A 72,089-nucleotide genomic window follows, 5' to 3' on the forward strand; every position below is an offset into this window, starting at 1 on the left:
ATTTCCATGATAATTTACTAACCATTTATTTATTTAATTATAATTGGACAACTAATTTATTAATTTTCTTATTTTTTGAATACAAACTTTATTTTTATTCAAATGTGGGTAATAAATATAACAATAATTTTGGTAATAATCCTAACATTAATAATAGTAAGAGGAAGGATGGCTTACTGAGAATCAGCTCAAGTCGAATGAATTGTTAGGGGAATAGAAAAAAAATGCTGACAATTTGGATCAAGTTCAGTTCGAGGAAATACTCTGAAAATGGTCGTTGTTTAAAAGTTGTCAATAAAAGAGAATACGCAGTGAAAGGGAGAGAGGAGATGCTTCGAAAGATTTGTAAAGGCTGAGAAGTGAAATGTATACGAGGTGGCGGGGGACCGTTAAATTTGAACAGTTACCCACAAATTGTGAATTTAATGTTGAACAGTTATGTTTGTTGGGAGACCATTTAAGTGGATAAGGGCTAAGTGACGTGGCGGGAGGTGAGTGAGAGAAATGTCGTGGTGGGGACACAGTAAAGAGGGCGAGGGGAAGGCGGTTTCGGAGGGGGTATAAAGTGGTAAGAAGTATCGGCCCGGGGGGTGCGAAATGCGGAGAGGGTGCCACGTAGGGATGGGGCCGAGTGGGAGAAACAACTTTTTCGAACCCCCCCAGGCGGTAAAGGCAAGATGGAGAGAGGGGACCGAAGAACGATATGGACCGTGGATCATGAGGGGGAGAGAATCTCGACGCTCGGAAAGCGTTGTCCTTTTAAAAATACGACAAAGAAGGCTTTGTTGACATGCGACTTTGATTTTATATTTTGGACTTAGGATAAACATTAGGAATAAAGACATGTAAAAAACACTTTATTCCATCCTACTCCTTTGCCTTTTTTCATTATCATTAAAACTTAGGATATAAATGGCATAGACATATATTTATAAAAACAACTATTTTACCTCCCCTTAACTAAACTAACATTTTATTCTTCTAAGGGGTGCACTTGGACTAGCAAACCCACATTATTTTCTTTTATAGACAAAGAAAAACTATCTAGATCCTATCACTTATTTCTCCTATTGATTCATATTAAACAATTGAATCAATTGCATTTTATACCTAACTATTGACTTACCAAGATTATACTGTTTGGAAAATCTTTATTCTCTAACCTAATTTATAGAAATTTAAACAAGTCTAACCATGATTACACTGTATGATTAAAAAAATAGCTAGTCATTGTGGCATTTTGAACAAGCTACACACAACCTTTATTTAGTAATGATGAAGAAAACTAACTATCAGTAGTGGCATTTAGACTTGCAACACTTTCAATATATTTCTTTTTGTTATTGTTTTAATGGGGTTCAATTTTTCATTCTTTTTCAATATTTTTGTTTTTCCTCTTTTTACTTATACCCTCTTTTCATTTTTTATTCTATTTTTCTTTTATTTGGAAATCATTGGAGGATTGACAATTATTTATAGTATAAGACTCAGATAAAATACTCAAATACCTTGAGATCCTTTAAATTATAGAACCCTAAGGGATGCTCTCAACAAATTGACAAATATGCTAGAATAAACTAAATCCTAAAACAATTAATTTAGACTTCTAGAACATTAGGATTAGGAGATTAATAGACTGACCCTTCCCTTAGTACTCCCTTGATGAGAATACAATGCTTGAGGATGGTTCAAATGTCTATTCTCAATACTTCCCCATAGGGGAAAAGCTATGCTTGTGGAAGGATTGATCAAACCTTCAACATAGTCCCCTTCAACAATGAATACTATTCCTCAAAAGAAGTTGGCTAATAGTTACATTGGGATCCTTTATGACATGATACCATGCACAAGGTTGGGTTGGTCATCCCCTCCTTACAATCTCCCCCAATGAAATGACTAAGGCTTTAAAAAGGGCCAATTGACCCTTTCTCTCGTGCTCCCTCGTGATGTAAATACTATGATCAAGGAAAATTTGGCTGATCCTTCCTTGAGTTCCCCTTTAGTGTATATTATGCATCATAAAAGGTTTGATGACCATTCCTTCAAATTTTCTATGACATTAGTATTATGCTTAAAGGTCAATGCAATCTTCCCTTGGGTCTCCCTCAATGACAATACTGAATTTGAGGAAGAGTTAGTTGAACACCCTTAGTACCCCCACATAGTGAAAATATTATGGTCAAGGACCTAGGATATTGGTTAAAAAGAGGATCATACTCTAAACAACCCTTCCCTATGAGCCCTTAGATTACAATATTATTCCTAAAAAAGGGTTATTAGCTAACATATCCCCATTCATTGTCTTGATGGAAATATTATGCGTGAGGAAGGCTCAATCAACCCATCTAGTGGATATCCTATGACATGAATACCATCCTTGAGAAAAGTTTAGTCAACCCTTCTTTATGTTTCCCCTTCATCAAAATAATATGATGAATCTTTCTGATAAGTATATAAACTCTAGAAGAAGAGAAGAGATGCCTATAATGGCTATGGAGGCTTGGAAAAGCATTAGGAGAATTTTGAGGTCAAAATGGTGTGTGAAAACACATTTTTTACATGCATTTTAAAAAAACGTGGGTCTACTACAAAAATATGCAAAGTGGGTACTCAAGGATGCACTTGAAATTTGAGTAAACTTATAAAGGGATATGTTGAAAATATGATTTTAAAAAAAATCTCTTTTTCTTTAAAATTTCATCTCTTATTTTATTATTTAAATTGTTATTTTATTATTTTTAATGGGAGACCCATTTTAGACCTCAAAATTCCCTTAATTGAAGACAATAGTTCCCATGTGATAGAAGTATAAATTTGAAGAAAAAAAAAGAGAACATATCCATATAATAGATTTGGAAACCTAAAAAATAGAGAACATATCCCTTATGACAGCTAAGGAAGCTAGCTTTGATATCAACTAATACAAAAATCATTAGTTTAAACGGTTAAAAAACAAAGAAATTATTAAATTTTTTAATAATTCATCAATTTACATATGAAATCACAATCTTTATGTCTCCTCTATTATTATTAGTCTCTATCAATGGCCAAGGCTATACCAATCAATTTGATCATTATTTTGAGTTAGTTATATAAATATTTACCTATTTGTTAATTAATAATATCAAATAAATATATTTTTATTTTTATTTTTGTAATATATTCAAAGTTTATGTTTATATCAAATTTTTATTGGATAAAAGTCAAAAAATAAAAAACAATAAAATTCAAAGAGGAAAAACAATGCCCATAGAACTTTGAATTAAGAGCGAATGAGTGTATTGTTAGGGCACTCCATGTTCAAATCTCCGTCGGTGTCTACTCCTTTTTTAATTGTTTTTTTTCTTTAAAGCTAATTATTAAAAAAAAAATTAACAACACTATCTATTCACATGAACTTGATTTTGAGTGGATTTAAATCTCTTTTTATTTTAAAAATACACAATTTAATCCCTCTTTTTAATAATTATAATTGAATAATTACCTTTAAACAAAATGTAATTAATCATATTGAATATTCATCGTGTTTTTTCTAACTTAACTAAGAACAATACTAACATGCACCACCCCCCATATATATAAATTAATATTCCATCTTAACAATAATTTTACTTCTTTACTTCATCTGCTCTTTATTTCTACACCAATATATTACATTTGCCAATTTAGCTTAACATTTATACCTAAAATAACATAAACATGTTATAAGGCTCAATTCCATATTAGAATATTAATATGAAAAACTTGTTTATTCAATGCATAATATGATCATTACTTTTTACAAACAAAGATTATTTCAAGTGCTTTCATTTCCAAAAGGCATCCTATTTGTGTTTCTAGCCATGAAATTGTATGGAAATAGAACTCATATTTTTTATTTTTATTTTTTTTATTTATTTTTATATATTGTAAATAAAATTATGGAAATATAACTCATTTATTTATTTTTAATTAAATTTTATATATTGTAAATTAAATTATGTTTAATATAATTTTTTTAATGTTAAAAAAAGAGTAAAAAAGATATTAAAATTTAATAAAAGAATTATTTTTAAATATTTTGAATTGATTTGAAAATAAATGAAATATTATTGGAGAAAAAAAGTCATAGATGTAGTCCTGCCAAATTACAAAAAAATTAACTTATTTCATTTGATAACATTAAATTGAAAAATACTATTTTTATGAGTTTTATAGCTTATTTCTTAAAAAGTGAGTTTTATAGCTTACTTATGTCTTAAAAAATGGCTCCACATTAATAATAAAATTAGTTACAAACCAACTTAAATGATTAACTAATAATATTAATAAAACCTTTGTCTAAAACTAATCAACTTATTAATGAGAAAATAATTATCAATTAAAAAATAAACTAGTTTCTTATGCTTAAACTAATGCTCATTTACATTATCATTAATAAATAAATAGTTTTGAATTAAAAAACAAACCATTTTCATTTTTTAAATTTAACATGATCACCGGCTTACTTATATAATGTTTTTTCAAGAAAGAAAATAAAATTTTAAAATAAAAATAATTTTATGTAAAGATTTGGTTATTAAAATATGTTTCTCTTTTAAAATAACACCTCTCACCAAAACAGAATTTGACAACCACGAAGTGTTCGAATGGTTGGAGTTTTGAAGTTTTGCCATCTATCTATCTAATATCAACAATGTGTCTTCCACCGCATCTAACAACTAAATTAAATGAACCCAATACTAACCCACTTACTACCAACCAAGACCAACAAGGTCACCAAAACAAAGAGACAAATGCAATAAGCCTTAACATAAAAATATTAAAATATACATACTTTCCCATGCTCTTAATTTCACATGCTCTTATTCTTTTTCCTGTTTTTCTATCCCCCTCACACTCTATCGCTCCACAAATAGCGGACCACAGCCTCTTCATTTTGCTTTCTTTTACATTTATGAAATCTTTTTCCTTCAATCGTTGGCGCAACTGCTCCAGTACTCTCCCGCGCCACTGCAGTTTGGGACAGTACCTTATTCTAATTCTTCGCAAGGACATTAAATGTTCCACACCTCGCAGCTCTTCTATCTCAGCGCATTCTTCAACATATAGATATTCAAGCTTTCTGAAGTGCTCCAACCCTTGCATGCACTTGAACTTGGGGCATCGTGTAACCCACAACTTTACTAAATTTTCCAAAGCTGGCAACTCTTCTATCTCGGCAAAATCACCAACATTTAGCCATTTAAGCTTTGTGAGGTGTTCCAACCCTTGTATGGTCTTTAGTTTACTACATCCAGAGACCTCCAACACCCACAAAAATGTCAGATGTTCCAGAGATGGCAACACTTCTATATCATCACAATCACTAACAGATAGTGCTTCAAGGTTTGGGAGGTGTTCCAACGCTTGTATGCTCTTGAGTTTGCTACATCCTCTCACTTGCAAGCTCATCAAAGATGATGTCCACGTTTCAAGACTGGTGAGCTCCTTTACATTTTCACAATCATAGAAACCACAAAGCCTTTCTATTTTCCTCAATTCCTTACAGTCAAACAAGTAAAGTCCTCGAAGGTTTCGGCAAACTCCTTCAGGAAAGGTTACCTCCCTTATCTGTACTCTAACCAGTTGAAATTCCCCGAGCCTCTCCAAACCAAAGATACATTTGCCATTGGAGTCGTCCAATTCATTCAACGCTGCTACTGTTTCTCTTTCTCGTTCTGCTGTTTTAAATGGAAGTTCGCCCAATGGACAATCTTCTATGAGAAAGTATTCGAGATTGTTTAGCAGGAGAACATCCTGTGGTAACTTTTGTATCCCACAAGAAACCAAACTCAACCGTGTCAGTTGAGTCAACCGTCCAAAAGTATCCGGCAACCATTTAAATCGCGGGCAATTCCTCACCCGCAAATCCTTCAAGCTATTGAGGGAACCGAGGGAAGATGGCAGCACTTCCAACAAACGGTCCCCTAAATGGAGTACCTCCAAGTTGCATAGGTCACCGATACCGCTTGGCAATTCTTTTAACTCGGCATCCAACAAATATAATTTTTCCAGGAATCGTTGATGTGCGACCTGGGGAGGCAATTCTTTCACCTCGGAACAACATGAAAGATCCAAGAATTCCAGCGTGGTAATATTTCCAAGTGTCTCTTTGGAAATGGTCACATTCCTACATTCCTTCAAAGAGAGACGTTTGAGTCGAGTCAAATTCCCAAAAGAATGTGGCAGCGTCGCCAGGCGGGAACAATAAGACAAATCAATGGACTGGAGGTTTGGTAGCTTTCCGATGGAATCAGGCAGCATCTCCAAACTGGTAGCATAAGACAAATCGATGTGCTGAAGATTTGTCAGCTTTCCCAGCGAATCAGGCAACGATCTCATTCTTGTGAATTGTCTTAAGACCAGGCATGTCAAAGAGTGCATATAACAAAATTCCTCTCGCAAAGTTTTGATTTGGACAGTCCCATCATAATCCACAACAATCTTTTCAAGGTACTTCAGTTGTCCAATCGACTTTGGAAAATCTGAAAAGGGAGCGTAGATGTTTAACTCTCGCAACTCGAGAGGCGGCTGCAATGTCCACATTTCCACTGTTAGAAAGATTTCGAGATGATTCTCATCTACAAACTGAGATTGAAATCGAAATAAAAGAATAAGTATAAACACGCAAAATTGCGTACCTGAGATTCCTGTTTCCACAAGGTCTTCAATCTGCTTCCTCTCACTTCTAAAACTCTTAAATGTTCCAGGGGAACCCAAGAAGGCAGGGAAGAATAGGGGCATTTATACCAGCGGAGCCATATGAGATGTGGTGACCGCACCCTCCTCAATATAGCTTCTACATAATAATCTTCACTTGCAAGAATTCGCAAACCATGATAACGGTCTGTATTGAACAGTGCCCGCTTACAGTTTTCCAACAGCTCCTGACTACGCCTTCTGTACCATGACATTTCTGAACGGACACCGGATCGATAATCGAAACCGTCTAGACGATGAACCGTCGAAATCCCGCGAACTTCGGTTGCGACCTATTCAATCATAAAAATAAATGATAGATAGTATCCAGGGCACAGATCTTGCGTCGAACAAAACAACTTTAAAAATTTTGAACCAAAGAGGAATGTTTGAATCACTTACAGACCACGACGATTCTTCAAATAACTTATCAACATTGTTATTGTTGGTGGCGTGACACCAAAGACGATGGGGCATTGATCTTTCCGCAGCAGTGTATCTTCCCATATCTCTAACCTGATCATGCATTGTTATCTGCTTTCCGCTGTCCAGTTCCAGAAGACAGTTGCTCTCTAAATTTGAAATCCCCACCGCTCCCCATATTCTTTTTGCTGTATCCATATCTTCTCCTATAGAAAAGCAGGCCATATCTAAGAATATTTGCTGGTACTCTTGGTCGAGTGAATTATAAGTAATTTGGAGCGTTTCCCGTATGTCCGCGGGTGGTATCTTGTGAAAATCATTCAATAGCTCTTTCCAATATGTGTCATCTCTTCCACAAAGAAGAGCCCCAGTAACTTTCAATGACAACGGCAATCCATCACAGGCCCTTACAAACCGTTCCACCAGATGTATAAATCCTGGTGGTGGATGTGGCTGATTGAAGGCATATGAGCAGAACAACTCTTGGGAGTGTGCTCTATTCATCCCGGTGAGTTTATAAATTGATGAATCTGCTATTTCTGAACATAGGAGAGCATGCTTGTCCCGAGAGGTAACTATTATCAAGCTATTGGAACTAAGAACATCCCTAATTGGTAAGAATGCATCCAATTGATCGGCCTTCTCTGCATTATCTAAAACTATCATTGCATTACAACAAGCTAGGTAACGTTTAAGGATTATCACACCTTGGTCCACAATCTCAATTTTAATATCCCTGTGTGTCAAGTCCTTAATGAGCTTCATTTGCAAATCAACAAGAGATTTTCTAGCTGCAGTTTCACTAACATCAGATAAAAAAGAGGATCCATCATACTCAGAGCACCTACGGTTGAAGATCTGTTTCGCTAAAGTGGTTTTCCCAATACCACCAACACCTATAATTCCGACAACCCTGGCCTGGACGTCACGCTCCTGCCCCTGCTGCATTAGCACTGTACTTTCAAAGTGCTGTAGCTTATCATCCAATCCAGTTGGATATTTAGCCACAAAAAGCGGTGTTTTTGGAAGTTTTTTCAATAGGCTTTGAACAACTTTCTCCAGAAGCTCCGCCTCCTTCCTGGATGAATAATCAATGAGAAATGCCTAGCTAAGTGTCAAGTATCAAGCAGCACTTCTAAATTTCTGTATCCATATGGGATAATTCCTATTTTCTGCTTGTGAGTGGCGAGTAATAAAATCATGAACGTTACAAATCATTCCAGAGGTCCTTTTGAAGTTTTATTCTTTATATCTACCAAACAGGTACATCGATCGTGCAGGAGTAAGTAGAGAGATTCCATACAGTTCAGAAAGCTACAAAATTTGACAAAGCTATGGGCATCTGATAATCTATTCACATGAGGAATACCAGATTTCATTCAAAACTGGAAGGACCACATTGAACTTTGGGTTTCATTCAACTTAGTTCACAATGCTAACAACATGCAAAATGTCTCTGCCTACCCTTGTAACCATTGCTGAAACATAAGAGGCAACACACAATCCCCCTGATTCAAATGGATTGAATTCAAACTACATCAGGAGGAAACACACAATTCCCCTGATTCAAATGGATTGAATTCAAACTACAGCAAGAGAATGGAAAGGAGATTGCGTAGGGAAAAAGTAAACAAGAACATACATCAAGAGACACCATATTTACCCGGGAGAAACCCAATTTAAGAAAATCCCTGCAGGGAGGACTCGCTTTCCAATCAGCTTGTCCAATTCAGATTATTGAGATGGACTTTTCTTTGGAGCCAATGGATCACTTTAAAAAAATCTCTTACAGCAATCCCCAACATTCATTTGCTCGGCAAGATTTCTCAGACCACCTTCAAGTTGCTGATTTCCTCAACTGACCGAGAGAACTGGAAGGTTCGTAGTTAAATGCTTTTATTCTCACGTATAGCACGTCGCAGGGCGTCAATCACAGGATCAACATTACACTATACTTTTGGAGATGAACGAGCAGGATAATACGAAAGGATCCCAGCCTTTCTGAAGTGCACAAAAAGACAGATGGGATTATTTTGTTATTAGCTTGGTCTAGGGCGATCAGCTCATTGAATTAAGGGGATCGACGGAGGGGATGATTTCAATTACTAGTTTTTCTGGTGTTGTGTGGTCATAGTGGAGTTAAGTTTCATCATGTGGTAAGACTTCTCCTGGATCCTTTGTGAGAAGCCGATTTTGTCATGATATCTGTTTTTCCTCCTCCGTTTCGGCTGGCCTTCCCTTCATTTGCAGAGATCTTCAGTAGCCGTTGGGGTTTGGCTGAATGGACAGGGGATTTTCTTCGGTAATCTGTGTTTTTGCGCGTAGTCTTAAAATCCCATAAAATAACCTAGAAATCCCATAAAATAATTTAGGAATTTGTAATAATTGTCCAATTTTGAATGTGCAGAGAAGATTGAGTTTTGCTTTTGATTTTTGATGATGCTGAATTTATTTCCACCATAAAATAAACTGAGGATCCGAACACTCCAACAAATTAACTAACTAATTTTTTGAAATTTTAATACGAGATTCCGACAAAAGCGGTAGTCTGTAGACAATTACGTGTCGCGTAGTCCAACGAGGCGGAGGAGTTGGCCGGAAAATTATGGAAATTCTGGTTATATTAGGAGTTGGTCGGGAATTATGGAAATTCTGGTTATATTAGGAGTTGGTCGGGAATTATGGAACGAGGCGGAGGAGTTGGCCGGAAAATTATGGAAATTCTGGTTATATTAGGAGTTGGTCGGAGAATTATGGAAATTCTGGTTATATTTGGGAAAATCCAGCAAGGATTTTTGTAAATCCAAGTTATAGTTGTTAAACTTCAAAATTTTAGGTGTCTTAAGCGTTTTTTGATGGTGCTGAATCTATTTCCACCATCAAAAACACGATTCAAACACTGCCTCTACAAGATTTTTTAAAATCTTTTTACCCGAATTCCGACCACTTTTGGCCGCCCGGGCAATTCCTCCTCCGCCTCGTTACACGGAGTGATCGCTCTTTGGGTGGTGCGTTGAAGGTCTTTGACCGGGGTTCTGACTTATTTCTTGGTCAAAAGTAGTTGGTGGGGGCTAAGGGCTGGCTCTTTCAATTGGGCAGAAAATATATTTCGATATTTGTACCCATCGCGTGGCTAGCAGTAGGTTGGCGTATCCACTAGGAGATTTCTGGGCGACCTTTTTAGGCTTGGGATCTGCTCCTTTTCGTTATGTGGGGTTTTTGATCCCATGTCAGTTCATAGGTTCTGTACTGGGTTTGTGGCGACGTATCTGGCGTAGACGTATGCTGCCCACTCTTCTCTTCATTAGGTGGTCCGTTTTTCTCGAATGGAGTTGAAGCTTGCGTGGCTAAAGGCCTTCCATTTATTTTTTGACACCTCCGTTACACTCGGTACTTTCCTTCGGAGGTGGGTTGGTGCCGGGGTCTCGCCTCTCGGTTATGGATTGTGATGGGGTACAGTTGGCTGGCATGCATGATGGGATGTCACCAACTGCCGAAGCCTTGATCGAAATCACTATTTGGGCGGAGCGGGCAGCATCGGCAGTATTCTGTCTGGAGTAGAAATATTGCAATTTACTGAGAGTTCTGTTGCGGGTGATATCCCTGCCTCTCACGAGAACTAGAGAAACAAAAACTAAACATAAACCTTTGGAGGCGATTCCAGCACAACCACCTCTGGTTTTGGGTGAAAATGATTGATGGGAGAGTACAGAAAGGCTCACGAATAAGGCGCTGGTAGGGCAGTGGCACCCTCTGAAAATGTCGGGTGAAAAACCTAAGAAATGGGTGGAAGATAGATGGTTCCCGATACAGACCGAAGGTAAGCGAACTTGACCGGAGGTAAGCCAACTTTTGAACGGGTGTTTATGCTTTCACTCCCTGAGTTTGGAGAATGCTGACAGGATTTTAAGGGATCCTTGGGTCAAAGGTAGAGGGTTTCTCCAATGCAGTGGTGGAAGGCCAGTTTCGACCCTCTAGCTGGGATCCCTAGACGTAATCTGATTTGGGCAAAACTGTCGGGTTTACCGCTGGAGTTATCATTGGAATAGGATTAGGAAATTTTATTTCTGGGATGACAATTGTGTTGGTCAGTTGGATAAGCGCTTGGCTTGGGTGTTGGTCGAAGTCGACCTGGGGCGAGGTTAGTTAGGAGAAATTGATGTGTAGTGGAGCAGTTATACGATTCGGCTGAAAATTGATTATTGGGCTTTGCCATATCGGTGTCTCCTATACCAGACGGGTCACTTGATGGCTACATGTGCGGTGCATGGGGTCTCGTCTTCAAGGCGCAGACATAATGGACTTCGGGAATCTTCATATTCCGGTCCATCGGCATGTGCAGTTCAAGGAATTGAGGTCCTCTCTAGGGCTTCTCCAGCTATTTCGGCTTATTTCTCTGAACTTGTTAGCGAGCCACCTTTAGACAATCTTGTATCAAATATTTCGCATACAAATATTTGGGGAAATTCTCAGTCTAATGGGCTCGGTCCCGCTTCATCTGTTGATGTCGTAGTCTCTACCTCTTCCCTTGGGGTTGACAGGGGTATGATCACCCCAGCCTCGGGTGCTAGATCTTTAGATTCCTCCCTATTGCTAGATCACTGTTTCCATACTCCCCATCCTGGCGAGAGTGGGTTAGCCCCGACCTTGAAGGTGGGTTCTGAACTTTCTGGAGAATTATTAAACCCTGCTTCGACTGTCCTTGAAAAGGAGGTGGAGAAAGTTGCGTCCCTATCTCCAGACCGGGAACTAATCGGTGTTCTGGACTCTGCCGAGGAAAACGAACCACTTGTCATCAAACGGTCTTTCTTTGTGCCCTCGGAGGTTTCTGGACATAAGCCAAATTTCCAGAACGTGACCCATTAGAAGAAACGTCAACCTCGATACAAGAAAGTCAGAGACTGTAGATTGACAGCTTCGAGTTCTCATTTGGCTCTCATCCCTGGTGATTCGTGTTTTTCCATCGATTCATCTTACACTGCTGGTTCGGTCTCTATCTCGGATTTTGATGGTACTCGGGTACTTAGAGGGGATATAGTAATATACTCGTCTTTGGGTTGTCCCCATGACCATTATTTCTCTGAACATCCTGGGGCTGGGAGCTTACCCCAAAATCATCTCGATTAGGGGTATTATTAGATTATACCAGCCGTCTATGATACTACTGCAGGAAACGATGGTGAGGGTTGACAGAGGTTGGGAGGTCATGTTAAAGATTTGTTCTGACTGGGTTGTTTGCACAACAAATGCGATAGGTATCTCAGGTGGGTTGGGTGTGATGTGGAATCCACGTCATTTTGATCTGAACGCATTCTATACTTGTGCAGGTATTCTGTTAACAGGTTACATGAAGGGTTCGAACAATAGGATCAAAATATTAAACACATATGCACTGTATCATGGGCGGAAAAGCTTTTGGAATAGAGTGGCTAATTCTGGGATTTTAAGTCTCACCGCATTAATACTGGCGGGGGATTTAAATTTCACATTGGACCCATCAGAAATCTGGGGTACGAAGGCCACGGAAGATCCACTTTCTGCTTTCTTTAAAGGAATGATGGACGCCAATGCTTTGATTGATGCAATCCCAGATATAATGGCTCCAACTTGGAAGAACGGGAGAATTGGAGGGGAGGGCATCTCCAAGCGGATTGATCATTTTCTGGTAAGTCAGACCCTGTTTAATAACATGTGGAAGTCGAGTCTTATATCATACCAATGGATATATCGCACCATATTCCGATAGCGCTGACGTGGAAAGGGATGGAGGGGTGGTGGGCATATCCATTCGAATTTAATCCTCGGTTGCTAAAATTTGAATCTCAGAGATGGATCAAAGCGAAAAGGAGGAAAGAACAGATTCTATTAGTGGAGTTAGAAAGAGCTGATATACCTTAATCTGGTCCCATTATATTTCTCGGCTTTATATCGTGATAAGATCGCAGTTTTGGAGGGTCATAGGAACATCATTCTTCAGGCCCAGGAAGAGGACATAAGGCACAAAAGTCAGGGCCATTTGGATCCAAGCTGGGAATAAAAATTCTAAATATTTCCATAAGCAACTTAACCTGAGGAAGCAACATAATTCTATCAGAAGGATTTGGGATTCTGATGGGAATATCATGAATTCTCAATCCTCTTTGGAACAAGCAGCCATTTCACATTTCAGAGATCACTTTATGGCAAAAAATCAGGAAAATGGGGATCAAGCAGAATTTATCGAGTTGGTTTCCGCATTGATTTCTTAGGAGGACAATGAAATTTTGGGACAAGTCTTCACTTGCGAAGAACTATTAGCGACCTTAAAGGACTGTGCGAAGGAAAAAAGCCCGGCCCGGACAGCCGAGGGGTTGAACTTTTTATCTACTTACAAGGACCTATTCCTTTGGGATTTGCTGGCGGTGGCAGAAGAAGTTAGTCTGAGGGGATTCGGACAGCCGAGGGGTTGAGCTTTTTATCTACTTCAAGGACCTGATCCTTCCGGATTTGTTGGCGGTGGCAGAAGAAGTTAGTTTGAGGGGATTCATCTCGGGGGCAATAAATGCCACTTTTCTTTCTCTGATTCCGAAAAAAAGAATCCATCTACTTTTGGGGACTATAGGCATATCTCCCTTCGTAACTCGATTTACAAAATGATATCGGAGTTTACAAAATGATATCTAACCTGATCGCCCGTAGAATTATACCCTTTCTGTCGAGATTTATTTCACATGAACAATTAGGGTTTAGGGAGGGTAGACATATTCATGATGCAATAGGCATTGTCCAGGAGATGCTACATTCCGTCAACTCCAGGATTATTATCTCCTCAAGGTAGATCTGATAAAGGCCTACGATTGCATTGATTGAGAATTTTTAGAGGTAGATCTGATAAAGGCCTACAATTGCATTGATGGGGCACTTTTCCATTTTGATAAGATCAAAATGGGGATGAATTGGATGAATGTTCACTAGATCATGGGGTGTATCAAATCCACTAGTTTCATTTTGATTATAAATGGTTTTCCCTTCCAGTTTTTCTAGGCGTACAGGGGTTTGAGGCAGGGATGTGCCATGTCCCCATTGCTCTTCCTGTTGGTGATTGATAGTCTGAGTAGGAAAATTGGTGATTCTCTAGGCAAAGGTATTATTACAGGGGTTAAAGTTGTCAGGCACTTGCATGTAACTCATTTAATGTTCGTGGATGATTTATTATTGGGAGGGCAGAAAAACACGAGTGTTTGGTCGGAATATTAGAGAATCATCAAGACTTTTGGGGATGCTTCGTGTCTTTATATGAACGAGTCCAAGTCTAAATTAGTACATAATGGTCGTGAGGATACAATGGTGAAAGAGATCTGTGGACTTCCCGGGGTGACTTCTAACCATGTAACAGAGGGAATCACTTACTTGAGTTTCAGATTAAAACCGATGGGATATAGAGATAAGAATTGGGAATGGTTGGTGGTAAAAAATTTTGGAATCATCAAGACTTTTGGGGATGCTTCGGGGGGATGCTTCGGGTTTTTATATGAACGAGTCTAAGTCTAAATTAATACATAATGGTTGTGAGGATACAATGGTGAAGGAGATCTGTGGACTTTCCGGGGTGACTTCTAACTCTGTAGCAGAGGGAATGACTTACTTGAGTTTCAGATTAAAACCGATGGGATATAGAAATAAGGATTGGGAATGGTTGGTAGTAAAAATTGACCAAAAATTGGATTGCTGGAAACACAAATATATGTTTATGGGCGGAAATTTGATTATGCTTAAATCAGTTATGCATAACCTCTCAATTTATTGGATGCCTCTTTTTCTGTTGCCTTGTAAAATTATTAAAAGGATCCACTCTATTATGGGGTGCTTCATTTGGACAGGGGCCCATAATGGGGAGATGAAAGGTAAAATTCACCTGACGCGATGGTCGCTTATTGCTAGACCCGTTCAAGATGGATTTCCTCACGTGCCACGTGCTGTGGACTGTGGGAGATGGCTCCATGATTAAGTTCGGCCTTGATGCTATCAGCGGTATAAAAGGTAACCACTGTATCCAAATTCTAAATCATATTCATTTCAAGGGGTCTTTTATCTTGATCAGATTTTAATCCATAGGCCTCATCATATGGACCTTCAGGCATGGTATAAGGCAGAAGAATTGGAATTACCGGAGGAACTTTCTAAGGAATGGGGAGAATGTATTACAGTTCTCCGGAACGCAGGGATCTCAATAAATGATGAAGAGGACGAGATGGCTTGGGGAGGCACACTCAGAAAAGGACCACAGGTTATCTAGAATGGATCCTTTCAAATAAAATCAAAGTTTTTAGTTGGTTGGCTATACATAATCGAATCTCGACTTGGCATAATCTATAGAAGCGAGGATTTCAAGGTGCAGGTATCTGTGTTATGTGTATGAAGGGAGATGAAGACAATCTCCATCTTTTCTTTCATTGCCCTTATAGTCTCTTTCATTGCCCTTATAGTCTCCCTCTATGGGAAGGGGTGTTGGACCATTACAAACTAGTATCTAGGATACAATTCCAGACAATGTACAGATGTAAGTTTGCTTGGAGCAAAGTGCAAGATTATCGTGCGCTTCCATTATACGTCTTTTGGACTATATGGCAGAGAAGAAATGCAATCTTATTTGATCAGAAAAGCCTGGAGCTCCATGAGGACGACCTACTACAAGGAGATTATAGCTTCCATTATACGTCTTTTGGACTATATGGCAGAGGAGAAATGCAATCTTATTTGATCAGAAAAGCCTGGAGCTCCATGAGGACATTAACAAGATGGTGACCTACTACAATGAGATAGGGCCGACGAAGGGAAGTAAAATGTACATGATTCCAAAAGTGAGGGATCTATGGCAAACATATCTGCCTGGAGCTCCATGAGGACATTAACAAGATGGTGACCTACTACAATGAGATAGGGCCGACGAAGGGAAGTAAAATGTACATGATTCCAAAAGTGAGGGATCTATGGCAAACATGTTGGTTTTTTTGATGGAGCAAGTGGCACTAGAAAATGTCTTTGTGGAATGGTTATATATAGCCCTGTGGGGAGTGTTGATTGCTGCCAAATGACTTGGAATTGAAGAGATTCAGATCTTTGGGGATGTGAAAGGCATTATTGAGTGGTTTAAGGGGCGCCACGAGTTTAGATTGCCTATTCTTATTAACTCGATTGAGTTGAGTGGTTTAAGGGGCGCAACGAGTTCAGACTGCCTATTCTTTTTAAGGGGATGAAGCGCATCAAAATCGTAATAAGAACTTTCCAGCAGGTAAACTTTGACCACATATACAGAGAGCAAAACTGGTCAGCTAATTTACTTTCAAAAAGAGGCAATCATCGAGAAACAGGTAAGTTTTACTTTTCAGTTTTTTGAACAGGTTGTCACACTGTCAGCATCAACTACTCATAAGGAGAGACATGCCAAGGTCTCATTTTGATTACTGGATGCACTCATGTAATCGAATTTCTCTTCCACTAGATAGGCAGCAATAAACTTTTGAATTTTGTCCAACAAAGAAATACAATCTCATAAGATATAGTTTTTTTGAAAGTATGTTGATTAGTTTTTAGTCTCCTGTATGCGATTTTGCAAAGAGGAAAGACAGAAAAATGTTCCAATCTATATATATATATGTTACTTTTTTCTTTTAATAAAAAGTTTTCCTCCTAAAAAAATGTGTACGGACGCGAGATAGTAGAACGTTACCCATTAAAGGTCTTCAGCTCGAGACCACTTATGTCGGCGACATGAGAAAGAGCATCTCTCCAGCCTTGAATGGTAGCGGAGTCGTGGCGTGGCTCCTCTCTATTAGTTTGAGGGTCGATTATTGTCTTCTGTTCGAGTTTCTTCAGGGCTTCAGCGTATACTCCTTTTTTGTCGCTCCACCTGACCTCGAAAGGCTCTACATTATAAAATATCGGAACAATAGGTGCCCGGGATTTGACCATGAGAACTAGTTCATCGAGGCACCATTTCGATTCCGCATAAGCAGGGGAGAAAATGGCTATTTGCACAGAAGCCACTCGAATAGCCGCTTCGATTTGAGACTGGAATTCGTGTCCTGGCTCAAGTTCAGGCTTGTCAAGAAACACCCACAATCCATGGTCACGAAGGCGCTGGTAGAGATGGGACGCGAAGGTGTTTTTAACATCCGATCCCCGATGATTGATGAAAACATCATATCGGGGATAAGAGGTGGACGCAGAAGACGATGAAGCATCGTGCTTCTGTTGCGGTGCGGTGGGTAGGTTTGCCATTGCAGAAAGCAGATTGGGATGAATGGATGGACTGATAGGCCGAGTCAATGAAAATAAGATGAACAGCCGAGACAATGAATAAGACGAATAGCTGAAAACTGCAAGAAGCTGCAGCAAAACGCGTATCGCACTATGGGTGGAAAGGATGTGCTGAAAACTGCAAGAAGCTGCAGCCAAACGCGTAGCGCACTATGGGTGGAAAGGATGTGCTGTATCTCAACCAGTATTGTAATGTGGGGAGAAGGATGTGCTGTATCTCAACCAGTATTATAACGTTATTTTATAACCCCCAAAAAAACTAGTAGGGTGGATATTAGCACTCGTAATCAAAACATGTAACAAGAAGTTTCGTGTTTCGTAGCTGGAACATCCCTGGAGGTTTCTTGTTTGAAATATTCCAAATAATTAAAAGTTCCATCATGACAACTCTTTTTCGAAACCTACCTTTCACTTTTGTCAGGGAAACGACGAAATGTGGATACATGTTAGAGGTATTATTATAAACAAATTTATTGTTAGATTTTTCTTTGGGTCATAATGGAACGGGAAACGACGGAATGTGGATACGTGTTAGAGGTATTATTATAAACAAAATTATTGTTGACTTCTCTTGGTTCATAATGGAAGGGGAAACGACAGAATGTGGATACGTGTTAAAGGTTTTATTATAAACAAAATGTGGATACGTGTTAGAGGTTTTATTATAAACAAATTTATTGTTGATTTTTCTTGGTTCATAATGGAACATTGTTACTACGGTCATTGTTACTACGGTTTGTGGTTGATTTTATATTTTGGTTTCTCTGTACATCTTTTATTATTATTTTTTATTAGTTTATTTACTTACCCTCATTATCTTAAAAATCAATAATAAATCCAAATATTAAATTAAATAAATAAAATCGTGAATATTAAATTAAATAAATAAAATAGTGAGAATTCTTAAAACCAAGTGTGCGAATCCAAATATTAAATTAAATAAATAAAATCATGAGAATTTTTTACACCAAGGGATCTTGTTTCTCTCCAAGTAATTCTCTTAAATTAGTGTGTAAATTGAGAAATTGTCTCAACCAAGTGAGTCTAACCTAAAAGATGTATTATTAAATTATTTGAATAAGAAAGAATTCCACATGATGGCTCTCTGCTTTTTCCCCGCCCGTTAATGTTCTGTGTGTTAGTTTGCTGTGCATATAGTGATTTTCCTTCATGTGGTATCTGCGCCACTTCTCTGTGAAAGAGCATCTGTCGTGATATACATTTGCATTGATTGTTGACCAACCCGAGTAATGGTGCCAGGAGAATGTTGCATGTGATTCTGGGCACCACAGATTTGGGACGAGCCATAATGAGATTTCATATTAAAAGATCACGTGTAGAGCGATTGAAAGAGTCCACGAGTAGTCTAGGTGCGCACAGTGAGATCGGGTTCGTTCACATGGAGACCAACCGTAGAAGCCAAGTTGTTGTGGTCGTTACAAGGATTTGATCAAAGAAATCAACCAAGATACCATATGCATTCACCAGTTCAATTGTTGTTCTGCGCTGAAGTGCAGTACGATGAATTTGATTGGTGTGTTGTAGATGGCCGAGTCAAATTGTTGGTCTACTTCTAACTAGCTCGGGCCATTTGGAGTGATAGCAGCAACATTCGGCTGATTGTATTATTCGCGCTGGCAGTTCCTGTGGATTGAGTGCCTGAGCAGAATTCATTGTTGGAAGGGACCGTATTTTCCTTTTTGCATGGATTGATTTGCTGGTTGATATAATCCACGCGGGGAACACGTTAAATGCACCCTGCGTTAGATAGGACGGGGTTGCACCAAGACACATCCGATTGTAAGGTTGTGCGTTCATATATACCTGTGGGTGTCAGAGATTTTGAATGAATATGATGCATATATGATCGCTAGATCGTTGGCAGAGTTGAGGAATGCGATCCGGCGGATTTTCAGAATATATATGTAGCAGAGATCTGACTGAGTATTTGTGTGTTGCAAGGACACAACCTTGATTATTTAATTATTGTTTGTAGATGAATTACTGTCATGAGTCAAACACCTATGCACTAAATCTTCTTGAATTTCTGTCAGTCAGACTAGGAAGCGATCTTTACAGCATCTGGCCAGCACATTCGCCTGCATAACCTCCGGTGTTGGCTGGACAAGAATATAAACGCACTGGTAGAAGTGGGTGCCGCGGGCCACTTGATTAAGGCGGCAAGTGTGAGGTGCCACGGCCCTGCATGCGACTTCCAGATTTGCACAGGCCTGGGATTTTGTCAGCCTCTGGACGCCTACTACGGTCACATGGGGTTCAAATGAAGGCCCTCCGAATTCGCTCTTGAGCTCATTCATCAGTTTAACAAATTCCTCTCTGCGCTCAGGCGACGGCGTTGCCCACCCAGAGTACATCCCCACCTCTTCCGTCATGTCTGTAAAACCTCACTCGCTACCTCAATCCAGATGCCACGCCATTATCACAAATTGATGGTAATATCTGTAATGTTGAATATTCATTCTGGTGCTAATATTCCTAGCCTGAGATTTCAGCTCCAAAATACACTCTACGTGGCGGAAATTCCTTCAACACAGCAATGTGAATATCAATGTGAATATCAAGAAGAAATTTGAGATGTGAAGACAAAGGAGAGCTAGCGTGGAAGAGAGCCAACTTTTCTCAAAAACAAATGGGTTGAAAATTCAATTTCAGCCATAGGCAACTTTTTCTCCAACGAAAATGTATACTTTATGAAAAATTTAAAGTCTCTTCTGACTTTTTAAAGCGTTTTGACTTTTAAAGAGATTCATTCACTTGAAAAAGTTACTTTATAAAAGTTAATTCTCCTTTTAAAAGGAACATCACTAAAAGTTTTAATGGGAGTCTAAAAGGCATTGAACACCAAAATATTTTTTTTTGGAGACATAAGGTGTATAAATTTTATGTTTGGAGTGATGGAAGATTTAATGAAATTTTTTAAGATATATGGTGAAAAGTGATAAATGTTATTTTTACGTCGTAAGGCGTTTTCTCTTGAAATCAACTTTCCTACGGGGTTACGTGTACAATTCTGAGTCTTTGATTTAATTGTTAGACGATTAAAATAATTCTAGCCATCCAATTCCGAGTGGAAGCTCATGAAATTGTTTGGCTGTCTGATGCGTGCGCCTGTTCATTGTAATTCCGAGTGGAAGCTCATGAAATTGTTTGGCTGTCTGATGCGTGCGCCTGTTCATTGTAATTCCGAGTGGAAGCTCATGAAATTGTTTGGCTGTCTGATGCGTGCGCCTGTTCATTGTAATTCCGAGTGGAAGCTCATGAAATTGTTTGGCTGTCTGATGCGTGTGCCTGTTCATTGTTTGGCTGCCTGATTTGATTTTTGTTGCAGAACACATTTCTGCCCTGTGTGTTTTCATTGTTTGGCTGTCTGATTTTATTTTTGGTGCAGAACATGGTGAAGAACATAGATGTGACTATTTTTATATTTCAGATTTCTATGAACAATCAGGTATGCATACTACTGCCTGGCCTGGAGTGGACAATCAGGTATGCATAGAACCCTAGGAGTTTATTCATGGTTTAATGGATTTTCTTTATTAATTGTTTCAGATTCATCTTGTGGAAGATTGCAAGGATTTTAATTATTGGCATTGTAATAGATAGAATCTAGTTTGCTTCTAATTTCTATGATAGATGTAGCCCTAATTTGAAATCCGCTTATATCTGCAGGTTGTAAAAAGAGGATTAACCATGAGTAAGGGAAGACGAGGGTTATTATGTGTTTGTTTTAACCGAAGCGCATGATGAATGGAGAGGTTTGTTTCTTCGGATTGTCTACTACTATATCATACATTGCCTGGTTTTACTCTGTTGTAGATACATGCTCTGTGAACTTATTTTTTGTTCTCTTGGAGGCAGAGGAGCTGTTTCCAGACAAATGGAGATGAGGTGACATTCGATGCCCAAGAAGGAGAGAGGATGAAAGAATCAGACCAGTCTTAAAGGTACAACGTTTTGGCCCTTTGCGGACGACCCCACCTTTCCCGCCGGCGACCTCTCGTCGTCGATAAGGCTTCCCACTATCCTCGTCTCGGGGACCTCTCTCCCAGCAACGGCGACCAATATCCACAATGGCAACGCAGCGTTTAATGACGTGAAATATGGTTCGACGACCTGTATACCACACGCCGAAGCATTAAATGCTGCGTAACGAGGGTAGATAAGGCTCGGCACCAGCAACCATACTCTCTCCGGCCTCTTGTACTGAAAACGCCGTCTCCGCTCCCATGACACTAGCCTCAACCTGCATCGATAGCTCAACAAGCATCTGGACGAGCGTGGGCCAATTCAACCGGGCCCCTCTCTACTCCATTTATTCGTCTTTATTTGACCTGAAACTTTGGCGCTGCATGTATTGAGATCTTTCGGTGTCCACATGGAAGTTTTTGCACATGCCTGTGGTGGTGATTCCTGGGGTTTCCTCTTGAATTCTGTACGGTGATTCCTAGGGTTTCCCCTTGAATTCTGTATTCCATTAGAGCTTTTTTATTTTCCAAGAGATGTTCGAAAGCTCTGTTTTTTCTGCGCAAAATTCTTCTAAATTCAATTATAGTGCTGATAATTAATTATTTATGTTAGACAAAATGCTTACTTTCATCACTGTGTGGAAATTGAACCCATGGCTAATATGAATATATTACTATTTAATGTAGACTTCTTACAGGATACAATTCTAAAGATCCCTTTATAATGTCTCCACAGACTTGTATCTGGGTCTGGTTGCTTGTCATGTTTTGCTTCGCAAGATGTACCCTAGCCTCGAGGGGCGAAACATGTCTCTAAGATTCGAACATTGGTAGGAGCATGTAACACACCTCTTTCCTAACCAAACACGCTTGTTGACATGTAATTTTTTAATTCAGTGTCTCAATACAATCGACTTTTTGAAGCACATGATGGGAATGACAATTTTATTTTCCTATCGATCCTCTGTGGGTGTGGGTTGTATTTTAAATCGAGTCTGACGACACACATCTTCAGTTCAATTTTCTTTAGTTAAGTACTCCTGCCAACTCGGCAATTTCATAAGGTGTTTCTCCAGCAACACCTTGAATTGGCAAAGAATACAGGGGTTGTCAACCTTGAAAAAAGCACTGGCAAGCAATTCACGCTCCTTGCATCATATACTAGATTGAATTTTTTCAGTATGCAAAATGGTGGAAATGCTATAAACTCGAAGACAAAGGAATTGCTTGAGAAGAGTGCAACGACTCAGAAAATTTTTCTAATTGTTGTTATGATGGTGGCTTTGTTGCCGACACCTCCATCTTGGGTTTGAGAGGTAGAGATTCTGCCCGTTCGAAAGCTCTGTTTTTCTGGGCAAAATTCTTCTGTTCCTTTTTGAAAAACTCAGTACAAGTAAAGTTAGCTTCATGTTCTCACCCATAATGATTGCCTGGTTTGTGACCAATGTCATGACAAGACTGTATAATATTGTGAAATATTATCCTGGAGCATTCAAGGAATTCAACCCATATTATATATACTATTACTTTCATGAATATCACAAACAAGGATGGGTGATGCTTGGAGGTGTAGTCTTGTGTATAACAGGTATTGATTATTCTCATGATGATATGTGCCTCATTTTATCATATAGTATACTTGGAACTGTTTTCTAACTCAATTGATAAATCCATACCAATGATTTTCTCAAAAAAAAATCATAACTTCATCCCAATTATTTATGCTAAAGCTACACAAATAGAAACACTAACATCAGTTCTTTGCTCTGACTGGATCCAGCTGTCGAGACCATGTTTGTAGAATTGGGCCATGTCAACAGGAAATCAATCCAATTCCAAGCTATATGTCACAAGTATTGAATATGGAAAAACACCTATAAAAGTATGCATCTTTCTTCTTATATTTTCTACTTAACTGATGATGTTGATGTTGTTTTATTTTGTGGTTAGGTCTAAGATTTGGCATCCATCATCTACATTCCCACATTTTTTATACCTGCCAACAACGGTGATTCCAATAGCAAAATCTACCTCAAACCCACACTTAATAATGTCAGCATGGATCTTCTTCCCCTATTCCGGAGGTGCCAAAGGTGAAGTTATTTGGCTTAAAAACACTCCTTCATTTGACCAAAAAAATTTAGGGCCTCATGGCATTACCCATTCTGTGCATATCCTGAAATTACAAAATTCCATGTAACTTCATCTAGCTTAGGCGTTGCATTAAATAGTTTCAGTGTTTGGTCATTACACCCATGTTTACCATAGCCACCTATCATTGCATTCTATGCAATTGCACAACATCTCTCCACCATTATTCATAACCTCGTTTTCTCTAGAAACAACAATACTCATGCAAAACCCAAATTCCACAATACGAATTTTCCCAATACAGAACCCACAACTTAGTTCTATTGTTGCTACTGCCTAATGCCATAAAAAATGTATACATTATTTGGCATTAACTACATTTTGCAATTTAGTATTTAAACATTAGCCGCTGATGAATCATGATAGTAATTGCTACTAAGCTTGAATAAATCTCTGATGGGAACTTGTATGGTGATTGGTTGGAGCGCTGACTCCTACAATCAGGTCTGCCCATAAATGTATCTCAAAAATTCCTTTCATGTCAAACTGGTATCAACGTGGCACCTCAACTCAATGCTCCATCACACATGTTGATTTTGTTCCAAATTATGATGCCTTTTTTATTCCTACAGTGATGTCAGCTATGCAAGGAATTTAGTCAAGGAATAGTAACATGAGCCAAGGTAAGATGATACAAGAATGCGAAGTAGACACTATTAGCTTGCCTTCCATGAGTATATTGGGATGCAATCAAGTTTTCCAGTATGGTTTAGTTTATTTGAAGGAGGGATGCAGCTCCCTATCATAAACATGATATCATCTGTGAGTATAATGTGAATTATGGCATCCCACTTCCTGACATAATTTATGTTTTCGTATGTTAACTCATGCTGGCGTTGTTGTACTCGTCATTTTTTATCCTATTACTACTGTTCCTTTTTCAAAATCTTAGTACAAGTAAAGTTAGCTTCATGTCTCAACCATAATGATTGCCTGGTTTGTGACCAACATCGTGATTGGACTGTATAATATTGTGAAATATTATTTTGGAGCATTGAAGGAATTCAACCCATATTATATATATTATTACTTTCATGAATATCACAAACAAGGATGGGTGATGCTTGGAGGTGTAGTCTTATGTATAACAGGTATTGATTATTCTCATGATGATATGTGTCTCATTTTATCATATAGTATACTTGGAATTGTTTTCTAACTCAATTGATAAATCCATACCAATGATTTTCTCAAACAAAATTCATAACTTCATCCCAATTATTTATTTTAAAGCTATACAAATAGAAACACTAACATCAGTTCTTTGTTCTGACTGGATCCAGGTGCCGAGGCCATGTTTGCAAACTTGGGCCATTTCAAAAGAAAATCAATCTAGGTCCAAGCTATGTCAAGGACATAATTATTATTATTTCATCATACCTGTGTGCTTCATACTCCTTAAGTTTTAGTACCATAATGAGAAATTTGGGTTTTTTGGTGCAGCTTGCTTTTTTGTGTGTTAGTTTACCCATCTCTGCTTATCACATATACGGGACAAGCGACTTATTTGATAAAAAACCTAGGGGACATAGGCTGTACATTCTACAAAGAAATACCACAACCCGTGTATTGGCCAATGTTCATTGTTGCCACTTTAGCAGCCATTGTAGCCAGTCAAGCATTGATTACAGCAACAATCTCAATCATAAGACAGTCCATGGCTCTTAGTTGCTTCCCTCGAGTGAATATTGTGCATACCTCACAAAATTACGAGGGTTAGATCTATTCACCTGAAGTTAACTATGTTCTCATGGTTATCTGCCTTGCAATTGTTGTAGGATTCCGGGATGCAACACAGTTTGGAAATGCATATGGTAAGAATATACAAATTTATATCTGACAACCGAATTTGGTAGTTTTTATCGATTCTTTTGAGTTTCTAAGGACAATTTTAGGTGTTTGGTGGTGCAGAGGTTGCAGTGGTTGGTGTCATGTTCATTACAACGTGCGTAGTAACCTTGGTCATGCTTGTGGTTTGGAACATGCATGTTTTTCTTATACTACCCTTCACTCTGTTTTTTGCTATCTTTGAAGGAGTTTATCTATCATCTATATTGAAAAAGGTGCCACAGGGAGGTTGGTGTCCCTTCCTAATTGCAACAATTTTGGTCATGCTTGTGGTTTGGAACATGCATGTTTTTCTTATACCACCCTTCACTCTATTTTTTGCTATCTTTGAAGGAGTTTATCTATCATCTGTATTGAATAAGGTGCCATAGGGTGGTTGGTGTCCCTTTGTCATTGCAACAATTTTTATGACCATAATGTTCTCTTGGAAATAAGGAAGGTAGAAAAAGTATAAATATTTAGCACAGAGAAAACTCAGCATAGAAGGTTTGAATGGATTGGTTATCGGGGTGAATTCACTTGTACCAGGAATTCATTTCTTTTGCAGTGACCTTATTTCTGACTTACCACCGATTATTGAGCATTATGTAAAGAATGTGGGGTCTCTGCATGAAGTTATTGTCATTGTCACCATAAGAATGGTTCCATTCAAGACAATACTTTTGTCGGAGAGATTTATGGTTGGAAAACTAGAGCCAAAAGGTGTATATAAATGTGTAGCCCAATATGGTTACAAAGATGCCCCAAACATTGAAGGATCTGAATTTATCAACCAGGTTTTTGAAAGCGTAAAAGACTATCTCAAGCTTGGAGGAACTCATTCCTCCTCACATGACAAAAGTTATGCAAGCAAGAATACAGTCGAAGAAAGTAACTACTCTTAGATGAGGAATTGTAGTAGATTGAATTGGCAAAGAATACAAGGTTTGTGTATGTTCTAGGAAAAATCACATTGAAGACTAATAAGAGCACTGGGCCTGTTGAAGGATTAGTGATTGACAAGCTCTACAGGTTTCTCCAAAACAATTGCAGGTTGACTCTGTCTCCCTACAATATACCACCTGTGCATTTACTTCAAGTCAGAATGGTGCAAGAAGTTTAGAGTTCGTTCACGCAAAACTGTTAGAAGACAATGAAATTATAAGCTTTTACTCATAATAAAGCTTTTAGGGCCTTAAAGTTCTTGATCACTCAAAAATAAGATATAATTCTGTACTATTGTTACTATTTTAATACGACGTGCGTAGTAACCTTGGTCATGCTTGTGGTTTGGAACATGCATGTTTTTCTTATACTACCCTTCACTCTGTTTTTTGCTATCTTTGAAGGAGTTTATCTATCATCTCTATTGAAAAAGGTGCCACAGGGAGGTTGGTGTCCCTTCCTAATTGCAACAATTTTGGTCATGCTTGTGGTTTGGAACATGCATGTTTTTCTTATACCACCCTTCACTCTGTTTTTTGCTATCTTTGAAGGAGTTTATCTATCATCTGTATTGAATAAGGTGCCACAGGGTGGTTGGTGTCCCTTTGTCATTGCAACAATTTTTCTGACCATAATGTTCTCTTGGAAATAAGGAAGGTAGAAAAAGTATAAATATTTAGCACAGAGAAAACTCAGCATAGAAGGTTTGAATGGATTGGTTGTCGGGGTGAATTCACTTGTACCAGGAATTCATTTCTTTTGCAGTGACCTTATTTCTGACTTACCACCGATTATTGAGCATTATGTAAAGAATGTGGGGTCTCTGCATGAATTTCTTGTCATTGTCACCATAAGAATGGTTCCATTCAAGACAATACTTTTGTCGGAGAGATTTATGGTTGGAAAACTAGAGCCAAAAGGTGTATATAAATGTGTAGCCCAATATGGTTACAAAGATGCCCCAAACATTGAAGGATCTGAATTTATCAACCAGGTTTTTGAAAGCGTAAAAGACTATCTCAAGCTTAGAGGAACTCATTCCTCCTCACATGACAAAAGTTATGCAAGCAAGAACACAGTCGAAGAAAGTAACTACTCTTAGATGAGGAATTGTAGTAGATTGAATTGGCAAAGAATACAAGGTTTGTGTATGTTCTAGGAAAAATCACATTGAAGACTAATAAGAGCACTGGGCCTTTTGAAGGATTACTGATTGACAAGCTCTACAGGTTTCTCCAAAACAATTGCAGGTTGACTCTGTCTCCCTACAATATACCACCTGTGCATTTACTTCAAGTCAGAATGGTGCAAGAAATTTAGAGTTCGTTCACACAAAACTGTTAGAAGACAATGAAATTATAAGCTTTTACTCATAATAAAGCTTTTAGGGCCTTAAAGTTCTTGATCACTTAAAAATAAGATATAATTTTGTACTATTGTTACTATTTTAATAGATTTATAAGATTTCAAAATGCAAATTTTTGTTGAGATCAGAAGAAATAAGCATTGAGTTTTTTACCATTTCTGCAATAAATCATGAATCATGTAGAGTGAACTGGTACATGCATGTTTAATGTTTTGTGACTGGCGGAATGGAAAAAAATGATAACAACTCATTACTTTTCAGTTTCAATCCTTCTTTTATAGTAAGGCTCTTATCTTTTAATGAAATGCAGAGGCTGGTAAATTAAAATTTTCAAGAAATCCCAAGTAGAGTTTGTTAAGAGGGAATTTTAAATTTTAATAGTAACTCCTTTTTATCCTTTGTCCTCGGAAATTTGTACTGTTGCCACTTTAGCAGCCATTGTAGCCAGTCAAGCATTGATTACAGCAACATTCTCAATCATAAGACAGTCCATGTCTCTTAGTTGCTTCCCTCGAGTGAATATTGTGCATACCTCACAAAATTACGAGAGTTAGATCTATTCACCTAAAGTTAACTATGTTGTCATGGTTATCTGCCTTGCAATTGTCGTAGGATTCCATACAATCCTAAATATTGAATAGTGAAATATGACAGAATGAAATTAGATGTCCAAATAATAATAAATATGACTTGGGACTCAATCTTTGAAAATATTTTTTCCTCTCGTTGGCCCATTATCAGCTCAGAATTGACACGTTTGTGGCGGTTTACAGTGATGATGGCTCCTCTTCTGACTCTCACTCTGACCTTGTTATTGCTCTTCCTCAAACTTCCCAAGTCCTAGCTACTTCCACGAAACATTTTCTGGTGCAACACTACTACTGGAATGCTTTCCTCTAACTTACTTCATTGTCTAGGGTTTACACTTCTGGATTTGCCCCCCTTTTGAGGCCACCCGGACCTCTTTTCCATCTTATTCTCTACTCTTCCTTTCTTTCCTTAACATAGATTTTAGACTGTTTCAGAGATGCTCTAGGCAGTCAATCGTTGTTCTTCTCAGTCCTGTTGACCTGTTTTGGTCATTTGAGCTCATTACAGATTTTAGACTGTTTCAGAGATGCTCTATGCACCTCCTTATTGCTGTTGTCAATCGTTGTTCTACTTCTTCCCAATCGGTAGGTTTAATTTAGTTTGACATAACTGAACTTGCTGTCAATCTGTTTTTTCTTCTGGAGAAACCGTGATCTCGATTGAAACTTCAGAATATTTGATCTATATTCTTTGATGTTTTAAAAGTATTTATGTTAATAATTACATATCATTTCCATAGAAGATTTTATTTTCCCAACAGGCATTGATTCAGCTGGTGAGGTCGACGGAATGTTAAGCCAACTACCTTACCTCCATTCTCGCTACAGTTTTCCGCATTCCTATAGCATAAGTTAAGGGGTGACACTACGTGCAATTCCAGGGACTGGGCAGATAAATACCCCTCGGATCTGGCACCTAGGGAAAGGAAATCCTCTCTTTGCAGTGCAGTTACTTGGGGCATCTTTCTTTAAGCACTTCAAAAAAAAACCTCTCTGGTATTCAGATGAAGTATTGGAGTAAAATTAATGACAATACAGTAATCAAAAAATTTCCTAGATGCTTTCTCCCATGAGATGAGTTTGCGAAAAAAAAATATGCATCTAACAGTAACTATGCAAATAAGTCAATGATTGGAAAAAATGCCTTGCCTTCCACAATCCATCACTAGCCAAAATGAGAAATTTTGTGGTTGCATCTATGGTCGTGTCTCTCACATCTGGTTCTGAACTTAAATGTTGCTTCAGACTCCTGTCACCAAACGCACGAGCTACAACAAGTTGACCATTAACTCGAGGTACATCTCCTAATATATCAAAAAAGAACACCATTAAGTATACAATTTCTCCCTGTGACCATTCAAATGTTACTCTTGAGCTAGAACATTAAGATAGAATTATAAAGTTACAAATCAAAAAATTATTCAAGTATGTTCTCATTAAAATTAATCTCTGCACAACATTTGTAGTGGTACCTGGCAGGAGTGTCACAAATCCACCCTTCTCGATGTTTTGAAGTTCAATACTTGGCTCATGATCAATAGTCAGCTGAATAGTAGTGCCATTTTTACATATAACAGCCCTGGAATCCCCTATATTTGCTACAAAGAGTTTTTTCCCATCAACTAAAATAGCAGTGACTGTTGTGGAGCCACCGGGCCCTAAATCAACTGCCTTTGCTAAAATTTTCCCATCAGTCCGGTTGTATGCATTCTTGATGGCATTTTCTGGGTCTGTCCAGAACTTTGGCTCCGTTATTATCAGAGATACTTGTCAGCATTAAAATACTTAATTAGCATTTTACACCATACGAAACTTTGAAAATAGCAAGTGACAACCAATACAACAAATGGCAGATCAGCTGTAAAAGCATTTTACTGGATGTGCATCTGAGTCAGAAATCTCATCTGATATACAATTTTTTTCTAAAGAGTCATTTGAGAACCATCATATTTATATAAATGAAGGAAATTATCAAAAATGATAACGATTTGTTGCAAATGCAATTTTTGCAATAAGGAAGCACTATTGCTTTATGCCATGACGTAATGCTACTACTGGACGTTTTTTTCTTTGGATAGGTGCAAAAGACACATGAACATATAAGTATAGGAAATATATGAACAGTTTAAGCTATTTGAAAAATAATGGATTTACACATGAAACATATTCAACTAAAAATATGATGGGAAAAACAAGAAATTCATTATGTGTGAGAAGTAAAATGTTGGAGAATCTTCACCTTTGAGGTTTGAGAAATGGACATGGTGATATATCACAACTAGAAAAATTTTGTTCATAGATGCAAATCATTGTTACAACTAACAATATATATCATATGCCAAAGATAAAACACAGGAAATTAACCCATGAAGTCAATGCAAGTAGAAACACCATAATAGAACCAATAGAGGAGAAAACGAAATTGTTTCACAAGTTACAATCAAGTTAGGCAATTGACATAAACATATGCAATTTGGAAAATGGAAAGAAACTTTGAACCTGCTCCAATTTAATGTATAATTTTAATTTTTGATTGACTAGCAATAGCAAAACAATACATGTCACAATACAATCAACTATAAAATTTAAATAGATGTTGTTAAATTCACAGAGACCTTCCAAGTATTCCTTATGATTCATAGATGCTAAACCAGGTAGACCATCAGCATTGATTACAAGTATTCCCCATGATTCATAGATGGTAAACCAGGTAGACCATCAACATTGATTACAAGTATTCCTCATGATTCATAGATGGTAAACCAGGTAGACCATCAACATTGATTACAGTTCATAACCCCAAAGGAATCGTAAGAGTTGAACTTGTGACATCCCATTTCTGAGAAGTTCAATGTCTAACTCCAAGGCCAATCAAGCCAACCCCAGGGCTCAAAAATAAGATAATAAAAAATATATGCATTTGGTAACGAGGCGTGATACCTATCATCCAGCTCAGAAAGGATATAGGTTGGTAACAATTGAAATAGACTTACAAATTAGCTAATTTAGAGAGTTTCATTGTGGGCAAAATCAAGAATCTCATTCTAGATTACGATTTAAGTTGGGAATCAAACCCTACTCAACTAATGAAAGGACTGAAATTTGCTAAACCCCTTTCCAGCACTAATTTAAATATGTAGACTATAGATTGGTACTACCTAGGCACTCCCTAGGTGACATTATCAAGCAGCACATCGGTAGCTACAGAGTGATTGATACAGATGTGGATGCTTCTTCTCCCTCCTCTACTTTTTACATCTATACCTAATGACAAGTAATGGGCACTTCCACAGTATGTTGTAACTGGTGTACTTTTGAGCCCTGTTGACCTCTGTTTTGGTCACCCACTGCCATTAATAAAACTACTCTTATCTTATCTTCTGTCGTCCGTTAATAGGAAATGGTACTGTAATATAAAAACAATACTAAATAACCAGGACTAACTCTCACCAATTTAGATCCTCATCTAGGAGTGAGCACTTAGTGTCTATACTTCCTTTTCTATATTTGAGGCCAATGTACATCAAGAAATTACACTGTACAATACAAGTATTCAAGAGACATCTGCTATCAATTCCATCTGAGCAACAACAATCTCAGTTACATACCATGAACCACGTTATCCAAATGTACATCAAGAAATTAAACTGTACAAAACAACTATTCGAGCGACACCTCCCATCAGTTCTGTTTCAGCAAAAGCAATCTCGGTTATTTACCCTGAACCTCAAAATTTTGATGACATGGTTCATGATATACAACTGAGATTGTTGTTTGCTGAAATGGAATTAATGGAAGGTGTCACTTGAATAGTTGTTTTCTTATTATTGTTTTGATTTAATGTTTCGTTATGCATACTAAATATTTTTTTCATATAAAACCAAATTTTAAATGTTTACTCATTTACAAATACTACAACACATACCCGTTTTTCGGATTGATGTTTATGAGTAGTAGGCCAAAACTTGCCAAACACTTCAATTTCTTTTCCAAATTTTCAAAGATGCCCAGTTGAAAAACCTTAAAATAATGTACAAAAACACGTTCACATAAACAACAACTACTACATGAATAATGGATAACCTCTACCTGACATTAACTATAACTCATTATCATCCACCCATGCTTTCAAGAATGTCCATTCACATGTTGCTATTCTTCCACAAACTACTATTACTTACAAAATATCCATATTCAAAACACACATAACTAATAGTTTCAAGTGTAACTCAATATCATCCACCCTTGCTTTCAACAATGTCCATTCACATGTCACTATTCTTCTACACACTATTATTTACAAAATATCCATATTCAACATACACATAACTAACAATTTCAATTGCAACTTATTATCATCCACCCTTGCTTTAACCAATGCCCATTCACATGTCGCTATTCTTCCACACTCTATGCCTTACAGCGTTTCTTTTGCAACATCAGGTGCAAATGCTAGTCTATGTAATGGAGTAATAAGGGTATCAAGCGTGATTTTGTGGAGTAATAAGGTGAAATTATTTTTTGTATTTGAAGTGAAAAGTGATTTTTTTGGAGAAAGTTATCAAAAGTAATATTTTATTTTGAGAGAGATTTTGAGAGCAATTGAGTGCACATTTAGTATTTTGAAGACATTTTGACGTCAAGGAGTTCTCAGTCTGTGCTTGAGATGCCTCACTGAAAACATTGTCATGATGATGTATATTGAAGGTTAATAAAAACATCTCTTTTTGTGGTGATCGTGTCTTAGATCCCCCGAAATTGAATAAGGGGATCATAGGAACACTCTGTGTCGTGGATGTGTTTGCATGACTTGTGTCGAATTTGTAAAATGCTCTTTTTCTTATGCTTCAACAAAACAACTACATGCACATAAGAAAGTTTACATATACAAATCATCGATCAAGCTCCTTAAAGTAAAGCTCCCATAATAAATTAAGTTCAGAAGCACAAAGCGTCACATCATCGACTTGATAAATGCTACTACAACATTTCACAACAGCTAAATCACGTCAACGCTACACACTCAAGCATTTCAAAGTACAATCGCCATCAATTAAGTTCATAAGCACAAAGCGTCACATCATCAAATTGTGTCAGTGGACACCGATGTTGTTTTCAAGCAAAGGAAAGTTGGATCCTTTTGCAGCGTGGCATGATGGAGTTGTCAAGCAACATTCAGAGATGAATCAAACATGCAGTTGATTCATGTTCTCTTCAGATTTGAGTTTTTTCAACATCTAGCTTTGGCGTTTTTTCAGGCAAATGTTTTTTGAGGATCAACTTGAGAACTTGGAAGATGGTTCCTTGTTCGTTTTGGATTTATCATTGGGGGGGGAATGTTAGCCTCACTCTCTTAAAAATCAATAATAAATCCAAATATTAAATTAAATAAATAAAATCATGAGAATTCTTCAAACCAAGGATTCTAGTTTGGATGAGAGATTCTCTCCAACTAGTTCTCCTAAATTAGTGTGTAACTTGAGAAATTGTCTCAACCAAGTGAGTCTAAGATAAATGCACTATCTTAAGACCACTTGCTCATGTATTTAAATGTATTATTAAATTATTTGAATAAGAGAGAATTACATGAGCATGAGAGACCACATTATGGCTCTGTGCCTTTTCCGTCAGTTAATGTTCTATGTGTTAATTTGTTGTGCATATGGTTATATCGCTGTGTGATTTTCCTTCACTTAATAAATTGCAAATTGAATTTTATTTCATCTTTCACCATATAATAAATAGTCTGAAAAGCAATTGCTTGAATTTTATTTCATCTTTCACCATATACTCAATAATCCTTGATTTCTTAATATATAGTCAATAGCATAAAAAGCAATTGCTAGAGTTATAAGAAATCACAAAAAAAATGCTATTAATAGATGTTAATTATTTTTAATCTTAATTATTTTTGTTTTATGATAGGTGTAGTATGTTTATTTTTTTTTAATGTTATTTATTTTTGTTTTATAATACATGGTTTTTATTGTTGGATATTTTTTTCACATAATTTATTCAATTTTATTTGATATTTTAATCTAATATTACAAAGAAATGCCATTAATGGATGTTCATTTTTTTAAATCTTATTTATTTTTTTCGTTTTATGATAGGTGGTCCTCTTTAGGGTTATGGTTACTTCTATTTATTATTTTTTGTAGTCATCATAACAATAAGACCATGGCGGATTAGGATCAATAGAATATTAAGAGAGAAAATAGATCAAATAAGGGGTCAAGAGAGCATTTTAACTTATCCTACATGCAAGATATAGCATTGTAATGAATACGAGATCATTTCATGCTTGTGACTAGACTAAGTTTCAAGTTGAGTTTTATTCCAAAAATGAGGGTAGTTCATAGAAATTTCTTACTAATGCTTTGTCATTAGAGAGAATGCATTGTCATTAGAGAGAATGCATTACAATTAGGGAGAGAAACATGGTATAGGAACATAATCAAAATCCATATAAGAGAAGACATAAAGACATAGGAAGGAGGAGTAGAACAAGTCACAAACTAAGCTATAATGATGTAACAATCCCACTAGTGAGAGAGCCACACACAAGGTAGCCATAAAATTTTCTAGCCTTATCATTTTTATTCTCTGTCCAACGTATAGATTTTTGCTTGCAACCATGAACTCTTATTGTGTAGTTTGTTTTCCAAACAATTGGCTAGAGAGGACAACAACAAAAGGTATATTAAAAGATTATCAACACACAAAAAGTTTCCAAAATGTAGAGATAATTTCCCTTGTCTCCCTACTCTACTCAACATGTACTCCTACAAGAGATAGAACAAACCTTAAGGTTGATCAATAGGCATGCATAAGCATACAAAGGATTATGGCCAAGACATGTTAATTATATTGCATGTCAAAGTGAATTATCCATGTAAAATAATATAGTAAAGACATTATATACTCAATACTGACTAGCACTAAAGCCTCATGGTGTATCAATGTCTTTACTCATTCTTTACCAACCTCTTAAGTATCTCTCTTAGTGTTACTAATAGAAACTATCACCTAACATACATCCTAAGTCACTCTCTTCATTCTTTACCATCCTCTTGAGTATATCCCTAGTGTTACTAGTACCAATTTGCACCTAACATACATCCTAAGTCACTCTCTTAGCATAACAAAACTTGAGAAAAAAGTGCAAAGCTACCATATTAAGAGTGAAGATAGAAATTCTACCACTTCCCATATTTTTATGAGGTAAAGATTCATTACTTATAATATAGCACTTGCAGTGGAAACTAAGAATTTATGTTTGCCCAGCATAACAAAATTTTATCTCTTTCTCTTGCTCACATCACAATCCAAAAAAATGCCAACATTCCAAACTATGTTAGAAGTTTAAAGCAATGAGGTTGGGTGGAGAAAAAGGTGGCAAATAGTGAAAAAAATAGACTGAATATGTGCAAAGCTAAAATATTCAATAGAAATTACTTTTCAAGTCATAGTTTAACATAGGAGATCTAAATTATACACTTAAATGAATGCTTGAATATATGATATTTCTACAATAACATTATATATATATATATATATATATATATATATATATATATATATATATATAACAAAGAATAGTTACAATAAACTTGAAAAAAAGAGAGTAAATGATGATAACACAAAGTTATAAGGGAGAGTAGGCTACCTCCACATGGAAACCTGCATGGCCATCCTGCTACTGCAAAGGACGAAAAAAGATGGTAAGTTAGTGTATGTTGCGCCAACATAGAGAAGAAGCATGCAAAGAGTTGAGCCGGCACACTAATGTTATGGTTTGCACTTTCAAGGACACAATGTTTCAATTATGGAAGAATATAGGTCAAAGCATGATCATTATATAGAGGAATGGGGACAAGGCCAAAACACAGTGAAGAGGAAGCGTTTAAATATATTTATAATCCACCAGCCATGGAAGGATACAATCAGGATTTGCAACACTAGATTATTAACACCATTTCAAGGAGAGCATGCAGGCAAAGGATCTAATTATCACTATCCATCACGATAGTTCCAGTTCTTCTCACTCATGTGCATCACTCCTCTCCATGGGGCCTTCTCTCTCAGGTTCAACTTTTTCTTGCTCTTACCCTGCAATTCTATTTCGAATCTACAACATTTTATGTCTACTTCTCCATCCTTTGTGAGCTCTTTTGGTTTCTAGACCTCCATCCCTGTCCTCGACCCTATGTATCTAGGAGGTTACTTCTCACCTGTATATCTATGGTTTCCCTACCTATCTATTGTTTCTTCCCTGTTATTAATTGGTCCTATTTCTAGCTCCCCCTCTTGTTTTGGTCCAGTGCTTACTATTTTCATCCCCTGATCTTAGGCCTTCATCCCTCAATCAGTCCTCCACTATTTATCACTGCTCGCTCCTGTCATGTCCCTTCTCAAACACATTTGTAACAGGGTGCTGCTACACAATTTTGGCAGCAATTTTGGTTTAAGAGGAGAACCCCCACGCAGAAACTTAGGAACTATAGGCAATTCGAATTATTTTTGGCAACTAGTGGAATGTGGAGGCCACCCATGCATAATTTGAATTTGGCCAAGGAGGACATTGGAGGGAATTCGAGTTAGTGGAAGGAGGGGCCCACAAGAGGCTAAGGGAGCCCAAGGTGATAAAAGGGGATGGAGCTCTCATTTTCGAGCATTCTAATTATTTTGACAAACAAACTCATTTTGTACGCTCCGCTGTTTAGCGAGTCTACCGGTTGTTTAGCCACAAGTATTCTGTAGGGAAGATTCAACCACTTCTTCGGGGTACCATCCATCCCCGCCCTAGGGAGGCTGTTACACAAGAGTTTCCAGGGAGTCTGGTACATTCACACACTTTAGTCATCAGTGTAGGGAGCAACTGTGTATTCCCGGGCGGTAAGAGAACACGTAGGAAGGGTTAGAAACCAGCGAGGGGGATTCACAGCTTACTGGGAGAGTCAGGAATAGACCAACAAAGGGATTCACAGCGTGTTGGGAGAATCGAGAGTTGAGGAGACAGCGTAGAAAGGGAAACTTTGTTGGAGTAGCAGCTAGCTAGACTAGCGCAGAGGCCACTGTAGCAGCAAACTCGTAGTGTTGGGAGAGCAGTCATCCGGACCAAGGGTCATCTGGGAAGCAAGGATTTAGTCAGTATAGGACGCAACGTTCTAGGGGTATTTTCAGAGGGCTTGACAAGCTATTTCCTGCAAGTCGCATTTGGCTGTAGCAGCTCGGAAGAGGCTCCAAGGAGGCCCAAAATCCAAAGTCAAAACTAGAGAAACTCCCTTCTAGGTTTACCTGGGTTTTTGACAAGGATCCCAAATCTAAAGTTTCATAATTTTCTGAGCACCAGAGGTGGGGTTTTAAGTCGTATCTTTGCAGCAGGCAATGTAGAATTGTTGGGAATTGAATAGTGCCTTTAGCGGTCGATTTTGGGAAGTCCAAATCAAGCCAACCCATTTCTGGGTTTTGTCCGAGGAGTCTAATTCTAGAAGGATATAAATTTCTGGGCATTTTTTTGACACATTCCAGCAGGTCGAAATTGTAGATCAGCAGTTTGTTGGGACAATGCAGTGCAAAGTGGTGCAGCCACTGAATGACCATCATCTCAGCTGTTCCATCACTCGGGTTTAGTACCAGTTGTCCTTGAGACAAGCCCAGGGGCACCACCTTGTCATCCATTGTATTTTGCCTTCAGAAAATTAATAAAATGGCTCAGAAGTTCTCCATTTGCAGCGTTTATATGGGTGTTCGCTGAATATTTCATTTTTGTAATTTGTTGCACGTATTATTTGCTTGTTATCACTTGCATTCCTATTAAGGATCATTACATCTCCCTTCTATTTTGGCTCGTCTCTCCCACCTCGATTTATCTTGCCACACCTCCATTCACTAACATGGTGAGGCATCATCTAGTTAGACCCTCCCGACATGGTTGAAGAGGTAGACTTGGGGCTCCCCCCTCTTTTGTCTCTAGTCCCCCAACCTTGTGAGGCACTGATGCACAACCTTTGCAAAGGAATCCATGGAAAGGTACAAGGATATCATCCCTAAGGTTGTCCAAAGATTAATATTGACTTAGAGGAGCAAGTCAGACAAGCTCACAAGTTCATGCTAAGCACACACATGGAACGAGAGATCGGAAATTGGATCTTTGATGTAGGAAATTCCATTAGAGCCATAGCATTTATTTACATGTAGACTATCAACCTGCATTGGTACACAAAAACTCTTATGGGAAGAGTTCTTAGAAACAGGGTTGACACCCAACAAGAAAGTATCGTTGTATGGTCGAGCTCATAGAAAAAACAAACAACATTAACATGAGGAGTTGTCTAATGAGGCGGAAGAATTGCCCGGACGGCTAAAAGTGGTCGGAATCCGGGTAAAAAAAATTCAAAAAATCTTGTAGATGCAGTGTTTGAATCGTGTTTTTGATGGTGGAAATAGATTCAGCACCATCAAAAATGTCTAAGACACCTAAAATTTTGAAATTTAACAACTATAACTTGGATTTACAAAAATCCTTGCCAGATTTTCTCTAAATATGACCGAATTTCGATAACTTTCCAGGCAACTCCTCCGACTCGTTAGACTATGTGTTAACATGAAGGTGAAAATTTTGACTAAGCGAATCACAGGCACAAACCCCGCAACATAAGATACTAATAGTGATCCTTGGCTACTAGATTAGGCACACAATTCGGTGGAGTGAGGCAATATATGGTTCATGCTCAAGCTCATAGTTTATTTTCCAACCATTTGGCAACGTCTTTTAGTTTATGTAGTGTTCTTCGTGTAGACATTTTTTCTTTGCTTATTTTATTTTATCAGCTTAGTAGATCACAAACGATAGAGACAACCTTAAAATTTTGAGTTTATGCTATTGGTTTGGTTTCCCTAGCAAAAAGCCAATAAAAAATATCAACATTGTAAATATTTTTTTTTCACACTAATATAAATTCTCTGATGACACACAAACACGGATAACTAATTTAAATTCAAACTATTGATAATTTCATATTTAAAAAACAAATTAAATAACCTTAGGGATATAATATATATTTAATATTTTTGTAATTTTGAGAAGTATGATTCTTACGTGGGAAAATCACTTACAACTTAAACAAAAAACATTCACGTATCAATTTAATATTTATACCCAAAATTATAATATATTAAATCATTTTGGAAAAAATTATCATGCTTTCAAAATGAAAGGGATAGGATTGTTAAGGGATCATGAATTAATCTAATATTAAATTTAAATATTGGGTGAGATATTTAATGATCACAAATTGTATATTTCAATAATATTTATAAAAGATTTATAAACAAATATTGTGATTTCTTTTTAAAGTGGAATTTTCTTGAGAAATCGCAATCTAAGGGTATCTAAGTCGTCAAAATTATACAAAGATCATACCAAACCTAGGTCACATCAGCCCTTAACATGGTTAGATTTTTTCTCGCAATGTTTCGAACCAATGACCGTCACATTACCGAGTGCTTTAATAATACACCCACCACTGTCTATTTTATGCCTCGTGGGATTTAAAGTGGATATTTCTAATTTGTAATGAACAAAGTCTAATTTTTGCATATTTTATTTTTCTAATATTTTTTGATTAATTTTATGGGAAATTGTATAGATATTCATTGGAATAGTAAGATTATGAGAATTATAAATTTGATTTGTATAATTTAAAGCATCTTTAAAATTTTAAAATCTATTTTTTATTAAAAAACATAATTTAAATAATTCAAAATTACAATCTCTTGAAATTTATATTTAAATTCCAAAAATAAATAAGCACATAAAAAATTAAACTACATGCTTGGTCACCTATATTGCCTATGTTACTTAATATACTTATAAAGTCAGCTTTATACATGTAATTATATATAAGGAAATCAATATTTTTATTTCTAAATTTTTTGTTTATATATGTAATTATAATTAGGGAAATAGATATATTTATTTAGGAGAGTGTATCTGTTTTATGAATTGGAAATCTGGTGAATGTAAATTTTTTATTTTTTAGTTTCTGGCAGTTCCTCGACCTCTGAACCCCTACACCCTTCAAATGACTCTCCCCATCTTACTGTCACAATACATGTGTCACATACTAACATCAAACATTGAAACAATACGCTTCCATAGTCGCCAAGACATAGTCCCACATTTCAAATTTGAAATTTGAATCTTGGTGCTCCATGAAGAATTTAGATTGAGGTTGAATTGAAATATTTTGTATTTGAGTTGAATCTCTCAATCAAGGATTTCATATATACTCTAGTAGATTTTAGAATGTAGGGCCCACCCTGAAATATTTTGTCCCTATCCTCTATGCTGTTGAAGATGATTGTGAAGAAATCTTTTGAGCTTGAGCCTAGTTTAAATTTTATAAATTCCTTTTTCTGTTGGTATTTCCTAATCCACCTTGCGAGTAATTTATATAAGGGCAAAATTCCCACAAATTAGCAAATTAGTGTATGGTTCTTGATATGTTATCTTTTTTGTTATTTGATTTCATACAACATAGTTTTTGTTGTTAGTGGGAGGTAAGTGCTTGTATTCCCTGAGCCTTTTGTTTGTGGGGCCCCTTGCCCTAATTCGTTCTTTCCTAGTTCTGCTTGGTATTTCGATGTTGTTGAGAAGCACTGATTGTTCGTTACTGAGCTGAGATGTTTGAGTCTACGGGATATGTTCCTAGTGGCTCTCCTCACCAAAATATTACTGAAGGAGGGGTTTCCCCCACCTCCCCACGAGAGAGACATGTGAATTCAAGAGTAAGGTGGTGTAGAAAACCTAGCTAAGATTAGTGGATTGATTTCAAGGTTGTTCACAAAGAGTTTCTAGTATAAGTTAAATTAGCAAAATTCAAAAACAATTAAATAAAATTGGAAACTCATAAATGATGAATGTCATAGGTGAACAAATTAGCTTAAAACAAAAAGTCATTCATTAGTCTCCATTTACCAACTTAAAGTAACACTAATGAACGAGCAATTAAAATTACAAAACCATAAAATCATAGAAGAATTGTCAAGACATGAATAATACAACCTTATTGTTGTGAAGGTGATAATAGTAATACTAGAAACAACCCACGCCAAGAAAATCACACAACACCAATTAATCCTCATCTAAAATGGTCATAAGGGTTTCTTCTCAACTAATTTTTCGGAAATAGTTCCTCCAAATTACAAAAAGAAAGACCCCTTCAATCAGGTACTCTTGGACATATATCACTAATGAGTTGAAATTGTTTTCTAAGAGTTACAATTGTTTATTTACTTTGCATTGGTGGTTATAGCTTTTGGACTTCCATTTTTTTGTCTTAGTTTGATTTTGCAAATAACTATACATTATGACTCAAAGGAAACATTACACTTAGCTTTGGGCATTTACACTAAAAATAGGCGGTCCATACTTCCACAGAGGCTTCACTGTGGGAGAAATACCATACCACGTGCATTCATATTGGAGGATATATATTGAGGAAAAAATGACATAATATATTGAGCATATATTAAGTGGTAAAGAGTTTTTATATTAGCAAGTACAACAAATGTAGCTTAAAATTAATGAAAAAATATAAAGGGGTGTACAAATTATTAATGAAAAAATGGATACCTACAATATCTATTGAAAGTGGGGGTTTTTAAATTGAGAAGGTGTATTGGGTTCGTCTTGGTAGGGGGTTAATAATGTGATTTTTAGAGGTATTTTCCAATATGTAGTCAAATTAAGGGTATTGTTTAATATGCCACAAACACATGTGATATCTCAGAGCTTCATTGAGTGAAGCCCTTGTGCATACTGCATGCTAGATGCAATAGCTAATAATTGTCTAAATAGTGTATTTTATTATAAATCTTGAGAAGTGATTGCATCCCTAGTCATAGGAACCATTTCCCATTCGATCTTTATTTCATGATGGATAATTTTTCCATTCTCACTTTCCAGGTTACCATATCTGGGACCTATAATACACTCATTCACAACATCAAGTATTTGTATTGTTAGTATTTCAAAATAACAAATTTCCTATATAAAAATAGATACATGATTACAAATTATCTCATCTATTATTGATAGCCTCTTACAAGAAGTAATTTTATACTAGAAACCAAAAAAACCATTAGATAATCCCCACAAATAATAATTTATGTTCTTTATATTATTCAAAAATTAAAACCACTTCTATGATAATGGTGGTAGGGCCTCTGTTTTTCCTGATATATAACACTTTTGATAATATATCTGAAACTAAAAAAATTGAGAAGGTGCATTAATTTGAAAAAATACTTTTACACTTTAAAACCCTTTAAAAGAAAGTTTAAATCATCACATCAAGGGCCAATTTGATGTATCACACTAAAAGAGACTCCAATGGAACATGTCTTTGGAGCTTGTGAATTGCACATAATTGTTTTTTGGGTGAAACATCTCTTTCCAACATTTTGCATCATACTTAATGTGATGTGTCAAATCTTTTAAAACTTTGGCTTCGCGGAATAAGCGCTTTTTGTTTGCAGTTGTCTATAACGCGACTTTTTGAAAGCCTTTCCGGCGGGTTTTTCTGGTCGAAATCCGGCAGGAATTTATTGGAATCGCAAGTTTGATAGCTAGTTTCTGCACAATGAAAGCGTCGCAGGGGTTTTCCAGGGTGCTGAATCCAAATATACAGTTAAAAAACCATTTTAACTGCAACAAATCAAGATTTAACCTCAATTTCTTCCACCGGATTCCGTCACCAGAATCTTCAAAAAGTTGCATTATAGACAACTCCTTTTCGTTTATGCTTTGCACTTACACAAACTTCAATGTAATGTCATAATGTGAAACTCAAAAAAATTCAAATCTCATGTATATGGCATTTAATAAAACTTTTATATGATGCAATAAAAATGTTGTCGCAATGGAGGAGTGGAGGACGGATTGAGCAAGTGTGATGGGTCGCATGACGAAAAAACGTGGACAAAATGTGATATGCCATACAAGTTGAAAATTTTGACAAAATGTAATATGCCACACAAGTTGAAAATTTTGTCCCAGGTGACAATGTGTAAAATCCTCTTTCATGCGATGTATTAAGACTAAGAAAAGCTTAGGTTGATGTAAATCATTATTTAGAACTCCTAACTCAAACAATTGACATGTTTATATTTATACACGTATTTATAAATACACACCAAAATTAATAATTAATATAAATTTAAATAACTTTAATTAAATGTATATTTTTATTCAAAATTATTTTTAAAACAACTCGTAAATTTCTTATTGAAAATAAAACATATTAAATTTTTAATAATAATAATCACATTTACCATAACCAAATAAATTTAAAAAAAAATTATATACAAAATTAAACAATATAGATATCTGTTGTAATATGTAACATTATATATTCCATCATATTTTCATGGTGCAAAGTTGCGGTTCCAGCTTTAAAATAATATTGTACAATCTCTTATTATCTATTTAACAAGTAATATTATATATTTAAGCGATATTGTATAATTAATAATAATACTTTTGTTTGGAATTTGAGATAGAAATTTTGTTAGCATTATAAAAATAATAAGTCGTTTTGTTTTTTTATATTATTTAGATGTTGAAATTTAGTTGCAAGTTTAATTATAAATATATTGTTTAAAATATGGTAAATGGAAGGTGGAAATGTTATTATAGAGTAAAAAATAATTGTAAATCAATGGATCTTTGGATTTGGGATAAAGAAATTTTTTCATTTGAGACTCATATTACTTTTATTATTATTCTTATTAGTTTATATGGATGTGAAGCTTGGGATTTTGCAATGTGATTTTACATTGTAAATATGATGCTCAAAACATTAAAATGTTTAATAATTTCTTCATGTGTCATAATCATGTGGTAATGTATTGTTTGGACATTGACATAATTTATAGTGCATTAAGAGCATCATGTTTGTCAATCATGTGGTGAAATAGTTGTGTCATTATAGTTTTGTACTATTGTATTCCAAATAAAAGTTTACATATAACTAAATTATTATCACATTTACATACAATTATGATTCTTTTTTAAGAGAATTCTAGCTACATTTTGGCAAGAGTATAGTTTACACAATCTAATGTGAGGAAACATAATCATAAACCACACCACTTATAATTACTTTATATTTTCTTATTAAAAAATTAATCAAAAAATTCACAAAGTTTAAAACATTATGTAGTCTCACAAACAACTAATTGAAATACAAAACTATGCCCAAAACTTAATTATAATAATGATTGTTTTTGGACAAATATAAAAACACATAATAATCATATACTACATTTTGATTTACCAATACTATAAATATCAAATTCCACGAGTGAACAGATCGCATCATAATTATAAAAATGTTCTTATAATACCAATTTATTTAGAAACATAGTGCGACACTGATATTGATAGTAGACTTATATGTGAGAGTGTGAACTATAACAATGTAAAATGGTCTTATAATGCCAATTTATTTGGAAACATCATGCAACATTGATATTAATAATAGATTAATATGTGAGTGTTAACTGTGGCAACTTGGTAATAAACAAAATGACAAGTATAAAGGATTTATTTATAAGTATAAAATGATAAGGGAGATTTGAAAATTTGAAGATAAAGATTATTTAATAGTTTCCATGACTTTCACCTAGTTTTAAGCAAGTTTATGGTGGCAATATATATTAGGTTGTATTGCATTTATATTTATTTATATGGAGAGAGTTTTTTCTCCTTAATATAGTGGAAACTTTTATTATAATTTAGTTGGAACAATTATTATTGTGTACTAACACAAAATGAAAACTTAGGCATTACCATTTTTTTTAAATAATGAAAACCATGCCACTTATCATATGTCTTTAGGTTTTCGACAGTAAACCAATTTTTAATCATATTCCAAAACTAATATTTTTTATTTCCTCACAATTTACATTACATTATTTTATAATTTCGTTGAAAAAACTATAATTCTCTCATCTATAACTATATTGTTATTTCTATTTTCAAAGATTATATACTCAATTTGAAATTAACTCAAACCTAAAATAATCCTAAAGCATTTTCATAAATTAAATAAATAATCTTGACTATAACTAATACATCCATACATAACTTTCCATTCAAGTAGACTTCTATTTATCAATAAATACTTCCATGCATACTACCCAATGGGTTGATATACCACCGCTCTATTCTGGAAAATGAAGAAATCAAACAACATATCCAAGAAATGCTACAAAAAGGGCACATCTGACCAAGTTCCTCACCTTGTAGGAGCTCGATTGTACTTGTACTAAAGAAGGATGGGACCTAAAGACTCTACATTGATTACTAGGCACTACATAAGATCACTGTCAGGAACCGATATCCAATCCCACATATTGATGACGTTCTTGACCATCTCAAGGGGGCCAAGTAATTTAGCAAGATCAATCTAAAGTTTGGCTATCATTAGGTTGCAATAGAACCCACAAATGTATGGAAGACCACCTTCAAATCCAAGGAGGGCCTTTTTGAGTAGTTGGTCATGCCTTTTGGGTTGAAAAATGCCCCTGCAACTTTTATGAGGTTGATGGATGACATCTTATGACCATTTACCAACGCGTTCATGGTTATGAATTTGGATGACATCCTCATCTTCAGCAAGAATTGGGAAGAGCACTTGCAACACATTTGGCAATTTGTTTAAACCCTGTAGTAGCACAAACTATGTGCCAGCTTGGAGAAATGCACCTTTGGCATGAGCTAGTTCCACTATCTAGGTTACATCATTGATGAGAATGGCATGCATTTGGATCCATCTAAGACCCAAGTCATTCGAGATTGGCCAACTGTTATCGGGAAAAGTGTCTATTTAGAACTACTCTATCCCACTAAGGTGTGACAGCTACCTTAGAAACAAACAGAGAAAACTACTTTTGTATTCTTCTTTATGAACTATAAACAAAGAGGAATAGGATGAACCAACCTGTGTCTTGCGCTAGTCTTTCGATCCAATCTCTCTCCTCTTTGACAGCTTCCAGCTACCTGCTCCCTTACTTGCCCAGCTTCACCAAGTACCTGTAAGATCTTAGAAGAAGGAAACTATACAAAGACATGGGTTTATATTCATAAATAACTTAGGATCAGATTTAAGTTAACCATACAAATGTAACAAGCATCAATGATACAAAAGCATGGAGAAGAAACTCAAATATTTTTTATTGATATACAAGAAGATCCAGGAGGAGTTACAACCGATGATTCCTAACCCAGCATCAACCTCCCAGCAAAGAAGTCCCTTCTTCACCCCCAACAAAGCATAGATCACCCAATTCTCTGATATGTATCTCAAAATCAACAACAATTCCTTACAATGTGCAAAATTCCAGCCTCTGGATCTCTCGGATGAGGGATCCATATATAGATGTATGCAAGGAGGATGAGTCAGCTCATGATTTGATTAGTGGCTTCTCTCTGTCAGTTCTTGCTTCCACTTGGAGACTGAAAGCCTCTTACTCATCCTTGGTCGAATTCAGTGAGGCAAGTGTCATTGGAGAAGATTCTGGAAGCTTCCATGGTCTCTCCACCTCGCGGAATGACACTGCCATTTGTCATTTCCCGCTCAACGCACCCTGGTAGGGAATTTAGGTGCGTTGCAACGCACCTAGCTAGTGGATTTAGGTGCGTTGCAACGCACTTGGCTAGTGGAGCAGCTGAAATGATCCTATTTTGACTTATTCTGAGCAGTTTTTGGTGGAGAACTTCTGGGAGAAGCTGTAATTTGTTGACCTTGTTCCTTTAGGGGTTGGAACAACACTTTTAGGGACTTAGGATCCCTTGGTTTATGGACATTTCATGCTTAGAGCTGTAAGGCACAAAAATTTCTATAACAATTGCCCCCTAAAATATGAGGCCGTTTATCGGGTGAAATGCTTTATTAGGAGGATCCGAAGTTCTTTCAATGCTGGGAGGAGACCTATAATAAGATACAATACAATACATTATCTTCATACTGTTTTCATGATCTAGCTGAGGCGGGCATTCCCATGCTCAGCTTTATAAATTCATTTTCATGTACATAGGACAGATAATCGTCTGATGGTAGACTGATGATTCTGATAGAGCCATCATCCTTTTGGTAGGATGATTATCTATGCTGTAATGTTGTACATCTGAATGTCTTTATTTTCCTGAATATATATCGCAGCTCGGATGGATGAAACTAGATCCGGGGTCTTCAATCTCGTCCGATCTTCACTCGAAGTACAAGTCGATCCATGTGAAAAATGTTTTTGAAGTTGAACATGGAAAGACATCGCTTGATTACCAGTTAATGATGTAAACCGTTAACAAGCGCGAAAGGAATAACCGATAATGATAATGATCCTCAAGGTACTACAGTACAATTCATGTGGTGTGAATAAAGGACTTGGCGTCGAACACCACGCAAAATATTTCGGTCGAAGGTCATTGATGTAAACCTGTCGCCGGAAGTGAGAAACTTGCCATTGAGGCATGCAAGCTTCAAAGTACTGAATGGGGTGTTCCTAGATCAACTTCTTGGATAATGAGCTGATGTCGACAAGAAGTGATCCATCACAGGAGGGCCTTAATGAATCCCACATCAATGACACGGAACGGAGCAAATGATTTTGATGGAGCTGAAAACGATCTGATGATATATGGTTCAGGGTGGCAGTCATGAAAGAATGGAGTATAATGTGTGGTAGTGGGCGGGACACAGGTGGCCTTTCTGGATGACTTCTCTTGAACATGTCGGCGACACTTATGTGATGGATTGGTAGCATTAACCCCAAATGTGGATGGTATGGCGAGACCATGGCGATGTGACCGGTGAATGAAACAACCCAACCCGACTCGGGCACGGAGTGGAAGTGTCATGTTCAAGAGCGACTTGCTACCAATAAAGATTCTTTTGAGTTTTCTTCCCGATTTTTCCCTAGTCATTGCTGACCAGTACCTCTTTATTTTTTTCAAGCTTGAGGAGGATAACATATGCTTGTTCTATAATTTGCCCTTCGAGCAAACCCATCGCTATGTTTTAATGAGCCTAGCGACAGTGAAACTTGTTCTCGTCTAAAGACAAGTTTGTCGCTATTAATCTTTTTAACAAGTTTAACGACAAAGATAACTCGGTCCTTTTCATTTTTAGAGAGTCTGAAAAGGTACGTAAAGGTAACTCCAAAATTCTTTTTTCGTCATCTAATCCCTTAAGTCCGAAAAAGTATAAAACAATACAGAAGGGATGGATTTTCGATTAGCTTTAACGAGCCGAACAAAACAAGCGCTCGATCTTTTTGTGCAATAATCCCTCTGGTCCAAAAAGATTAAAATCTAGAGGAGGGATAACACTTCCTGTTGCTTTAACGAGCTGGAAGGCCAAAACTCGGCAATCTTTTCATATTTTACGAGTCAGAAAAGAGCTTAAAGAAGACTCGTCTTTTGAGGAACGAGTGATAAAAAGGGTAGCAGCTGATTCCAGGTAAGGTTTGGAATTTTCCAATCACGACAGTGTCACAAGGATGGCTAGTGAAATCACTCTTCGCAGTTGTTCCTCAAAATGGGTAAACAATCAAATGGAGGTGAATGATCGACCAATGCAAAAGTGGAGGTGACGGTGCAAACACGACCAAGGCTTTAATGGCTGAAATGCTACATTCACGGTGGTTATTTACCAGGGGATAGTTCATTTTTTAACGAGCTTAAACGCGGGTGGAAACATTTGCTCGGTCTGGGTTTATTTTTTAACGAGCTTGAACCTCGCGGTAAACACTGCTCGATCAAATGGTCTTTTTTTTATTTTTTACCATAAATAGCTTTGTCCTTCCAAAGATCATACTGTATTTTCAACTGCTTCATCAAACTAGTCAGAAATGAACAATATTTTCTTGAAAAGGAGATTAAAACGCTAATATTTTACTTTGAACTATGTAAAAGTAATTAAAAAGTGTTTTTTTTACCTCTCATTTTACCATTTCATTTGAACTTGGTTTGTTGGAGCTTTGGAGGTGCTTTTCCCCCTCGATTTTCATCAGTTGATTTCGGGAGATTTTGTGGACGATTCTCGGCGCTGTCTGGACCAGGTAGGAGCTAAACCTGAGCTCTTTCATTTCATGGTTTCCATTTTGCATTTTGAGCTTGATTCCTAGCTTTTCTGAGCCCCTGGGGTTTGAGGAACTCATTCTGCCATCAACGCACCCCCAGTGTATCGAAACCTGCGTTGAATGCTGGCCTGTGTGAAGGCTATCTGGCTTTCAACGCACCTAGAACACTGCTGCAGGTGCGTTGGGCGCAAAAAGGGAATTTGAAGCACAATTTTTGATGGAATTTTTGCCTGTTTCTTGCCAAAATCAGGATCTAACTCCTCTCTTGTTTGTTTTTCAGAGATCTTTGGAGTAAGATGACCCTTGCATGATGAGAACATGAGCACGGAGAATAGGACATGATTTCCCTATATGATCCAGTTACAGTGAACGCGCTGCGGAATTGTGGCTTGCTGAAGTTCTTCCGCATTTCTAGCATGAGACAACAGATCAACTTATTGCAGTATTTGCTTGATGCTTGGGATCCTACTAATCAGGTTTTCCAGATTAGGGGAAAATCTATCCCCTTGACTGCAGTAGACATCTATTTCTTGACTGGCTTGTCGAGGCGGGGTGCCCCCATCTCTTTGTCAGGTTCGGCTTGAGGAGGCGATTCTGTGAGAGATTATGTCCGCCGGTATTGCAGAGAAGGATCTCAGCCGAGTAAAGACGGCAAGATCATCATCCGTGATGTCACTGACAGGTCCCTTAGGACTATTCTGTTTACTTTTGGTAGGATGGCCGGTAGTGCGTCTCTTCATGTAGCCAACCGATCCTATATGCAGCATGCCTTGGAATGCCTCCAACCGAAGGTGTTCAACTGGTGCGACGTAGTACTTCTTGTGATGAAAGAACAGTTTACCAAGATAAAGAACGGGAGGTTGAAGAACTTTGGGTACGGTTCTATTTTGACCACCCTTGCCTTGGAGAAGATACCACTGATGTAGCCGCAGTACATTGCACTCGATTTACCTTCTCCTACTGAACCACGTATGCAGATATGGGTTGACCATATGTCTAGGCATGTTGGCCAGTCTCAGATTTCATTTTCTGATACCTTCTTTAGGTGGTTTGATCGTCAAGAAATGGTTTATTCTGAGTATCCATACGCTGGCATGGACTTCCAGGGTGATCTAGATTTAGTACTGCCGGATGGCGAGCAGTGGGGCGCTATTGGTAAAATCTCTGACCATATTGTTGTTTACTGTTTTTTGTTTATAATGTCCTTGTGCTTTATTCTATCAAGACTCTGATCAAACTCATGTGTACATGCAGATGTTGGTCCTGTTCGTCCAGTAGTCCGCCTGAGAGTACCAGCTGTTGCCCTAGCAGGAGAGGCCGCCGGAAGGGCTATTCTTCACGACCTCGATGTGGCCGAGACTCTCACAACTTTGCAGGAGCAGGTTGAGGGCCTCACTCTCGGTATACCAGATGTGAGGACTGACGAGCTACCTTTGTGGTTACAGCGGCATACTACTGGTGTGCCCAGACGATGGACTCGTCTCCTACGCATGATCGCACAGGCTATGACTTGCTATCACGAGCATCATTAGACTAGGGTGCCCCCTAGCATTTTGAGTTTTTGGGTCGCGTGACCGATTTTGTCTTGGTTACAGAACATTATGTGTAAACCTTAAACAGCTATATATTTTTGATTTTCGGGTTTTTATTTTTGGTTGAGCTATATGATCCACATGTAAAACATTGATGATGTGTTTCTTTTTATAAATGTTGCAAATGTCTATCTAACACATAGTTTGCTAATGAGTTGGTTAATGTGTTTAAGTTTCTGGAAATATGTTGGTATTGAATAAGATCAAATTGTCTTTCCAAAATCTTAACCCTTAGGAACATGCGATAAATAGCTGGGTTTCAGACGGAATATATACCATTGAGTTGTAGTATTACGAGTTGTGAGTCTAGCCTGAAAATTAGTCGGCGCATACCATGAGTGATGGCATCAGAGAGAATTTCTATCAACGCGCTATACTCAACGATGTTATTCGTTGATCGACCAATACATACACCTCTGAAACTTACTAACTTGCCGCTTGGATCAAAAATGGCCCAGGCTGCAGAGGACAGGTTCGGCGAACTACGACTCGCTCCGTCAGCATATCCAACACATGGCTCCAATGGGTTTGACATCTGCAATAAATGTAAAAAGTGGATTACTCGACCAAAACAAACACTTTAGCGAAGACAAAAATATAACAAAAGCATATTGGTTACTATTACGCATAGTAACGCTTGAGGTACAACCCATTACGAGGTTGCACCAGTGGAACTCCGTCATAATCCATTAACTTGTAGGCTCCCTTTGCTAACACCCGCTTAACAATATAGGGGCCCATCCATAAAGACTTAAATTTACCTGCTCCCAATTTGTCGGATTCTTGGTCGTAAAGCAAGACCAAGTCACCTTATGAGAAGACACGGGGTTTGACATTTTTGTCAAACTGCGACTTGACTCGTTTCCTATGGGCTTCGTTAGCCAAAGCGGCGTCACGACGGATTTCATCCAATTGGATTAATTCCAAGAAACGAGCCTCTTCTTCTGAAGTTCCGGGGAGGAGATCAATTGCGAGTTTAAGAGACAAGATTTCACACTGGACTGGTAAGACTGCTTCCAGGCCATATACCAGTTGGAAGGGTGTGAACCCGGTTGCATTCCTTACCGATGTTCGGTAAGCCCACAAAGCTGAGTACAGGATTAGGTGCCATCTCCTTTTGTGAACTCCGATCATCCTTTGCAACATGTGTTTCAGGACTTTGTTGATCGCTTCAACTTGTCCGTTGGCTTGCGGATAATATGGAGTAGAGCTGTCGTGAGACAACCCTAGTTTGGCAGCTAATTCAACCATCATGTGATTGCGGAAATGCGATCCATGATCTGTGACTATAGCCTGTGGTACACCGAATCTGGTGACTACATGATTGAAAAAGAAGATGGCAGCTGTTTCACCAGTATTATCTAATGTAGGCATCGCCTCGGCCCATTTGGTAAAATAGTCAATTGCGACTATGATATACCCATGCCCCCCAGTCGAGGTGGGGTTACATGTCATGAAATCGATGCCCCATTTGGCGAATGGCCCAACAACAACTATTGGGTGTAGAGGTGCGGGTGGTCTTCTGGTTTTGCTATCAAAAATTTGACAAGCATGGCAACTTCTGACTGTGGTTATGCAATATTTGAACATTGTTGGCCAGAAGTATCCTGCTCGTAAAAAATTTTGTGTTGTAGTATATCCAGATTGATTCCCCCCACACGCGCCTGAATGACACTCATTCAGGACTTTTTCAGCCTCCTCATGGGTGAGGCACCTTCTTAGAACTGTATCAATACCATGACGGTAAAGTGTATCACCGACGATCATGTAGTCTTTTGCTTGGTATCGTATACGTTTTTGTTCAGAGTGGGAGGTGTTTGGCCTAAATTTTTGGGTTTGGAGATAAATGATTATATCCCCATACCACTCATTGCTTGTAGATATCAAAAACAAACTTTCATCCACGATTGATTCTTCGGATGTTTCATCGTTGGACGAAGATGGGAGATCGCATAATAATTCTGCGAAAACTAGAGCTTTCTTTGACTTGGATTTTACAAATTCCAGATCAAACTCTTGAAGGATTGCTATCCATTTTGAATATTTGCCCCCCAGCAACTGTCGCGACAATATATAAGTCATGGGGTTGCAATCTGACAGAATGGTAGTTTTCCGAAAGAGGACATAGTGTCGAAATCTTTGTATCGCTTGAACAGCTGCAAGCGCTAGTTTTTCAACATAAGAATATTTGCTTTCTGTATCATTTAAGTTTTTACTTAAATAATATATAGGATGTTCAATTCCATTGACTTCTTGAACTAAAACCATTGCGATGGTCGTATCTACTGCAGCCAGATACAGGTTAAAATCTCTTTGATAATCAGGGGCGTACATTAATGATGCTTTCATTAGGGAATCTTTTAAAGCATCAAAGGAAGCTTGCGCAACCTGATCCCAGACAAAGGGTACCTCCTTTTTCAAGAGACGAGTATAACCTTTAGCAAGTTCAACGTAATTTGGAATGAACCTCCTCAGAAAGTTTGCTTTCCCTTGGAGTTTCTGAATCTGAAGCAAATTCGAAGGTGGAGGCAAATTTATGATTGCCTGGACCTTACACGGGTTGAGACGAATCCCATCCTTGGAGACTACAAAGCCAAGTAAACGACCAGAAATGACGCAAAATACACATTTGTGCGGATTGAGTCGTATCTTGTAGTGTCGGCAACGTAGAAATATTGCTCTTAAATGCTGCGGATGATCAGTCCGCTTTCGCGAATGAGCTGGAAGGTCGTCGAGGTATGGTTGAACGATGTTTTTGATGTCATGGAAGGCATAATTCATTGCCCTCTGAAACGTTGCCCCTGTGTTCTTTAAACCAAAGGGTAATTTTTGATATGCGAATGTGCCCCATGGACAAATAAATGCAGTCTTTGACTGGTCCTGTGGGCGGATATTTATTTGATTATACCCGGAGAATCCATCCATGAATGAAAATATTTCGCATCCGGTGCATTCATCAATTAGCTGGTCAATGAAGGGTGTAGGGTAGTTGTCTTTTGGACAAGCTTGATTTACATCCCTATAATCGACGCACACTCTAATTCTCCCCTGTTTTTTCATAACAGGGACAATATTCGATACCCAATCGGTTAGAGGAACCGGGTAGATGAAACCAGCATGGAGAAGTTTTTCAACTTCTGCCTTAATGGCAGCGGCTTTCTTGGGGTGCACCTGCCTTAGCCGTTGTCGTACTGGTTTGACATCTGGATACATCTTAATTTCGTGTTCAACGATACTCGAGTCGATGCTTGGCATTTCACTATATGACCAAGCAAAGACATCTCTGAATTCGCGAAAAAGAGCGTTATATTTTTCCAGTTCTGAAGGAGAACAAAATTTGCCGACATAAATATTCTCTACAACATCTGTTTTGGTTGAGATATTTATGGCTATAGTCTCTTCAATGTTGGACAAGTTTTGCTCGGAATCCGCCGTATTTACAGTATTTGATAGAAAATCAACTACTGAAGGATGGTAAAGGTCATCTTGAGTATCTTCTTCACAATCCGGAAGAAGAGAACGATGGTGGGAATCATTCCATGGTGCTCCTTCAATTACCATAGCTTGGAGAATTCCTTCGTCGGTGACATGCACTCGCGACCAAGGATCTGAAGGAGTACCATATTCTCTAGACCTATCTATCCAAACGCTTGATGAGCGTTGATTTGGATTTGCCCCCCATGCTAGAAACATTGATTGCTATAATATTTCCATTGGGCTCGGGGGAAAAACCATTGCATGATCCATGTTGATATCGTTTTCTGAGATCTTTATAGAAGATATCATGTTGCAGGTTCCTATCGATGCTACTTCCGCCAGATTGATTGGATGTGGAGGAGCGAAAGTTCCCATTAGTATAGGGTCTTTTAGTAGACCTACTCCGATATTCTGAAGCGAATGGGGGCTTCCATGGATCATGGGAATGCTTCCTGTAACTTGAGAACCATTGGGGAGGAAATTTTGTTGATCGACGATTGTAATCCCTCCTTGAAAGGGAAATGCAATCTTTCTAAAATAGGTCGACACAACAGCTGCCATGGCAGATATCCATGGTCATCCCAGTAGGATGTTGTAATCAAGATTCCCATCGATGACTTCAACATCTATTTCTACTGTTTTCCCTCCTAGTTCAACTTTCAAGTTATTTAGGATACCATATGGGGTATATGTCCTTCCGTCGAATGCTTTTAATGTCGTCGCAAACCGCGACAAGGTTGGAGATCCTAAAGTTTTCCAGCAACTCATTGACATAATACATGTAGATGCCCCCTCATCAATAATTGTTCGATGAACAGTTTTGTTGAGGGCTTTCACTTGAACAAGGAAAGCTAGCTGAGCCGGTAACTGAGGATCGTATCCTTTGTGGTCGAAGGATACTAAATTGGAATCCTTTGGATCAATCCCACCAATGGCCGATAATAAAGCCTGCCTTTGGGATGGGAAATTTTGTAGTACTTCAAGAGTTGACATAGCGGATGGCGATTGGGCCAAATCTTCCACTATGTTATAATGCTGTGCCGCTCTAGCGCGGGGATTAAATGTCGACTTGTGTACTACTCCCTTTGGCGGTTTTATCGTCAATTCAGGGATGGTGGGTGGTACAACTTCTATCGAAGTTGTTGTCGAACTACTTGGTTGATCTTTATCCTTGTTGTTCGACATCTGCGGATTCCCATAATCTTTGTTCCTTGTCGATATCAAAGCATCATTCTGCTGTTTTGAAATCGACAACATTAGCACTTGAGATGGGGAAGCATTTCCACTTTCAACCAAATTTGTTCCTGGATTTGGAAACGGATCAGTTAACACTGCGGAGGTTTTTGAATTCTTGAAGAATTTCTTAAGCTCAGCTTTGTGTGGACAATCTAAAGTCCGATGATCTTCATCGCATATCATGCAAGGAAATCTTAGTTTCCTATTTCCAGGAGGGTTCGAAGAAGATTTTTCAGGTGATGATTCCTCCTGTTTCTTCTTCTTCCCTTTGCCTTTCTTCTTGCTTCCTGGTTGTTTGGTTTCTTTGCCCTTATTTGTCGATACGGCATTTACTTCCGAAGCAATAAGTTCGTCTTTTGCATTTTGACCTGAAATCTTACAGGCCTTTTTGGATGTAGCCTTTGTCGATTTCGTGTCTGTCATGCCAATCACGCCATCGCTGGCATGAGAGTCGTTGTTTAATTTAGGAGGAGGAGGAATTGAGAATTCCGGTCTAGGGGCATCAGGTATTTTGTCGTAGAGCGTGCCGGATTGAGTGTAAATCAAGTCCAGATATTGTGCACGAGCAATAACTTGCTCTTCTGTTACGAACCCCCCCCCCCCTTTTGCCACATCTTCCGTGATGGAAGGTAGTAATGACTTGATAAACCATTCAGCTAATAGCTGATCGGGAACGTACGTTTTTACCATCCTACGATGACGTCGCCACTCATGTATATGATCAGATATGTGAGTGGCCGTCGTCTGTTTGAAGTTGGTAAGAAGCTCTGTTCCCGTTTCGTACCTTATTGATAATTGAAAATGGGTTAAAAAATTTGTGGCTAAGGTATTGAAGTTGTCGAACGAAGCTCTAGGCAATTCAATGTACCATTTTGCCGCTGGACCCGTTAACGTCCTCTGAAAGAGGCGAAGTCTTATCGAATTATCATTTAGGGTGTTTGATGAACACCATAGATGAAAGGTCATCACGTGATTCGATGGATCTTCACCTAGATTTCCATTAAATTTAGGAATATCTGATGGAAGTTTATGCGGAATCGCTGGCCACCAAGGGGCGTAAGCAATTGGATCGTTTGTTAACCGGTTTAAATCAGGTAACTCTAAAGTTGCCACGAATGGTAACTGTTGATTCAGGTTAGGTGAAGCATACCCAGGATACGATGGAATCGCCTGAGCAGTTGGTCTTTGCATACCGGCATAATGCATTTGATGCTGGTATGTTTGGTAAGGTTGGTGGACTTGACCATTGTAAAATGGTTGATTTTGACCGTTTTGAATGTACGGTTGTCCACTGTTCACAAAGATTTGCTGCTCAGAACCTTGGTATACTTGTTGGAATTGCGGTTGTTGGTATTGCACCAGCCATGGTTGTGAGGCCATGTGCTGTTGCCCGATACTAACCGTTTGACCAAGGTGAGGGGTAATTGTACCCGTCTGGACCTGTGTCGCCCCACTAGTCGGCGATTGTGGTTGAGTCGCAGGGTCAAGGGGTTGTTGCATTACAACTTGAGAAACCTGAGGTTGGCATACAACAGGCAGCGCTTGAACTTGCGACACCATCACAATAGCTGGCGTAGTCAGGATGTTCGACATAGGTACGCATTGTTGCATCGAATACACAACTCTTGGTTGTTGAGGTAGTATAGGTACCCAACCACTTGAGGTAATTCCAGTATAACCTGAATGCTGTTCTGAATTCCCGTATGGATATCCTCCCAAAGGGGATAATGAAAGGGCATACTGCCCCCATACGGTGGTAATCTAGAACTCAAGGGAATTGTTTGCCCTTGGGGACCGGACTGCCCAAATTGACCTCCAAATGGATCAATTTGTTGAGACTCAACATAAGGGTTTCTGAATATTATTCCAGATGAACAAACAGGAACGGACCAGACTGTCGAAATAGCCCCTGAGTGGGCTCCTTCTAGCGGTTGAGAGCTAGTCAGGACAGATGGTATGCCGGCGAACATTGTCGGAGTGACAGCAGGGAGTTCTGCCGTCGCTATGTCAGATGACACAGTCCTAGATGTTGACGGTTGTTCAGACATTTGTAGTCTATCCAAAAGGTTACCTAGCGATTCTACAGGAACTTCCGCTGGTGGTAGACTAACTTCTGATGTCGAAGGATATAGAGTGATCCCGACTCCAAAGTGCGTTGGAGTACTTGTTTGAGGATATTCTACAATTTCTTCTATTGCAATCAGACCAGGTGGAAGGGGAAGACCGTCAGGTCCATAAAATATTTCTGGTGCCGAAGAAGGTGTGGAATCAACAGCGACAGATGTTTGAAGAGTAAGACTCTCCGAACCGGTTGTAGATGGAACTGGTTCGGTAACACAAGTGTTTATTCTCAAACAAGGATCAGTACCACTGTCCTTCTGTGGTTGTTGAACTTATTCTGTAGAGGCAGGGATTCCAGAAATGTTTGGAGTAACCGGAGTCTCTGATATCGTTGGAACACTTGTTCTAACTTTGATAGGAGATTTGGAACCGGTTAAATGAGTTCGCTTTGTCCGTACTGGTTTCGATTCTGGAGACAAAGACGGTTGACTCGTAAGCCTCTGCGAACGACGGGGTTTCAATTGACTTTCTTCCACGATTGCGGATTACTCGATCAACTAAAATAAAGGGAAGGTATGTTTCCGAATTAAATGAATTTTAGACGCTTTTGACACAACTTGTTTTTTCAGTTTTTAAGAGTCGAGAAAAAACAAAAGATGACTCTAGTCTCCTTCGATTTTTAATGAGCCTGAAGTGACAAGTGCTCAGATGGACCTTTTCCATTAAGGAGTCTAAAAAGGAACGAAAGGGACTGCTCTGGAGGTCTAGGTAGAGGGAGTACAAAACCAATCGCAAAACTGCAGAATACTTTTTACGGTACGGCAGTCAATCTTCCCGAATGCTGTGTTCGGTGCATTGCGATCAGTAGGGCGGCCGACACGGCTTCCTATGGATAAAGGTTTTAAGCCTATAGGGGTCTCCCAATATATACTCGACGGTACGTGGGAGCACAAGTCCGTACTGGCACTTATCATCTCAAAGTGGAGGAATCACCCAACCATCAGTGAGGACAACAGTTACCAGGCTTTACGACGCTGGAATACGTCTCTAGCCTAGACCTCTAAATGTTGTGCGTTAAGTTCCAAAGCGTTGTTAGGTTCATTGAATTTATTTTAAGTTGATCTTTCTTATGAAGTTTGCCTTTTGGGTTTACCACGAGATGTAGATATAATTCCTAAAATGAAATCTAAAGATGATAAACAAACTTTTATCTCTTTTCAGCAATGAAAATCCTAGCTACTAGGGGAAAAGAAAGACACAATCTTTTCGCAAAGAGAAAAGAGCACACTGTAAATGCACTTTCCTAAATCAAGCCAAACAGACTGTCAATATGCAAATGCACATGCATGTATTTGTTTTTCACTTTCTTAATATTGATGCTAAAAAGAAAGTTGATGTACAAATCTGAATTTGCTTTCAAGCGACAAACACAAACAAGCTTCTTTTCGAAATCAAAAGGTAGAGATGATTACGACACTTTATGATTTTGAAATAAATACTCGTTTCGACACTAGAAAGTCACAAATTCAAACCAAAGGCAAAAGTAAAAGCATAATCGACCATCAACAACAAATAAACTTTATCCTATGATCAAAATCGACACTTGCGACAGATCTAAATCAAAGGACGACAGTACGACTATTATACTTTTGCAATGGAAAACTGTAAACGACTCAACAAACACATAAAAACATCTACAGTTCTTTTGTACAAATGAGGCGGAATATCAGTAAGGAAAAGGGGTTTGAAACAGTCATATACTGATCACAGGCTGCAAAAATCAGAGACAAAACTGGAAAGAATGAAGCAAAGAACCTCAGCTGCACAGGGCTAGGCTGATCAGCGCACCTGTTACACAGAGAAACTGCATTGCAGCGTAGGTTTCCCTCTCGGGAAGTGCGTTGAAATGCAGAACCTCTTCACAGTGCCTGCGCTGGGGCAGAAACGAGAATTCTATCCGGGTTTTGGGTCACAGTTTGCAGTTTAATCTTTGGTTTTTGGTCGAGTAAAAGCAATCAGTAATGCACAATCAGAGGTGGATCAAAAGGGGGTCTAAGAGCTATCACAAGGGCAATCAGTTAGTCTATGAATCAACTGTTCAAATCATAAACAGATCTAGTGAATGGATTGAAGCAGCAGATGTCTACTTTGCATTTGTGATGGCAAATGCAGTTCGATCGCTACTTATAAGTTTATGAAATAAACAACAAGAGAAACACAAACAAACTAATTAGACACGGTCCCCAGTGGAGTCGCCATTTTGTTATCGGGAAAAGTGTCTATTTAGAACTACTCTATCCCACTAAGGTGTGACAGCTACCTTAGAAACAAATAGAGAAAACTACTTTTGTATTCTTCTTTATGAACTATAAACAAAGAGGAATAGGATGAACCAACCTGTGTCTTGCGCTAGTCTTTCGATCCAATCTCTCTCCTCTTTGACAGCTTCTAGCTACCTGCTCCCTTACTTGCCCAGCTTCACCAAGTACCTGTAAGATTACAGAAGAAGGAAACTATACAAAGACATGGGTTTATATTCATAAATAACTTAGGATCAGATTTAAGTTAACCATACAAATGTAACAAGCATCAATGATACAAAAGCATGGAGAAGAAACTCAAATAGTTTTTATTGATATACAAGAAGATTCAGGAGGAGTTACAACCGATGATTCCTGACCCAACATCAACCTCCTAGCAAAGAAGTCCCTTCTTCACCCCCAACAAAGCATAGATCACCCAATTCTCTGATATGTATCTCAAAACCAACAGCAATTCCTTACAATGTGCAAAATTCCAGCCTCTGGATCTTTGGGATGAGGGATCCATATATAGATGTATGCAAGGAGGATGAGTCAGCTCATGATTTGATTAGTGGCTTCTCTCTGTCAGTTCTTGCTTCCACTTGGAGACTGAAAGCCTCTTGCTCATCCTTGGTCGAATTCAGTGAGGCAAGTGTCATTGGAGAAGATTCTGGAAGCTTCCATGGTATCTCCACCTCGCGGAATGACACTGCCATTTGTCATTTCCCGCTCAACGCACCCTGGTAGTGCATTTAGGTGCATTGCAACGCACCTAGCTAGTGGATTTAGGTGCTATGCAACGCACTTGGCTAGTGGAGCAGCTGAAATGATCCTGTTTTGACTTATTCTGAGCAGTTTCTGGTGGAGAACTTCTGGGAGAAGCTGTAATTTGTTGACCTTGTTCCTTTAGGGGTTGGAACAACACTTTTAGGGACTTAGGAGACCTTGGTTTATGGACATTTCATGCTTAGAGCTATAAGGTACAAAAATGTCTATAACACCAATCTTGACCACTCTAACAGAGCTTCATAGTTTTTTGCGCCTTGCCAACTTTTATCGGAGGTTCACGTTGGGATTCTCTCATATGACTTGGCCTTTGAGTCAACTTACCAAGGGTGGAGCGAAAGCAAAGTTTTTCTAGTCCAAGCCCCAACAAAAGGAATTTATTGAGCTGAAACACTGCATTTTCTTTACACTAGCACTCACGTTTCCATACCTACAACAACTATTTGAAATTGAGATAGACTCATTCATCTATGTTATTGGTGTAGTTCTCACCCAGCAAGGGCATGCAGTGGCTTATCGTAGTGAGATAATTTATGATATAATTCGGAAATGCCCCAGCTATGATAAAGAGATGTATTCCATTATGTAGGCTTGCCAACAATAGAAACATTACATTATGGGGAAGGAGACGATCATCTACATAGATCACCAACCTCTTCAGTTTATACATACATGAGGGAAGTTGTTGAACAATTTCCATCAGAAGTGGTCCACATATCTGCAACAATTCCATTTGAACATTAAATACAAGAATTGAAGCACCAATCATGTTGTAGATTGCCTCAATTGGCCCCTGGTTACAACATTGACCATTATTGTCAACTCTTATGGCCACAAGACCTCTAGATGGCTGCAACTATATAAAAATGATCTAAAGTTCACCACCACATATTAGATGCTAGTGGATGGAAAGAAAGTTCCAGACTTCCACATCCAGGACGCATTATTATGCTACCTGGGCCACCTTTGTGTTCCTTTAAGCGAGTGTGCCAAGCTGGGGAGGTGCATTATAGTTAGGTTGCAGGACACTTTGGTGTGGAGAAAACTGTGGAAGTGCTACAAAAGTATTTTTATTGGCAAAAACTCCAACAAGATGTTGGAAAATATATTAGATTCTACACTACTTGTGCCATCACCAAGCCAACCATCAAGAAGCAAAGCTTGTAAAATCCTCTGCCTACTCGCAACCAGCCTTGGGAATCCATATCCATGGATTATCTATCTGGCCTCCCTTCTACCAAGAATGTTAATTACTGTGTATTTTTGGCCATGGATAGATTATCTAAGATGGCTATATTGGTAGCCTACAGGAAGAGTATCACAACAGAGGAAACTGCCAAAATCTTCTTTGAATGAGTGTAGGTACATTTTGGTATCCTACATACCATTATATTAGATTGGGATACTAGGTTCCTCATCACATTCTAGTTGAGCCTCTGGTCATTATTAGACACCAATCTTGCCAAGTCAGCTACATTCCGTCCCTAAACTGATGGTCAAACAAAGGTCGTCAACATGATGATCATGCATATACTACCGATGTACAACTCCAAGCAACCACAAACATTGGATGAGAGCCTTCCCTATGTGCAACATAGTTATAACTCATCTCTCCATAACTTGACGAGTCACATCCCCTTTCAAGTGGGTCTAGGATTTCAACCGTTATGTCTAATTGATGTTGCAATTCCTCATGCGACCACACAGGAATAATCCACAAATGTAAATTTTGAGGCTGATAAAGAAACTAGGTTTATTGAATGCATCCAACACATCTGCTTGCAATTTCATGACATCTTGGATAAGTCCAATGGAAAGTAAAACTAACGACATGATCAACATTGGAATTTGGGTGCCACATAAGTTTTAGGTGGGTGAAAAAGTTTGGTTGCATTTGCAGAAATAATGTTTTGTAGAAGCCCATTGAAAGCTTCAACGACTCCTATATGGGCATTACACCATCGACAAGGCACTGGGAGATAACACTTTCAAGCTCAACATTCCCCCATTCCTTGGCTTGCACCTAGTGTTCAATGTAACTGCCTTCGACCATAATTTCCACCATTATTGGACACATCAGACATTACCAAACAACTAACACCAACAGAGCTCAACCCAGATAGCATGGAAAATGCCACAACTAAATAGATCATGGACACACATATCAAGAAAACTCACCAATAGAGGATCCAATTTTTTGGGTTGTCAAAGCTGGCCAACTCTTGCACCAAGGAAAGTGGCTCACTAGGGACCAAGTTTAATATAAGTTTTCCCATCCCATGGAGGTACTCAACACAATGGGGACCATTTCTTCCTAACGGGGGGAGGACTGATCCAAGTGGATATTGGTGGTCACACGTCCAACAACGTTTCTTTTATTTTCCTTAATTGTAGCACAATTTACTATATTTGACAGTTTTTCGTGCCCTGAACTTCAAGATCCATTTTGAGGCCCTAAATGATCTTTTATATATAAAATGGGAAAATTCATAGCTTTTGGTAGGGGTTTTCAATTGAAACTCATATTCCTCAGATAGATATTTCCAACGAGGTATCATACACGTCAAACAAAGATTGTATGCCAAAGTTACGACCCTAGGAAGTTGGTGTACCAACTAACCCCAATGGGGCCCACAAACATTTGGCGCTTCATCTCATAGGGTTAGATTTTGGATGTTTAGGGTTTTCCCTTATTTTTCAATAAAAAAATCTTTTGAGCCTCATTGTAGCATAGTTAAGAAGACATTTAGCTGTCATGTCTCTTCTTAGAGATAAGCTACCATCAACCGAGCTAGTTTATTTCCATTTTGCATGTGATCCATTTTCAGTATTTGTTATTAATGAATTGAAGTTCAGTTTTCACTGTAGATCTATGCTTTTTTAAAATATGTATTTCAATTTGTTCTTGCATAAATTTGGATCAACATCTCAAGACAATTTAATTTCGAGTCTCCCAAATACTTGCATTTTCGAATCACAAATTTATATTTTTTGTCAAGTGAGATTCAACCCAACTTACATAACCACTTAGAATTGCTCAAAAATCACACCTGTCTACATCTTGCATTTTGTGGACTACCTTTGGAAGCTTCATCAAAGACTAACCACATTTACCATTATTACAATGTATTGTTGATGTGGCTAGATTTTAATTTACATTGGGACTCCCATGACCACTATATTAGCCAAAATTTTTCATTCTTTTCACAAACCTACGACCAACAAGTGATGAGCACCAGTATTGCAGTAAGAATGTTGCAACTCCTGGGCTACCAACTTTACTTTATCAACCCGAGGTTCGTACAAACTTAGAAGTGACAGTGTTTTATACACAAGTAAAAGTGATGGTTTTGCTTGTTGTCACTGTTTAGCTGGCGAGAGACCACTAGTGTTTTCAAGCTAGACTTCTATGGAGTCAGAAGAAGCTTGATTTCTTGATGGAAGAGAGGTAAATCTACTCTAAGAGAGAGCTATTCTACTACAATAATGGAGAAGACCGAAACTCAATGCTAAATCACACCATTTCCTAATTAACTGCTAAGAAACTATGCTTTGCAAAAATGTTAAATTAACATGAACCAAATGCTACTATCTAAGTATAGGAGTAAGAAGCATCAAACATCACTAATGTGCAAGTAAAGAGACTGAAATAAATTTGTTTTTGTATTTTTGTTTTTTGGTCTTTTCATGCAAAATCAAGTATACAAAATAATTTCTTCTGGTGATGTGGCAGGTGAATTAAGGATGTTTGAGGATGGCTGGAAGGGTTAGGAGGTGGTTGGATGGTGTGGGAGACCCTTGGGAGGATTTTGGTGACTTCCTAAAGGTTTTCCCTCAATTCGGCCTCCAAACAGGCCATTTCAGGAAAACCTATAGGATGTACTAGAAACCTATAGGATTCCCTGCAAACCTACAGGATATAGCTGAGAGCAAAATGTGAGGTGTTGGAAGGCTTAGGAAAGGTGGTTGATGGGTGGAATGGAGTGGGAGAAAGTATAGGATCACTCAGAAGTCAACAACAAAGATAGGAGAGAGTTGGATTCGCTCAATGTGCTTGGAAGAATTTCTATAAAAAATGAGGAAAACTAGTGAAGGTGATGGTGAAAATAAGGGATGGCTATGGTGGATGGAGTGGAAGGTGGTTGCTGGATATGAAGTCTTTGTCTCCTCCTGCTCTGCATAAAACATGTATATTTCAAAAAAAAATTATGGAAACAAGAAACATTCTCATAACTAGAAAAGCAGAATTAATGAACTAACTACCTACATTATGCATGAGGAAAGTCGTTGAAAGGAATGAAAGCATGGATGAGATCTATTGCAAAAATGAAGATGAAAAATATGACAATGGAGTCCTACTTTGCAAAACTGACCAAATGCTAGTTTAAAGACAACAAACTCCAAAGTTTATAAAAGAAATAGGAATCTGTGTTTTTGGGGCTGCATAAGGTTCCCTTCCTCAAGTCATGAGCCCAGAGGGAGGAAGTGAGGCTGAGACATCTGCTGACAACCTTGTGGTTCTCCTTTTATCCCTGCTAACCTGCTACTGAAGTAAGGCACAAATGGAAGCAAACTGGTAAACAACCAATCCAAACTACACTACTTGCAATGGGAATGCATCTAAAAGAAAATTAACAATGAAGCTATGAAACTAAACTAAACATACATATACAAGAAAGAGGAGGTCCTAACCCAAGAGCTTCAGCCCTATGAATTAACTCAGTGCTGGCTCAAAACAAAACTCATTCTTATTACCAAAGCAGAAATTACATCAATAACACTTTCACAAGTCTGGAACTCAAAAATAGATTAGAGTTTTACAACAAAAATTCGAATCCTAATGAGGCTCTAGGCGTCTCTACTTATACAACTGAAGTCCCCAACAAATTCCTTAAAACCAGGGAGGCTCGGCTCCCGAACGCGAGATAAACTAGCTCTTTGTCTCTCACTTGCTCGACTGCCTTCTAATCCACATGGCTTCGCTGCTTGCACTCTGAGCTGGTGTGATGGGAGGAATATTCAAATGGGGGATAAGTAAATGAGGAGGATTTACCTCCTACAATCCCTCTCCCTTGTCCCATTCGAGTTTAAACCTTAGTATTTGCAAAAAATCCTTGATTTTCTCCTTCAATCCTGCATTCAGTGCATATTAGTCCACTAGGCATAATATCCAACTCTAACTCATCTCATAAACAAAATATAATTAAAAACACGTAATAAGTTGTGAGACAAGTTTGTTTGACTAAGCTAGGAGGTGAATTAAGGCCCATATTATTACACCAATGATGAGGCTCACCAGGTATCATCGGTGGTGTCAAAGCCATCGGTTGCAGGGAATCTTGAAACAGTTCCAATGAACTTATAGTAGTTGGAAATTAGAGGGAACTCAGTGTTGGAGGTCAAATATCGGAGGTTGGGCCATTAGATGCCAATTCGCCATGGAGGTGTGAAGATAGGTTCTGACCTATGACCATATATCAGGCTAAACCCCCCCCCCCCTCCCCCCGACGAGCTCCAGTGGGTGCCCACATTAATATGCATATGTGATAATCGTTGGTTGGGAATTTTAAAGGAGGGGTTTTTTAAACGACAATGTATTAATACATTTTTTCATTTGCAACCATATCAAACTAAATGTAGGGAAGTTTTTAGTTAATTATTATTGAATTATGTTTTTTTCATTATTACAATAATAATTAATAGCTATTATTTATTAACATTAATTTCAATGTATTGAATGTTTATAAAATAAAAATACGAGGATGGGACTACGAGGGAACTCCCTTCGACCACAAGTTGCGTTGGCTCCAAAAAGCAGTTGGCTGGTTAGTTACAAAATAGCGTAAGGAACCCGACTTCTACTAGTGAGAGAGGCCATTGGATGCCAAGTTTCCATGGAGGTGTGATGATAGGTTATGAACTCCAACCATATATCGGGCTAAAACCCTCGACCAATTGCAGCAGGGCCCCATCTTGATATATGCAAATGTGATAATCGTTGGTTGGGAAATTTAAGGAGGTTTTTTTTCAACAATAATGTACTAATAATTTTTTTTATTTGTGTTCATATCAAAATAAATGTATGAAATTTTTTAACTAATAATTTTTTAATTATGTTTTTTTCATTATTACAATAATAATTAATAACGGTTATTTATTAAAATTAATTTAATGTATTGAACGTTAATAAAACAAGAAGATGAGAATGGACTACAACGGGAATTCCCTCCCGACCACAAGTCATTTCTGATCTCTTGGACTGCTCTGGTAAGGACTTATGACCTCATAAATTTCATCATTTATGAACACTACAATTATAGATATCACTCCATTAAATGAAAATTTCTCCAAAAATGATGTGCTCTATTTTCCCTCTATTAAATCCAATGCTTATGTACTAATTATATTATGCATTTCAAATTCCATTTGCTACTCCTATTAATTGACATGTTCAAATCATAATAAAAAAGTTGTGGATCTCCACCAGTTACATTTAAGCATATTTGAAATTTATATTAACAAAAACGATAATGCAACAATTGACAAGTTGTGGATCTCTTTCAGTTTGGTGAGATTTTAATAGTGAGTGTTGAAGGGTCAAATATTTTCCACAATGGTGTATTTGTTAAGTTTCAACAAATTTTATCATGCAACATTTTTATTAGAATAATTAAAATATATATTTAATTTATAAAATTTATAGTTTAACAATAAAAGTCAAAATTTTAGATAAGTAAAAAGAGAAAACTTTAGGTATGTAAAAAGAGAATTTTTTATATATTTTATTAAGATTTTTTTATTCTAAATATTTTAGAATATTAAAATATAATTATTAAATGGACAATTATTAGTTTTTATTTATATATAATAAAAATTAATATTTTTTTGGATAAGCATGAAATATTGTTAAATAAGTCAAGTACAACAAAACTAATAAGTAGAAGTAATGAATGAAATACTAGTTTTATAACATTAGGGCTTTTAAGTGACTTGTTGGGAAAAGTTGCAAAAAGTAAAGTAAAATGCAATTTTGTTTATTAATTTAAAAGTAAAGGTAATGATATTTTAAGTTAAAGTTTTAGGATATTTGAAAAAAATATATTATTAACAAATAATTAAAAATAAATAAAAAGCATTTATTAAAAACTTTAAATAAATACCTTTTATTAAAAACTTTAAATAAATACATTTTATTAAAAAATTTAAAATAATACTATTTTTTTAATAAATACATTATTAATAAAATGTCATTTTATTTCAAATCATTTCATTGTCACATATAATTTTTCAACTAAATAAACTAAATTCACACAATTCATATATGCAAATAAGCGATTTGTCACCACGTGGCTTTTGTTAATATTAATTTTAATAATTCTTTTATAATTATCATCTAGTCATTACATTGATTTAAGTTTTGAATATTTATTAAAAAATTATTGGAGAGTTATAAGGAGCATAATATTTTATGATTTTGCCTTTTTTTTTCTAAGTAAATTGAAGTTGATTGTATGAGATTTAGTTGAATCTGGAAATTGATTTATAGGAGAATATTTATTTTCACAATTAATTTCTTTGTTTAATTTTTCCTTTTTCGTATCAAATTTGATAGAGTAAAATTTATCGAAATTGACCAATTTACACTTCATAAATAACTTTCCTATAGTTACATTTAATAATAAATAATAACTCTTTCTATGATATTTGAAATTGAAATTTAATAAAATGAAATCCCTAAACTCACTAGTTTACATTTCATAGATCACTCTAATAACATTTCAATGATTAATAAACAATATTGCAACTCTATAAATTTTAAAAGTAAATTTGAAATCCGCTACACTTACAATTAGATGTAGCCCAAAATAATGCATGGAACTGAAATCGTGAGTAGTAAAAACCTGACAAACAAATAAACATGAACTTGCATAAATAAATAAACGAACAAGAAACGATGTAATCTATTTCGATAAAAAAAATCAATGCATTATTGAAAGCTACTCCAAATACTGAAAACATCTCAGTGTTATTACTAGCATTTGCACCAAAAGGACGCAAAGACACGCTGATAGGGCTACGAAAATGGAAGATCTTATTGTTAAAGACACAAAAGACTGAAACTTTCTAGAGAGAGTCGAGAAGAAAGGCAAGAGACTCCAATAAGTGAGAATAAATGTTAGAAAATTGTAAAACTTTCTGATATGCCTAGCCCCCGGGGCTTACATGGAATCCGCATGGCAAGGGATTGCCTAGCCCCCGGGGCTTACATGGAATCCGCATGGCAAGGGATTGGGGACCTAGGGCCAAATATTTTAGGGGCTAAACCCTTTAGTTGGGTACGTGGGTTGATTCTTTGAAATATCGACATAATGTATGGTGCTTTGGAACCATAGAACCACAATCATTAAACATTTCGAGACTTGGTGAAAGGTGGTCGATTCTAAGTTAATTCGCTGCATTACAAAAAGTCCCATGTGTAACACATGGGACCACACCATATGCGCTTGGGTCCTTTAAAATATCGGGACTTGGAAGATATCGAGGATTTTATAAGAGTAGACTTCATTGCACCCCCAAAACTTCTGATATATGGATGTGTGTTGTGGCCCGATACACGTGTAGAGGGGATAAGGGGGGCCGCGCCCATGTTTTAACATAAATTAACGTTTGTTACACTGTGTCCACCCAACCTTTCATTTAAATGCATAAAACATATATTCACTACGCCATCGCTTGCCTTGTGCCACCTGTTCGCATTGCTTTGGGTTCCGGATCTCAGGTGTTTCCTTGGTATGTATATCGGGAGAAGCCCCAATATGCACCTCTTGAAAAATGTCGATATCACATGTCTGAAGCATGTCTCTGCTCCGATATTCTAGTGCCCACAAACCTCGGGTCCCGATATATGCCACTTGCTCCTATGTGCCTCTTACGCATCCTTTCGATGTGAAAATATTAGAATTTCTTTGATGTCACACCGAGTTGACACATGACAAAAGTAAAATACCCAAAAATTCCTCATGTATTACTTGACGCTCATTGTCAGTGACACGAACGAACATCCCTTGTAGCTTGCAAGCGTCTTCGACGAGGGTTCCTCCTCTCGCAGTGAAAATAGCAATAAACTCAAAGAGAAGGAAGAGCAACACAAAGGTTTACAAAGGAAAAAGATCTAACGCACCAGAGTACCTACCTCGACTCTTCGAAATTTTATGATGGATCGGTTCTAGAGATTCGAGAAGTAAAGCGAGAGACTCCAATAATTGAAAATGAATTGTGTAAAACTATAAGACTTTTCGATATGCATAGCCGCAGGGGTTTAGGCGGAACCCACATGACGAGGGCCTCGGAACTTAGGGCCAAAGCTTTTAGGGGATAAACCCTTTAGCTGGGGACGGGGACCGATTCTTTGAGATATTTCTGTAATGTATGGTCCTTTGGAACCATAGAACCACAATCATTAAGCATTTGGGGACTTGGTGAAAGGGGGTTGATTTTAAGTTAATTCGTCGCATTACAAATAGTCCCATGTGTAACGCATGGACCACACCATATGCACCTGGGCCCTTTAAAATATTGGGACTTGGACGATATCAGGGATTTTATAAGATTACATTTGGTTTCACCCCCCGAAAATTTTGATATACCGATGTGTGACATGGCCCGATCCACGTGGAGAGGGGATAAGGGAGAGCCCGCGCCAAGGTTTTAACATATATAAACCTTTGTTAAACTTTCTCCGCCCAACCTTTGATTTAAATACATAAAACATATGTTCATATTGGCCCAACTGGCCTTGTGCCACCTATCTGCATTGCTTTGGTCTCCCGATATCGGGTGTTTCCCCGATATGTATATCGATAGAAACCCCGATATGCACCTCTGCAAAAAACACCGATATCACATGTATGTTCGATTGTCCCTACCATATTATATCTTCTCCCGATAGCCTGTCTCCGCTCCGATATTTTGATGCCCGCAATCCTCTATCTTTCTTGCAGGGTATAGTAATAAAATAATATAATATCCAAACCATATAAGTTTCATGTGGGGCATATTAAATTCATAATATGTATGTTGCAAACCCTTTTTATAGACTTCAGAGTATTAAAACAAACATATCATATAACCAAAGTCCAACCATTATATAAAAGACTATAACTTAAAATCCCATTGGAGGACCCACATTCCAAGTTCTTGTTCCCGGTCTCGGTTATGAGAGGTAATGCATATTGGAGATTTTCTTTCGAGACACATTAAAAAAACTCTGATATGATTCCTTACCGATATTCCAATATGTAAATCCCACTAATTTCTAATGTCCGATAATTATATTTCTGCAACCTCTGATTTCCAATAATCACATCCTTCTGATCTCCGAACTTTGATAAGCATATCCCTTCGATCTCTGATTTTCAATAGTTGATCTCTCCAATCGCTGATAAAGATTAACAAAGGATTTCATCGTAGAACCAAAGGTTGACGAACCTTTTCGTTCTCTTTCATGGGACACGTGGAAGCATATGATTAGTTCCTATAAGCTACAAATGGCAGCGTATGAATGTTCTTAGCACCTTGCCAGCAAGGCGCCGCCCCCAATTGGAGGCAATGTTTCCACCTACCTGAAAGTGTGTTTTCTTCTATCAAAAGAGTGCAAAAAGAGTAGAGAAATTTGCAGTGATCTTCCAAGCTTCAAAAGGACTCAAAATCCAAATCAGACCCTCTCCGTTGGTAAGTGTCACGCTATTGCTGGCCAAATGATGTTGTCCCTCTTCCCAACAATGTTGTGTAACTCCTTTGTTCCCTACATAAAAAAAGATAAAGAAAAGAAAATCTTAATATTTTCTCTATGCTTTGTTTCACGTATGTACAAAACCCCAACATTGCCAAACAAACATATTGTGATTCTTAAAATGATTCTCGCCAAGGTCACTTAACAGAGATCTGAGAGAAGATAACTTATGTAGAAACACAAACTTTTTCTATTGGGAGATCAACGAGGGGAAGAGAAAATAAATAAATGTAGCATGTAACAAAGGCAGTGAACGAACCAAAAGGAAATATATTATGGTCAACATGGATTGGGTTCAATGAAGCAACAACCTTTGATTTTGGCGAGATGCATCACATTGCAATTTACAGAGTGCAGAGGTGTGGGAATACAGAGGAATCAC

The 72,089-nt window shown here is 37.6% G+C and overlaps 1 protein-coding gene and 2 pseudogenes across 1 annotated transcript; 1 reads left to right on the top strand and 2 right to left on the bottom strand.

The window, feature by feature from the left end:
- Positions 1–4,601: 4,601 nt before the first annotated feature.
- On the bottom strand, positions 4,602–17,897 carry LOC149266015 (disease resistance protein RML1A-like). Its single transcript, XM_089429933.1, has 4 exons — positions 16,853–17,897; positions 7,123–8,221; positions 6,663–7,013; positions 4,602–6,552 (listed from the first exon to the last, which is right to left on the bottom strand). The coding sequence occupies exons 1-4, from the start codon at positions 17,401–17,403 to the stop codon at positions 4,756–4,758; spliced, it is 3,798 nt and encodes a 1,265-aa protein (XP_089286059.1). The 5' UTR covers positions 17,404–17,897; the 3' UTR covers positions 4,602–4,755.
- A 1,100-nt stretch (positions 17,898–18,997) lies between these two features.
- On the bottom strand, positions 18,998–19,955 carry LOC149266016 (cyclic phosphodiesterase pseudogene; annotated as a pseudogene).
- Positions 19,956–23,975: 4,020 nt separating this feature from the next.
- LOC149266017 (potassium transporter 26-like) lies at positions 23,976–27,671 on the top strand (annotated as a pseudogene).
- Positions 27,672–72,089: the final 44,418 nt, after the last annotated feature.

The sequence above is a fragment of the Pinus tabuliformis genome, chromosome 6 (genome assembly GCF_031772625.1).
Source record: "Pinus tabuliformis cultivar Carrire ecotype Pingquan chromosome 6, CPIR1, whole genome shotgun sequence".
In the NCBI taxonomy this organism is placed as follows: Eukaryota; Viridiplantae; Streptophyta; class Pinopsida; order Pinales; family Pinaceae; genus Pinus; species Pinus tabuliformis.

What these genes read in the sequence shown, in the direction of transcription:
- LOC149266015 (XM_089429933.1), bottom strand. Translation starts at nt 17,403, where the DNA reads ATGGCAAACCTACCCACCGCACCGCAACAGAAGCACGATGCTTCATCG. An exon ending in TTGAAGAATCGTCGTGGTCT is followed by an intron (nt 7,014 to 7,122) that starts GTAAGTGATTCA and finishes ATGATTGAATAG; the next exon opens with GTCGCAACCGAAGTTCGCGG. An exon ending in TGTGGAAACAGGAATCTCAG is followed by an intron (nt 6,553 to 6,662) that starts GTACGCAATTTT and finishes TGGACATTGCAG; the next exon opens with CCGCCTCTCGAGTTGCGAGA.